This window comes from Apostichopus japonicus, chromosome 7, assembly GCF_037975245.1.
Source record: "Apostichopus japonicus isolate 1M-3 chromosome 7, ASM3797524v1, whole genome shotgun sequence".
In the NCBI taxonomy this organism is placed as follows: Eukaryota; Metazoa; Echinodermata; class Holothuroidea; order Aspidochirotida; family Stichopodidae; genus Apostichopus; species Apostichopus japonicus.
Window position 1 is genome coordinate 1,508,543 of NC_092567.1, and position 60,948 is coordinate 1,569,490.

The following is a 60,948-nucleotide window of genomic DNA, read 5'->3' on the forward strand; positions in this document are numbered from 1 at the left end:
TTTGAATTGACATATCATCGATTTAAACTGGTAAAGTTGATTTCAATTGACTTATACCAGTTTAATTCAACATATCATCGATTTAAATCGACTTATACCAATTTAAATTAGATGGTATGTTAAAAGAATCGGTATATGTCAATTGAAATCGACATCTACTACTTTAAGTCGATGATTTGTCGGAATAAATCGGTAGAAGTCAATTTTAGTTGCTAGAATGCACATTAATCAAAATATCGCTGATGATAACACCTTTATCGTTGTATAATCAATTCCTGGGGTATCGATGCCTACTTTATCGGCACTTCACTCTCGAGAGATATTTGATGTAAACAAGCACTCAATATTTTCAAACCGCACACAAGTGACTCCACACAAATAAGCATGAACGTGTCCGAAGTAATTATTAGTAATTGATTTCCGTTCTACAATCAGCTTGTCGTCGCTCAAGGTAATAATCCGGCAAAATGAAAACGATGCATTTGTAATTAACACTCACTGATTGTATCGTCTTATACTGTAATGTGCATGACACAGAAAGCGAAGTACTAATAACAACCAGCAGAAAGTATAGACCTACATACGCCATGAATTAGAAAATGTCAGAAAAGAACGCGGAATGGAGCTTGTTTGAATAGAATGTGCGTTGTATAAACACAACATAAAACAATGGACGGATTCGATTAGTGTGCTGCACGATTTTTCTATATATATATATATATATATATATATATATATATATATATATATATATATATATATATATATATATGTATCCATTTTCTACGTTATACAGTCGTAAGACTGAGTGCCGCGACCGTGTCCAGCTTATATAGAACTTGCATGGTGGTAAGACATAATAAGACAATGACTCTAACATCTGAAGAGAATGCATTTCGTTTAAAATAGAAGAGGTTTTCATTAGGCTGCACGGAGGGTGGGCGAACAGGAAGAACGTTGAGAGGTGGACGAGCCTTTCCTTAAGTGGCCCAGCTATTCAGTTGGTAACTGTATCAGTTATTTGCTACTCACTCCATTCTGGCTCATTTACAGGCCCTCGGCCTCTACAACTATGACACCCATCCCTCTATCTGGAGCTAGTTCTCTGACATGTATGTATACACATTTGTACACATCGTAGTGCTGCGTCACTAGGTTGACTACAGATCCCCAGCGGTTCCCAAAAGGTAGTCAAACCTTCATAGATTTGAAAAAGTTTCCCAAGTAACTTGTTATCCCTAACTGATCATCCACATTATAAATATGGTACTTGCCAAAAAAGTGGAGGGTTGGGAGGGGTGTTTATATTCAATCCGTATGATAATGAGGTTAAGTATTTAAGTTTTGTGGCATCGTAATGTGTCATGGCAAGCTATTAACGGATAGGAATACAACCAAATATTTGATCACTCAGTTCCCTTATGTTGTGTATATCAATTTGCTGTTCCTTTTTTTGTTGTGTACTGCCCGGGCATTTACAGCCAAAAATTATGCAAGTTTCCTTGAAAAGGTTGGTAAACTAAATGTAGGATATAAGCTGCCTCCTTATGAGTTAGAACATCTTTTCCAAAGTGATATAAACGACGGACAGAAGTTATACGCTACTGAAATAAACTATGTTTGTATGTATGTGTGTTTGTGTGTATGTGTGTATGTTTGTATGTATGTTTGTGTGAACGCTCGCGTACACGTACTTCAAGTCCGCGTGCGTTTTGAAGAATAATCCTTCTTTCGGGGTCTCCGCAATCCCTCTTGCGTTGTTGATAAATGTAATGTGAACGGTCGCGGACTTATGGTGACCTGAGATTTCCGACTAAGTTATAATATCCGCTCTATCCAGTTGTAATTTGGCTGGTATTTTTCAACGTGCAGTAGGCGTAAGGTATACCTACGTTGTGTTTGTTCAAATGTCAGGCCGGGCCTTTCTTAACAGAAACACTACCTAACGACGCTATACGTAAACACATTTTATTTTTCTTCGCACCAATTCGACCAACACTGCATAAAAGTCACCGTTAAGTTCGTGAGACTAGAACAAACTGAATGACAGTCCACTTAAATCTAATAAACTATAATTCATTGTACGCCAAACTCACAGGTTTTTGAAGAGGCCAAAAAAAAACGGTAATTTATGATTACTTCGAAACGGATGATTTTGGACTCGGTTGCTACGGCAGTACTAAAAGGCTAGAACCCTTACGTATGGCCTAGCATATAATGACGTTACATTAGCCTACGCATATACCTTTCTAGGTGTTAAGACCTAATATTAAATGCCTTCGATGTTGGATTAGCCTCAAATACGACATCAGCAGTAAAACAGTGACTAGCAAGATCGTTCGCTCATCCATTTGAAATGTTTGTAAGAAATTTGAATCAGGGTTAACGTGTAATGAATATAGTAAAACGGATTGGTTTGAAATTTGAATACAGCATATTGTTTACGTTTATGCGCAGTGGTGTATGCAGTGGAACCTACCAAAATAGTACAGCACTATGGCGGGCAATCAGTCTCAAATTGTGAGAAATCGACTTATACTGATTTAAATCGACATATACCAATTTCCTTCGACTTATACTAGTTTCCAGCAGCTTAAATTGACTTCTACCGATTTAAATCGACATATACCAGTTTAACTCTACATATAATCGATCTAAATCGACATACCGACATATCATCGATTTAAATCGACATATACAATTTAAATCGATGATAAGTAAAATAATTCGGTATATGTCAATTTAAATCGACATATACCAGGTTAAAACGATGATATGTCGAATTAAATCGGTATATGTCAATTTAAATAGACATATACCAATTTAATTCGACTTATACCAGTTTAAATCGACATATTAAATCGACATATACCAATTTAAAACGATGATATGTAAAATAAGTCGGTATATGTCAATTTAAATCGACATCTACTAGTTTAAATCGATGATATGTCGAATTAAATCGGTAGAAGTCAATTGCCTTGGACTTATACCAGTGTCTAGCAACTCAAATTGACATATACTTATTTGAATCGACATATCATCGATATAGCTCATTAACATATTCCAATTCCGATTTTGGTGATGATTGACATGTGAAGATACATCACGTGCAGTCACCTGACAAGGCGGGCGAATAATTAAATAGTTCCAAATTTACCAAGCTAGCAAGGGTGTTCATCATGATTATGTCAATGGTAATCAGGGGCGTATCCAGGATTTTTTAATCGTGGGGGGGGGGGGGCGAATTACTATCTAAGCGGAGCGCCACCATCGGTTGGCGCGCAGCGTAGAAGATAATTTCTGGTTTTGATACCCCCAGATCACCGGAAATGGCACTTCTCGGGCTTGAAATGACCAACCAGATGTACACTTCTGCCTGAGAACCAAGAATTTCCCAATAGTTTTTTTTTTCATCCATAACCTTTTTGAAGATGTCACCAGTCACACATCATGTTCGACCTCACCGCATCTCCTGTGGATCATTGCTTTTTGTAGGTGATTCTACGTCGCGGCCCGCAATACCCGTAAGCCCCACTTTTCAAGGTTTTAAGCCCATTATTTGTTCAGAATTTGAAAATTCACAAATTCTCGTGAATAAATTCACTTCAAAACATACCCATAATGTTGCACACAATTTCATCTACGGACAACCAATACAGGAAAACCTTCAACCCCTAACAGACCGGTCAAAATTGCATGGAGGGAATAATGATGAAGAATTGTGGTCAGGGAATTTTCGAAAATTCAGACACAGTTAATTTATTGGTGTACATCTCTTATAACGGCTACTATAAAACTTCGTTGAAGGAAATGAAAAAATACCAGATATTTCCGAGACCAAACACTACACATATCTACAGTTGGAGGCTGTTCATCCCGGAGCGCCATTTTCATGCTCACTGATATGATGTGATATCTGCTGTTTGCTTTAAAAATTCGAATAGTTGAAAGGAGACTGAAATAAGTAACTATTATCCGTTTATTGTGTAATGCTCCACCTGGGTGTAACGATGAGCCTGGCGGTCTCCTGGCCCAAAGGGGCCCCTATCAGGAGGTCTAAGCAAGGGCGTCCTCAGAAATGTTTACAGGGGGGGGGGGGGTCAGTAGGTCATAAAGGTGTAACACACTACTTGAGTATACTATCTAAGCGGAGCGCCACCATCGGTTGGCGAGGAGCGCACGACGATTTCTTTGCCAAAAAATACTCCTAGATCGTCGGAAAAGACACTTCCCGTTCAAGTTGCATTTACACATCGGTTATTTTGAGATCTCATGTCTTAGGATTTTGACTTTCAATAATTTCAGTAATGCATTATGGGTCCGTATGCAGTGAACATAACTAGAGAACTGACGATTGGGGGAAATCATTGAAATGTCAAATGCTTAACTTTTTTTTTTAATTTGTGATTTTCCAGGGGGAGTGGGCAAGTGGCCCCTGATACTGTATGGAGTATAATGGAGACTACTGTACAAATACAGTAATCAAACCTTAGTAAAAAAATAATTTCGGCTGAAACTTTGTCTCCATCTAAGCCTAATTTCCTGTGCTTTTTTACTTACCAGATACACCGAAGTCATCTTTATTCTTACCTTTTGTATTATAATTATATGCAAGCCCTGCCTTCTTTTTCAAATGAATGCAGTTTCAAGTCTGTTGGGTGGTGGGTTATTGTTTTAGAATTTTTCAAAAAATCATGTCTCGATGTTGTACTCAGTACAAAATTGGCTGGAATTGGGTTTTAAATAATATACTTCGTTTTCGATTATAATAATAAATAACATAACTAGCTCGACACATACATTAATACCCAAAGAGCCCGTGATCATGATGACCGTATTCCGTATCACGTGAAAATATGTATATTGTCTTGTTCAGTCTTTGCATGAGTTTTTCTTCCCAGTAAAACGGGCCCTGCCTATCCAAGAGGTATACCCTTTTTCCGTGCATCAGTATAGCGGGGGCACCCTTTTGGTCGGGGCCACCTGGTTAGCACGGTCTGAGCCCATAGGAGTTACGCTACTTTGCCCCACAATCTTTTCATTTCGAAAGACGCACAGTTTCAAGTTCATTACACACTGAAGGCTTCGATTCTCTATCTGCCTTCAGTTAAAGGAAGATCTTGGGATTTTCATCCCTATCGCTAGATATTGCTAGATATCCATACAGTACAGTGCCCTTGGGATTTCTTGGATTTTTCGGGGCCTGATCTTGGGAAATTGCAAAGTCGGAAGTGGTCACACTCTATGTAGGTCAGTGCACGACCTCTAGACGTCACTAATATACCCGATCACTTGTTATCGATGAAGTGGTGTGTTGTCGGATTTTGTCAAGGTCTTGGTACTACGGGCGAAGGTCATTAATTAATTAGTTTCGTAACTCATCGGGAAGCGATTAGAGGTGTGGGCGTAAGTTTATGGGCGAGCGTTTCCATGCAGATGGGAACAATCTCAAGAAGTGATGGGTTCGTCATGTTCCCCGACGACTCGGTCGAGTTCGAGACCAGCCACAGTTGGTTTCATAGAACAATTTAAGGCGTCCATACACACACACTCGTTATCATATTTAGTACCGGTATATATATATATATATATATATATATATATATATATATATATATATATAGATATCTACATTAGTGAGAGAGGAAAAATGGAAATGTCAAAAATGGAGTTGGTCGGTGTAAGGGGAAGGGTGAGGCGCACACCCCTCTGTAATCCTCGATCCATCACTGACCGTGTGTATATAATAGTGATCAGCGCTGTAATTATGACTGTTCCTCTTATCTTCCTGGTATCTTGGCGTTTATCTTCTACTCCCTCCTTTTCTCCTTTTTCTCTCTTTCTTCTTTTTCTTTTCCCTTCCTTCCTCTCCTTCCTCCTCTTTTTTCTCCCTCTTTTTTCCTTCTCTTTTTTTCTCTCCTCTTTTTCTTACCCGGGGGGCGCGCGCCCCCAACGCCCCCCCTGGATACGCGCCAGCTTACAATGCTACCCTAGGCACGGTATATACAGTCATCTCTAACAGTAAATATTATACTGTCAATTGCGTGATATAATGTTACATGTAAGGACGTCCACAGCTTGTTTACGAGGAGACTTGAAAGGGTCAATTTCACATGAGCTATGTCCGACACAGCTATCGACAGTATATAATTTTCGCAGAATGAGACATTTGCAGCATACACAGAGGCAGGGTCATGCATGTGGACTCATGGGCATGAGATACTCCGGGTGCTGAAAAATCTTTCCGCGTGGATCTCACAAAATTGATTCAAAGTCTGCGGCGTTTTACGTCGGTTCTTTTACTCGGAAATCTAATAAAGCTGATGCTTTTGTTGGGTGAGGTATAACTGCAACCTACAACAACACAGAATTGTGGCATTTCAGGGGAAAAGGAGTAATATCGTTGATGTTATTTGGCAGCTCAAGTATACAACTTTACACACTAAAAGTATTGTTGTGAGTGAGGTATACAAACAGTGACGTCACATGGTCACCTGATGTCTTCGGAATGTTTCAGGAATGTCTGAAATAGGTTTCATAAAAAGCTGACTTTTTTCCCATTTTTCACTTATTTAACGTCCGAAATTGGTAAAATTAATTACAGCAATGCAATTGGAGTGAGTTAAGGATTACATACATGCAAAATGGTGGGATTTTATGTTCATCGAAAAGTCCCCATTGTTGGTCTTTAAGCGAAAACTAATGAGGAGTTTCTCCGTTACACCGCTCCTTCTTTCTCAAACTCCCACCAAACTCGATCTCATAATGGAAGTCTTGATCCGATTGGAAACCTCGTGAAGCTTTGCACACATGATGGTGGCTAAAATGGGGAACAACAGTCTGCATATCGAGGCGGGGATGGGAAAGGAGCCATGTGCCATGGCTTGAATACGGTTCTACATAGAATCGTTTCGAAATCAAGCACGGTAATCGCTGTATGCATCAAACACATACCATTAGCTTGTGTGCCATTCTTGCATGGTGGTTGTGTTGGGTAATTTTAATGCCAAAAATAGCACTCTGTGGAGATGTCAACTATAAAACTATTCACTCAAATCATATTGCAAACAACCGTTTACAACCAAGGACACTTTTAGAAAAGACAACCACCAACTTAGGCAAATCATTCCATTCGTTCACAACCCTATTAGAAACGAATTAGTGTTCTACGAAAAACAAGTAAAGTTAAGACAATGACCTGGTGTGTTTCTACTCTGGGGAAAACTGTAGTCACCTTATGCTTAATTATCAAATCCATGGATAATCTTGTACACCTATATCGAATCCAAATTAATTGCTCCATTGACTGATCATATACACACTTAAATTCTTCACTTTCTAATGCCGCAATACAGAGCATAGCAGTTTTCAACTGATATGCCCTACACCCACCACATGATAGCTGAGCGCGTGGGCTGAACTTGTACGTAGTGAGATTTACCAACCATGAATGTTTAGCACTTGAGCTAGAAGGGGTCGAATTTGGGCTAGTACAGTACAATATATACAATATTGTACATTTCTTATAGCTAGATAGCGCACTATCAACTAAGAGTTATCTGATGCGTTGTATATACAAGGGGTTCGAGACAAAACATGACTGAACACAAGCCAAACAAAGTCCCTTTTCGACTACGGTTAACTCTTAAGGTGGACATACAACACTCTCATTGTAGTATGGTATATATCTATATAGGATATGAGGCTCCGGATACCGTGTCACATTATAAAGAGGGCACACTTTCAGTGCAGGTTTTTATTTCAGATATCAATTGCAATGACAGTTACACTCCAGCGGTTGTCGTCTGCAAAAGCTTTTAGTGCTACAGGAGAGTGGACACAGTTGTGACGTACGTTGCATGGTCATTCAAACAGGAATGCATACATTTCGGATTCTACGTGAACATTGTTAACTTTTAAAATAACAGGCCATAGAAGGGAAATTCATCATTCAATATTTAATCATACAAAGAGGCATGAACTCAAACCTGCCAGCCTCGCACGATGGCATTTAAATTTCGAGAATTGTTTTTAATGACTGTTGTTTTTACCCTCATGCTTATTGGACTGTTGGATATTGCAAAATTTAAGGAGAACAGAATTGAAAACGAAGAACCAAGCTATAAGCAAAGTTTCAATACTCGTGAATCTTGGCCATTGATCGACATAAGTGGTGAGTTGAATTTTGTGTGGACAAGCCTAAAAACAAACACTTGTATGAGTGTAGAGTATGATAAAAGAACTTAGATAAACAAAGAACTATCAAATTGGAAGCGTTTACAAAAAACATAGACACTAAACTAAACTATTCTCCTAGGCCTAAGACAAGGCTAGTACGTAGTTATCACCTTCTTTGCAACTAAGTAAAACTAAGTGGCATATGATTTCTAAATCTACCAGTTTCGAAGCTGCAAAATTAGTATTTGTTCTACAAATCGGACAAACCAAATTTTCGAAGGAAGTAGCTCGTAGACTACTTCGATAATCAAGGTTTATTTGTTTAAAACCTGGATTTACGACCACGGAACCTGAATTATCGGTCGAACAACTGTATTATAATATACAGTTGAGCAAAGCGCCCTGTGACACCTGCTTATAAGAGTTCTGCTTACTTCTGTTCGACCGAAAAAACCGGCTTAGAAGTTATGTTCACTTAGCAGATATAGCTAAATGCCTTGCAGTTATATATGCTGAAACGGTTTATGGCACAGTAAAGTTTACATGTAATGATATGTGAAATTATCGCCTATTTCTGTAATTTATAATCATAAATTTCATACCATTTTTATAGCAAATGAAATAGAGCCGATGCCTGCTACAACTGAACCATTTGATTGTTCGAAGAAAGTACTTGGAGGAACGGTAAGTGGCTGTAAAAATAGGGGGTTGTTGATTAACCACGTGTAACACATGAACCAAATGAAGGTGTATAACCACCATTAATTGCTACATTAACGTTCACATGTCTTTCGTCATTTTACGACCCACCATACTTTAGGTGATAGTTTGGACTAGATTTTGAGCTATAAGAGGTGATAATTTAGCAGAGTGGGAGTACTTCTCAACCCATGTGATAGCCATCGTTTCGGAACATTCACAAATGAATTGCTAAAGTGACTTATATCACCTTCAGTTCTCATAATTTTGAGCCTCTTGGTAGTTTACTTCATCTTCTTGAGCACCTACGCATAAACAATAATGGGTCACAAAAGTAGGTTAATCTATGGACATTTTCGCGACAGTGCTCGGTTAACATGTCATGCGGATTATATAGCAGACATTGTGGTTTGGATGGTACCTAAACTAATGAAATGCGATGATTTTCGATAGTAACTTTCTACACATATATTTCATTAATAAGACTTGGCTTGGCTTTATATATATATATGTATATATATATATATATATATATATATATATATATATATATATATAAATCCTAATGAGTTGGAAAATCAAGAACAGTGAAAAAACTTTCAGCCTCCACCGGGATTCGAACCACGGGCCTTCCGCTCTGTACGCGGACACCCTAACCACTAGGCTATGGACGCTGATTGTATGTCCAGGGGTTCGAAACCGGTAAGGAAGGTCGTAATTCCACTGTAGGCGTTTGTCACCTGTATCGAACAATACTAGTTCTGTTTTTGGTGACATATTTTGCCTTACTCTAGAGATCAAACATGATGCTAACCAACTCGAAATCATTTGTGATTCCTAAAGCCGGATCTCGAAAGAGATACTTTGAACAGACTTTATGTTAATGCAATGCAGGTAAACGACAAAGGCAAATGAATAAATATATATATATATATATATATATATAGAGAGAGAGAGAGAGAGAGGGAGAGAGAGAGGTGGAGAGAGAGAGAGAGAGAGAGAGAGGTGGAGAGGGGGGGAGAGTCTTATTTCTTTAATTGCGGCATCATGTTAAATAACAGGGTTAGTGACGACTCCTCAGGTTAATATAAAATATACGCTACATTTTTGACAAAGCAGGGGCTAACATTGGATGCAAGTAATCGTTTTATTTATCACTTATCATTTAGAATACTGTTATAATTTCCTGTACAGAATTACACGATGATTTATAACGTGTTGCCGAAAACAGGAAGTCGTACTTTTACATCATTGTGCCAAAGGATAACGCACGGTAATGGTATACGTAAACACAGGGAAGGAAGAAATCCCGTAAAGCTTACACCAAAGGTGAGAAGCCAGCTCAGTTTTAATAAAGTATCTAAAGGAATTAACATATGAAATAAAATGGCTAGATATATTAATAAAAACAAACAAATATTACAACGCCGTAAAGCTGCATTTGGCGCTTGCTTGTAGAATTGCGAAGGCAGGCATCGGAAACGTAGTTATCCAAGTCGAGGTTCGTGTGTATATCTATGCGTGCATGTGCTTGGCTATATGTGTGACACATTGAACATTAACCTTATAGTGAGTATAATGACCATATCGTCTTGGGTGAGGCCAAATGTTGTTTGGGGTCAACAGAGGACATTGTCTGAAATCCACCGGCAGAAAAAGGAATCACGATAAATTCAAAAGTAAAGCATAGCCAAACGTGTGCTGACCTGCTATAGAGAGTAAGTGCAGGCCAGTGCTATTGATGAAGGTCGAAGTCATTTCATTTAGAGTCACCAAATGTCAAAGAATGAAGACCTTGTAAACTTGATAATCCCTAAAGTAAAACTCAGTGAAAACTTGATATGTTTTGTGTAAGTCTGTCTTAGAGAGTACGAGACCCTTATTGTATTTAAAGGATGCAAGGTCATTTTGGGGTCAACAGAGTTCAAATTCTAAACAACTTCTTAACACTATTAATCCTAAAGGCACACTCGCAATAAATTTGATTCATGGTATTTATAGGCCTGTCTTATATAGGGTGTACCCAATTTCTAGGTACTTTTCAAGGAGATCAACTGTTATTTGGGGTAAATAGGTCAAAGTATGAAAACCTGGAAATTTGAAAAGTAAACCTTCATTAAAATGTATATTTAGCTCCCATGTCTGACATAGCCAGAGCAAATTACCTACGCTTTCAGGAGCTCCTGATTCAGGCCAGAGGTACTACTTTTCATCAGATAAAGTAGGCCAAGAAATTTAGAAATATCCTAATTGTTTTTAATTTTCGTCCTCTATTGGACGTAATAACAGAACGTTCACTGCACAGTCTATAAATGGATAAGCTCCTATGTTGTTTTTTAATTCGATATTTCAGAGGAAGTTGTTCTTATTTGTTTCATTGTAGAATCAAACCTTAAGGCTAAATTCCTCTCTACTGAAGAACTTCTACCAACAATCTAGTAAAGATGCTGTTCTGATAAGAGGACATAACGTTTACGTTCTACCTTGGGAAAGGTAAGAAATACAACGTAACAATAGAAAAAACATTCACATGAGTCTAATTTTGAGGGATTTTACACACATTTGTTTTTAAACTTCATGTTTTGGTTTTATTATAACGTATAAACTAAGAGCTCTCAAAAATTTCTCAGGGTGTTGATCCCATATTCTTGATCTTATATTGTGCCAATATTCGTGTTGAATGGATCCGTTATAATTAAGAACCTGTCCTATATAAGAACCTTTTGTGTAACTTTATAATCATTTATGATTTTATCCTGAGTAATAATCGGTTGGTTTGCTCAAGTTCAAGGAACTATGATTAATTGCAAAATTCTCTCTCATGACAGCTAAAATGACCACAAGAAAATGGTAACACAAAATCTTTCTTTTTGACAACATTTTGTATTCGTTGGTTTCCATGGCGACATCAAAATAATCTTTAAGTTAAATTTTTGTACCATTGGGTCATTTTTCATTTGAATCACTATATTTATATATACAATCCCATTAATATGAAAACAAAAACAGAAAGAAGTGTATTAAAGATACTTACCTGATGTTTTTTTAATATTATTTTTAAATATAGTTGTATTCACATGTGGAATTTAATACTTTACATATAATCCTCATTTTTATGCATCAAACTGTCAAAAGGAAAAATCACCCAAACAACTTGGTCCACTTTCAATCCCAAACCCCTTACGTCGAGACTGTAACCATGTGATTTTGTCGCTTTTTATGTAACGTGAGGTATCCATTGAAGAGGGAATAGATACGGACCTGGGTGAGGTTGTGGTGGGGGAGGTGCAGTTTTACTCCATATATCGGTTACTAGTAGAAACATGTAAGGGATTTTTGCATAGTTGACTTTTCTTGTGCCACTGACAATTTTGATAAAGTTTCATTCCTTATCATGTTTTTTATTGCAGTAATGTTGTTTTCCTAAACACTATTCGTGAGCCAATACCGTGGATGATATCCTTGTACTACTATTCAAGATATGGAGACGGCAATAGAGCTATGGGTAATACCGTGGACGTAAGTGTATTTTCGAGACGTTCCCTACTGACAATGAACCTGATTCCGTCCAGTAAATGTCATATATATACATACCCAAATATGTGCATATAACATAGTTCATCTGAAAAAAATGAGCAACTCTTCTGAGTTAATTGAAAGAAAGCAGTGCCCAAGCCTTTGCAAGACAAGAGGTGATTATGAAAGGTCACGTGCATTTAACACTGCGTATTTGTTTTCTCTTGCAACATTGAGATTTTCCGAATTGCAGTGTGACATGGGTTTACTTCGCATTGCCAAGAAATAAAGAAAGAAACACACACATGAATAAATAAATATATATATATATTCATTTATATTTCCTAATTTTTATTTATACAGGATACAAGCTTTGATGAATGCGTAGCAAGAAATCTTTCGTACTGTGTCCCAAAATTATTCCAATACCTCAAGTATTTTTGCGGAGAGAGTCCCGTTTGTAGGTAGGTATATTCATTTTGTGTCTCGATATTGGCACTTCTTTGTGACGAAAAAACGGTTTGTTACTCCAGACAGTGAAAAACACCTGCCTCCCCAGGCTGGTTGTGATAGGCTGTATTATACTTTGCTATTGACCTTCCATGACTTTTGAACTCCAAAGAAAACCCCAAGGGCTCATGTAGTAACTACGATACATCTATACGTTCAGTTAGTCTGATTTTTTTTCTTACCTTAAATTTTGAGATATCGTTTTTACAAGGTTTTAAGACTTTGACTCCAGTAGACCTATAATAAATTACCTTACACATCAACTGCAAACAATATTTTGGAGATATTTTTCTTCACAGTACTTTAGGACTTTGACCTCTGTTAACGCATACACACACGCGCACACATACGCGAGCAAGCACACGTGCCACACCCACCCACACATTCTCATTTGCAGAGATTTCGTTCGTCGTCGGCAAGGAATACGAAAATCATCACTGTGCCAAAACTTACCATGTTAGACCTGTTAGCAGATGCTACTGTGTAAAATTTACTAACATTTACTAATTTACTAAGTTTTGAGAAGGAATAAGATAATCACCCTTTTCCGAAAAGCTACCGACCTTGTTTGATAAATCCAATCATAACATTTTCTTTGTGTGATAAGTGTTTATTTCTATGCAAAAGTTCTCGATCAAGTTTTATAACTTCTGAGTATCTTTAAAATATAGTAAGTGTATGATTGTTACGTGAAATTGGTTATCATATTTGCGTTCAAGTATTTTGTAACATTCATTTTGTTTATCTTTTTGTTCCCCTAGATCTCACGATGCTTTATCGACATCCAAATCAAATTTTGATTCATTTTTAGTAGTCGGTTTAACTGAAGAGTTCAGATCTTTTATTCAATTGATCGATATACTTTTACCAGACGTATATGGAGGAATTCTTGCAGTTTATGACCAAAATGTTAAACGTAAGTTTCTGTCAAGATTTTGTCGCTTTTTAAAAGATGATCGCAGGCCTAGTATTTCTATATCACTCTTAATTTCCTTTTTTGAAAATGGCCCTTTAAACAACTGATGCCGCACTATACTATACACTCAGACGATTATATATCTCAGTTCCTCAGAAAAATGCAATACGAAAATATAATTAGCCTTTAGTGGCATCAAAATAATATGGTTACATGCCCTGACGACTTTTTAAGGGAAAATGATGTTGAATATCATTCAATGGTCATCTGTTGTTCATTTGAAGTTCAAAACAATGTTTGATTGAGTTATTAGAGTTTGAAGACTGTGGAAGAACATATATAGATAGGTAGGCTTTCATCAATTAAGCCTTAAAGGACTACTCCAGACACTTAGCATAGTGTAAAAGTGAATCTCTTGAAAACTTGAATAGCCACAGGAACACTACTCGCACTGTATTCCTTTTCTTGATCTATGACATATATAAGGATACACCTGTTTAAAGTCATCCTTTAAGCAGCTTTACTCTTTTGAATAGATTACTTAAGGAATCATATTTCAAATCTCTCCAGTGTTTTAAGTCTAATATTTCGTTTACGAACACACATAGGTATAAGTATAACCAATAACTAATCGTACCGATTACAGACAATATAATTTACAATTACGTCGATAACATTTTTCACATTCTAATATATTCCAACACTCTACCATCCTGATTGCACCAATATCAAAGTGGGCTCCACCGTCAATGTCTTTTAGTTTTTCATTTCATAATATAACAGGTAGAATGTTAACTAATAACATCATGAGGTCACATTGACAGTTTCAATATTTTCAACTCAGTTATTACAAACCCCTTCTCCATGAGAGAAAATTCATATATAGATGTTATCAAATATTTAACCTTACATGTGAAGAAACATTATAAATCCGTGATATCTACCAAATAGAATAAATATTGTTTCTTGTCAGTTAAGGGAAGTTGTTCATAACTTACAGTTATCCAATTCTCCCATTTTGACTACCTTCTTCTATCTTTATCTATTATTGTCTCTGCTGCAACAGAACTACATAACAGAACTAGAACCAAAAAGAAACAGGGTCCACTTGAAGAAACGATTAGGAAATTAAAGGAAAGACGGGATGTACAAATTATGTATGAATTCTACAATTTCGTTAAGAGAAAGTTTCATCGCCTTCATAGATGCGTTTTGGGGGAAGACTGAGTGCCGAGTAAGTCGTCGGTCGGATCATTTACAAATAACGGGTCAAACGTATACTTAATGGGAACATCAGACCCAAAACCAAGAAAGCTCCGTCAAAATTCGGATCCTTTTTTTTTAGAACGACACATTAGCTGACGGAATCCAATACGAGCTGGTAATTTGAAATATGGTTTGGTATTTGGTGTTGATTTTTTATTTCCCGGTATCTTTCACCGGCAAGTGCAACACATACAATATTGAACTTATACATTTGGTTTACATACCATGGATATTTATGAGGCATATTTCAAGATGAGCGTTTGACATGTACCTCAATCGCTTGTATAAGAAGTCAAACAGCAGGTTCTAGGTTTTTGTACACAGAAGGTATTGAATGAGGCAAGTGTTTTTTCCTCTGTTAATACCGGAAAGTGCCCTTTTTACCATAAAATAAGTAGTGCCTCCATTTTTTTAATGTACCTTTTCCATTTCGAAATGTTAAAAATTGCTCATCCTTATAAATGAATATTAGACTCCAAACTGTCGAAAACTTACAATTTCTCGTTTGTTGAAAAACATTCAAATAATCGACAATATCGGGAAATGTGCCGGGGACTAACAAGGAGTGGTTCGTAACACCCTACAGTAATAAGGGCTAGCTATCGTTGAAATTAGTACATTTCGGGGAAAGGTTCCAACGAGTTTTGATGATATCTTACAAGGATAACATTGGCTCATTCGCTGTTACGATGAAGTCATCCATCAAACCTCAATACAGTTTTGTATTCTGGTTTAAATATACGTACAAATGCAGCTCTGCATTTTAAGTATTCAAGAACACACCTCAACGGTACTTATAGCATTTGGACTGAAACAAATCTGACTTTTATCATTGTTTATTTTAATAAAAATAATGTATCTTTGTCTTCCTTTCTTAAACAAATGTTTACACTTTCTAACATTGTAACAAACTATGTCTGCTAAGAATGAGCATTAAGCAAGGGAAGACAAGGATGGGAATAAAGGAAATGACCCTGTTATCCAGCTTATGTCTAATACTTTTCGCAAAAACGATGAGTTACCTCCTCAGAAATATTGCCAAAAAAAGCAAAAATAAATACTCACATAGAAACTTAGCTGAGCTTCTGCATCCTTTTGCTCTTGTTTTTTTTTTTAATTGATTTTTAGTTTTCATCTTACAATGAAATGAGATATTCTAAAAGAGGCAAATTTAAATAATTAAATATATACCTACATACATGAATGTATGCATACAAACTGCATACATACATTCATACACCCATACATACATAGACATGCACTCAAACCGATGAAAGCATCATACTTCTATGACATCGTGCAATAGCACCAACATAATATTGGGTTAAAATTATCACAAATTCATTTCTATGCAGAGCATTTTTTTTTTATTCAAAATGGTATCTTAAATGGTTTGATTTAATACATGTTTATTGATACTTACTTATTATTTTCAGTTGACTAACACTTTGAAAACTGATACTTTTTTTACTAACTCTTAATTTGGCTTTAATCGCTTTTATGGAATTTATCTATCATACGTTTTATTCTCTCTTATTAAACATAATTGTATTTTATGCTATTTATACTGGAATGAAGGATCGGAAACTGAAAATATAACTAGATCTAACAGCTGGGACATGTTCCTTTTGAATTTATGTGTGCTATGAAAAAGAGGTTCGACCCACACCTTCTATCCACTCTTGTTCAAACATATATTAATTGGATGCCACCATATACAAATTGAAATGATAAAACTACCATTAATTTATCATGCACAACCAACCTGAACATTCTGCAGCTTGCTTGCATTTTGTGTGCATTGAAACCTTAGCTTGTTTTAGTAAACTTGTCTAACATTCTGTCCAGATTTTGATCAAAGAATGAAAAGAATGCAGTTTCACAGGTTTACATTAGCAAGACTTGAGAAATCAGCAGAAAGCTGTACAAATAGAAAAATCTTATATTACTACCAAGTATTATTCTCAGTATTGTTACCAGGATTTTAAGAGTTGCGCCAGCGCCGGGATACAACATCTTAAAAATTGTTTGCGTCCGCTCAGAAAAAAATTGCGTCCCCACGTTCCTCCATGAAAACATGCACTTTAAATTACCTCTACTGGAATGCACAATACTTAGTTATAATGACCCCTGACAAAAACACTGGCTTGTGTGCAACGGATATCCTATAGTGATATAGGTTTATAATGTGCATATTGAAAATCGTAAATGCAAATTACAACTCATGCCTATTGAAGCGTGGGGACTGTAAATCAATAAAGATTTCTTTATTCCGTATTCCTGTAATCCAAAGATTATTCAACGCAGATATAATGTTGAGTCGATTCGTGGTTTATTAGCTTTGATATCTGGTATCTATCTGGTAATCCGCTAATCTGTTAATCTGTTAATCTGCTAATCTGTCAATCTGGTAACTAAATAAATAAAAACGAAACATACGTTTGTAATTAAACAATCAGAAAATCGATTAATGAATAAGTCAATTATTGAAGAATAAATACATAAATCCAAATCATACAGAATAAATAATCATGTATGCAACAAATATACAACGTTATATCAATAAAAACACAACTTACATAAAATCTTTGGTTTAACACTGGAAAATACTTCTTGCTTCAATACGTTCTTGATATCGACTGAACTCAAATTACGGTAAATGACCGTAAAGACAGAACCAACGAAAACAACAAATTTCAAACACATACTCAGGCACGCACGCACACTCGCACAAACACGCACACGCGCAGTAGCACTGCAACTTTACATGACGCACACTTCGTAACAATACACAAACAACGCATCGTGTGAGCGCGTTTACAGGGACATTAATATTATATGTATTATCTTAGATTACAATAAATTCATGTGTTTGCACTGAAACCCTTTACAAGGTGTACTTACTATATAAAGAGAAGTGCAACTCATAGCAAGAATATTTTGACATAATGTGGTAGCCCATACATGCAATACAGACACAACTCTTTAAATGTACATTAATATTCACACAGATTGAAACAGATTGAAAGAGGAAGGTGCCAACTGCATTATCAGTACGCAGCTGGTACGGTACGGTGCCAGCATTATTTTAATATATGCCAGCATTAATTTGAATTTATGTCAACATCAAATCAATTTTATGTAGACATAAAAAAAGTCCTGCCCTCTGATATGTCGTCATAATTTCTGAATTTTGTCCACTGTGGCCAACCATACACGTTGTGATATTTGAGAGTGCACACACATGAGAACCTAAACTACAAACTTTGCTATCTCTACACGGGACAGCAACGTTACAATTAGTTGCGTTGAGACCGTCGGTATAATGCGCTATATAAATAGGTTATTTAAACATAATACGTTGCGTTTATTGAGCACGATAAGAGCAAAAATGTTTGCAGACAATGGTAGTGACTATTAGCCAAACAAATCACAGGAAATTTGGAAACGCATCATTGACTGCTTTCAGCATGAAACTTCTTTGTAACGGGAATGTTTTTAACCTTCTACTTCGCGGTTGATTGTTATCATTTATTTGTTTTGAAATTCAATCATCTATACAAAGGATTGGAAGAACTATTGGTTCTTTTGAGAAGTTGCGGTTTTTTTCAAAAGAAAGAAAGAAAGATATTTTTCCAAAAAGTACGAAAACATGTTATTGGAAACCTGCTCAAATACCGAATCATATGTCGTTGTACACTTGTTAACACAATTTACACGTTGACACTGAGGGTTATATCTACGATTTGTGCAAACAGATGACTATTTTTTTCAACTCCCTGGTTTAAAGTTGCAGTTAAAATGGCATGTCTATTTAGTGTTTATATGAATGGGGAATTGTTATAACGGAACGCCATTACTCTTTTAGAGATGTGTAGCCATTTTCTTTAAAACTTTCCTAGCTTCCAAAATTGTAATTATTTTAAATTCTTATACATAAACTCATACATTCATTTTACATTCATTTCAAAGTTGTTCAAAGTTATGGTTACAAAGATAAAACGGTGATCATTAGATGTCATTTTGATCTTAGTAATACAGTGAAAAGCAGTGTCATGTGACAAACAATAATTCACAATGACACAGGCTGTCATGAAATGACCATTGACCTCAACAACTGGCTTCTTGTACTAAATGTGATACATCAAAATACTAAATATGACATCTGTCCTTGTTAACATATTGTGATAAACAATGGTTTCCACAATTTGACCCCTGGGGCCTGTTTCACTAAACTCGACTTACGCACACAGGACTTAGTGCTCTGCGGACTCGACTTACACTAAGATGTGTCTTAGCAAAGTACTGTTTGGATTTCGGTTTCACAAAACTGTTCTTCACTAAGACGCGTCTTAAGATGCGTACATTTTATTTTTGTTGACATGAACGAGGCTATGACCTTTGACCGGGAACAGTTTTAGCAGTTCATCGCACGAACGAACTTACAATTGCGAGAATGGGAAAGGTAAATACCAAGTAAAATGCCTTTTATAATCACAATATTCGACCAAAACATATGTAATATTAATATGTTGACGTCAAATAGACGGAGAGATTTCTCATGCAGTTATCGAGACATAAAGTTGTCTCCTTTGTTGTTATTAATAAGCTACAGTGCAGACGTAATGGGACCAAATAGCCTAGTAACCACAACTGTACAGTGTTAGCAACTATCAATATAATACCTAGGCCTTCGAAGTACTATGCTTATGTTTTCCAAATCCGAGTCAGGAAGCCGCTAAGGCTGATCGCAAGGAACCCACACTACAGTCCTCTTCAAGGGCTAGGCTATGTTTCAGCCAACGTAGGCTTAGTTATACTGCTATATAGCCTACATGTTACAACTTTACAAAACCAAAAGCTAGTCTATGGGCCTAGGCTTAGGTAGGCTATGGCGTTAGTGCCCAGGTGGCTACTGTGCCTGAATGCCATGAAGGTTCACATATGCCAAGCCTATTTACAGGAATGCTATTAGGCTAGTACAGTGTAGGTTGGTGAACGGGTATGCCAGTCCCATAAGAAATTAGGCCTAACCTAGTTGAATAGACCTAACCTGACATTAACAATAATACTAACATTACACCGCTACTCACTGTGCTAGTTGTAGTACTAGGACTAAGATGTCGTATGTCAGTATTACAGTTAGTGGTCAAATCAGAAGAGCACTCATTGTATCTTGTTGCCCTAATTTTCACACCAACAATTATTCCTCTTCAGGAAAAGCGAAAACGGTGCCCTGATTTCTCAGAGGTGGAAACACTCACTTTAGTGGAGTTTGTCTCCACTCACAAGGCACTGCTCTTTGGCACTGGAGGGAAGGGGTCCAGCAAAGAAGAGAAGATGAAGGAAAGGTTTGTGAATTCCACAGCAATCATTTTGTGTTCAAATTTTCTGTATGGTTTTTTTTTTTTTTTGCAGCTACAGCTAAGATATTCCACTACACAAGACTTAGTTTTACAATAGCCTGAGTAAATCCTAATTGTTGCCATTAAAATATCATTTAAAATGTTATGAAGCCATAACATATCACTTTAGAATTCAAAAGTTGTCAGATGACTGATCTTGAGTGATATCTTGAAATTTATATTTTATTATGGAGAGGCCTTCTGTTATCATGTTGTATATAGCAGTGTTGATTTAATTTAATTTTTTTGGGTGCTGGTGCTATTGGATGAAATATGAATTTGAATTAAATTTTTTTAACCTTTATCATACTCAACAGAAATGGAAGAAAGCAGCAGCAAACAGCACGAATCACCAGCGAGAGACTGTGGATGCAATGCCATTGAACCATACAACCTAATGGGCTCAACATTCAGGGAGGACATGACTAACCTTTCTTCTGTTTCCCCACTCCTGCCCCCCCCCTCCCCCTCCTGTCGACCTTCTTGTAGTAGCTCTCTTCCACCTTTTTTTTTTCTCCACACCTTCTTTCTTTGTCATTCTTTAGTTTATTCCTACCCTCTTTCCTTAATCCTCGCTTTGTCCCTCTATAGTTTATCTCCTCCTACCTCTCCTCATCCCCTTGTTGGTTTCTTTCTTCTCTCCATCCCTTGTCTACTAATCCTCTTACATCTATCTCTTTTGTGTTTCCCCTGCTCATTAACCTGTCTGTTTTCTGTGCGTGTATTTGTCCCTTCTGTTACTGTTACTTGTCATTCAGCCTCTGAAGTTGATCCTGCTAGGATCGAAACGTCAGGCCAACTTACTTTTACACATTCTCTAACACAGGCTCTTTAGTGGATAAGCAGTTTGCTAACAGTTTTGTTTCATTTTGACTTAAGCATTTAAAAAAAATCAAACAAGTTGTTTGAATATAAACATAATAACACCATTTTTTTTCAGGCCAAAGTTTCAACAGGTGTTGGGTGAGGGTAGGGATGGGAGGTTTTGAGTGGAGGGTGGGCCTATAGCTGGGAGTTATGGGTGGGGAAAGGTGTGCAAGGGTCAGGTGGTTTTGAAGGTGGAGACATACATTTTTGTATATTTTCAAAGTTAAGTAGGGAGTGCTCTACTCTTATAAGCCATAAAGGTTTCTTAGAACACTTCCTTCCACAACTCTTTGTATTTTTTAAAGTTATTATTATCACATGATTAAATGTGATCTGTAATAGTACTGTCATGTAATATATATATATATATATATACACATTGGTATATTTGTTTACTTCAACGCATGATAGCTGGGACTTAGGTTTACCTCGGGGATAGGTTTACCTGACACCAGGTAAACATAAGTCTAGGGTCTTCTTGTTCAATCAATTTCACTTCCTTTGAGGAATGATTATTTCGAGTAAAGAGAAAACCTTATAAACTTATCAGTTCCGAAATTACAAAAAAAAAATCGTTCATTTAAAGGGTAAAATATCCCCTCAAAAGTGGAGGTAATTCCGAAGGGTATATAACAGAATTACGAACATGGTATATATGTTGATCCCAACTTTACACCTCGATTTTGACCAAATGCGGCTATATATAGTTCCGAAACTTACAGGTTCCTCTAATTACACTGAAATCTTCGTGTTTGTATGTTTTCTTCCATTAATTTGGGATATTAAAGAAAATAAGAGTTTCTATTTTAACTGGCAAATTTACACGTAACGAAACAACGCCCCCATATATAAGCAGTTCTTTCTGTGTTCGGTGGCAGGGCAGTCGATCGGATCGTATCGTTGCTATCCCAATAGCCTACATTCAACGTTACTTTATGTGGGCCTAGCCATGTAGTCTACGAAGGAAAGTGCCGCAGGTTACCGTAAACGTTGCCCATTTGAAGTTGGCTTTGGAACTTTGGTGGAGTATATGCATTGTAAGTAAATTCCTTAAAAGTGTTCCGGATATATTAATAACATTTAGAGTAAATACCTTCATGCTGAACACAAATAAAGTAAGACCATGGTTAGAGTTAGAGTAGACTAGCCTAGGCCTAACGTTAGCCCTAAATTGGACCTATCAGTATTACTGGCTATGGTAAATCACAGCTGCCTGCTACTGCCTTTGCTGATACTCGGAATATAAAATATGATAAATAAATTAAAGTATATACTTGTAACAGACTGGTCAACCTACACATTTTGCAGCCTGGTGATCTTCCAGATCTTTTAAAGTAAAGGCTTAATAATTGACGCACCTCCAAATATTACTAGGCCTACTAGGCCTAGTACTACTATTACTATACTAGCCTACTACTACTGTAGCTAGTACTAGCAATTATACAGCAGGCTCAGATAGATAGAAAATTTATTGTCCATTTCAGAAAATACAAAATTACCTCAGAGCATAGCAAACAGCATCCAAAGATAATGGATGTTTACTTAGGCCTTCACTACAGTAAGCTTATCGACAGATGTGTCAATTTAGGGGTATGAAAGAACTTGCATTCGTGCGATGCAATTTTGAACCATTTCACAAAATATAAATCTTTGGGTATGTCTCAATCTCTCTGCCATAAAATAAGGCAGTCAGAAAGTCACAACTCCACAAAAACAGATACACAAGCAAACGGAACACTACAGTAAAAGAAAGGCCCTGATAGATTCCATAAACGAGTTACAAAAGTAAAAAATGTGAAAACGTTTCCCGTGTCAGTACAATATTCATCCCCACAATATTCTCTATATGTGTAAGTGTGCATCACTTAGCCCTGTGTGTACAGTAGTAGTGGTGTGTCATTGGTTCTGATTCAGAGAACTACAGTAAGTCACATAGGGCCTCAGTGTAGCAGTGTACAACAATTTTTTGTAACATGAGTTTTTTTCCCCTGCACCTATGGGATGAATCATGGCTGAAGGTAAACAATTGAGTATTCATTTTAGAATAACAACGCAATCATGGCTAAGTAATTTAGGCATTTTGATGTTAACGTTATGATGTGGGTAGTGTTAATAGTGCTGAAGTAATAGCTTGATCAAAAGTATTCCTCAAAGTCCCACAATGCCTTCACAGGGTGATCTACTGTACAGTCACTTGAGCACTTAGGAGTTTTTGCGAAAAGAGCAAATTCCTTGTCCAAAATTGCTAGGTTTGATCCAGTTTTACGGAGACCCATAACAAAAAACAGTCTGTGATATATCAATGGAAAAGTGTAAAGATTCAATGTAACATATTTGAAAGGATTAGAGTATGTTGAAAAACCACCAGCTATGCATTTTAAGGAAATAACAGTACCTCATTGAACCTTGCATTGTGTTCACACTAATGAGTTATGAAATTGTTATCTGTGTCTTCATCATTAAAAGCTATTAATTAGGTTGATCAATGGTCTCACATATTAGTGCAATCACAGAGGTTAAATTTCAATCAGGTTATAATGCCAAGGGAATCCAGACCTACTTCATAAAAATAAAAAAAATTCATGGCTCCTATAAAAATCATTCATGATAAAAACCAGCATACATACAGTGTGTGCAACTAAAGTAGTTTCATATTGGGTATCATGTCTAAATAAAAGCTCTTGATTGTATTCAGTTTTCATACTTTTAAAAATGACCATCTGTGTGCAGTAATTTGGTGTTAGTAAGTAACGTGAAAATGCACAAGACTAATGTTCAACAGGCACTAAATAGTTCTCATGTCCATAGCACAAACCAGGGAGTTGTTCCATTACAACTCCCTGCACGAACAGGCTATTATGATCAGAGTTGTTATGGAACAAATAAAACTCCCTTGTATGATGTTAGCACTGTACTGTGTGACAAAACACTTAAATGCATACATGTGGTAACATGTTGCTATGATCCGATACTAGCTGGTTGGGTGTATAAATAGATCACCATTATGCAAACTGCACTGCACATGGTTTCCATTATGTAATAAGTTTCATTTTATGAATTTGTCAATCTGAAATGTATGCTACTGTATATGTGTAGGCTGCATGTACAACTTATTGTATCTTAATAATATACAGCAAAAAACTATTGAGAACTGTGATAAACAACATTTTCAAAGTGACAGTTGGGGATCTAAAAAGACCACTGAAAGCCTTCTGTAGCGATATAACATGATACTAAACATTATGTATCTCTGCAAGCTAGTGTACCCTGCTTTGAGATGTATGGTTTAAATAAGGTTTTCACAAATTTGCCCTGTTGACCCAACCACTGGCCTAGACATACCAATAAATAGATCTATCCATGCTTCAAATTGAGTTTTCACAATTTGACCATTTTTACCTAAAGTACCTTTGACCTTCACCAAAAACAATAGGCTTCTTGTACTTGTGATGCATCTATACATACATACTGTACCAACTATGAGATCTGTCCAATAAAGCTTACTGTCATGAGAAACTGTGTTTACAAGCTAGGATCACAAACACAGTACTCCTACCAATGCACACGCACACATATGCCATCGTGAGTGGAAAGTTTCAACATCATTGAAACCAAACATTAAAAATGAACTCAGTCATAATGCCAAAGTCTGTGTACACGAGTAGTCCTGAGCTTAAACCCCAAATGATACGTTGAGGGACTAAATGTACCGGTATACATAGTCTAGGGTGCATGCAATTTTTATGTAAATGAACTGCATGCGAGATGAGGCATTGAACCATGCATGAATACTCAGTCAATCTCTTGAAGTGATTGCATGCTAAATTCCTGGGTACAACTTACATACCAAATAATAGATCAATATTCAAACTTAGTAGTGTGGCATTTTTCTCAATTGTTGCATATGCGGTTTCCATGAAAAAAGTGATAGCTAAATTAACTAAACTGACATGAATATTGGACAACGTGTACACTAAGTATTGACATCAAATAGGAAACTGCACTGTCAAGACTTCCACTTGCAATTTATGAAACAATTATCTGGACTTATTTATGTTCATTCTCTTGTCAGAAAAGATGGCTTAAATTTGGCACAATTTGAGGAATGCATGAATGCAGAATGAGAACACCACAGCAGATATGCTCCACTTTATTGCAAGAAGTACAGGGCTGCAATTTCAAGGTCGACGCAGGATATCAAAATACTGTAACTTTGAGCTGCTGGTTCATGCTGATCATGGGATGCAGCGAGAAATGGCTTATATGGAAATAAGGAGCTCCCACAAGCATATATTGCAAACATCCCCAGTTGTCTTTAATATTCAGTAAGTATTGACTGTGAGATATATTTTAAATCCCTATGACCTGAAGTTAGTTTTCTAAAGCCTTCCCTTTAATATCCTCTAAGTCTGATCAACACACACTATACATAATATAAATTTACTGTACTAAGTTTCAACACGAACAAAGATGATGAAAATTTGCTGTTTTTTTTCAAAAACTGTAAACGATCTAAGGCAACGGCTAACAAATTAATGTAAGAAAGACTTTCCACTTCCCACCAAGTCCACTGCCAAACCTTTTGTTTTACTTTGCTACTTCCACCATCATAGAATGTTATCAGAATTGAAATGACTTTATGTGTAGTCTTTGAAAACCAAATGTACTGTAAATCTGCCATCTGGCAGGCTGGAATGAATTGTAGGTAGGATTGTGAGCAAAGACTTGAGGTGTTAACACACCATCACATTTTAACCTTGATTATGATGTGTTTATTTGTACCTTTTGCAACAATGTCAATATCGGTTTGTTGTAGGTTAACAAGAGCTGGTGGAATTTCTCCACAAGAGAAGGAAGTACTGTCATCAATAAAATCTGCAGACAGAAGAATATTTTTACTGAGGATCAAAATTTTCAATGAAAGGAAAGGCTTTCGATTAAAATCGGACAAACAACTTCTGTAGATACAATGAGGACTAGATTTATATGTCATTGCTTGGAGCCAGGTACGGTGCATTCTATGAGTTTGAATTTTTCTTTTTAGTTTCTGGACAGGTATATGACATGCAGCATACAAATTAAAATTTGTTAATGAATTTTCTTCCTTCACAGCATCATAAAATTCATTATTAATAATCCATTTATACAAATTCTTATGTTGCTGTATTTGAGAATAATTTTCGTTAGTAAAACAAAGATTTTAATCATATTCATTGCATTAACTATTATTCATGTAACTCCCTTACTTCGCTGTATCAAATAAAACATTGTTTCACCAATCCATTATTCCAGTTGTTATACTGCTGGGAGGGGAGACACAAAGGTCTTTTAATACTTCAGTTACCCAATTAATGCTAACTAGATGCTCAATAATGCTTCCCACAATGGGGATTTTGGGTCTAGCAAACCTTAAGTCTAGTGGACCCTCAATGTAATGGGCATCCTCCCCCCCCCCCCCATGTTGGTACTGCATGTGGTATACTTTTGTTAGTGAAACTAAGAGTTTCATCCTAGTCATTACATTGAGGGATGCTCTTTATTAAACTCCCTTACTCCCTTTTATTGGTAATCAACTATTCTAGTTGTAATGTTGCTAGTACTGTATTTGAGAATCCTTTTGTTAGTGAAACGAAGAGTTTAATGCTATCCATTACATTTAGGAGTATTCTCTAAGTGTCTACCTTCACAACATCATATAATAAATTATTAACAATCCATTATCTCTTTATATTTATGACAGAGCTGTAGTCGAGTCCAATTAGCCAGAGGCCGAGTCCATCTGGTCTGAGCCAAATACAAGACCCCTCAATTCCGAGCCGACTCCAGATACCAAAGATCACCTTCGGTAAAAATTCTTGAACTGTTATGATAATTATGCACCCAGGAGGAAATTTACCTCATGCTATAATTTTTTCGGACCAGATAAGTGGCAGCAAGCTCTTCCTGGTTCATAAATGTTATAAAACTACTGGGAGGGGAGTCACCAAGGTCCTTCAATACTTTCAGTTACCCAATAAATGCTAACTAGACGCTCAATAATGCTTCCCACAATGGGGGTGTTGGGTCTAGCAAACCTTAAGTCTAGTGGACCCTCAATATTATGGGCAATCCTCTTGTTGGTGCTGCATGTGGTATCCTTTTGTTAGTGAAACTAAGAGTTTTATCCTAGTCATTACATTGAGGGATGCTCTTTATTAAACTCCCTTTCTTCACTGCATCGTATTGGTGATCCATTATTTCAGCTGTAATGTTGCTAGTACTGTATTTGAGAATCCTTTTGTTAGTGAAACGAAGAGTTTAATGCTATCCATTACATTTAGGAGTTAACTTTCTAAGTCTCTACCTTCTCAACATCATATAATAATTATTAACAATCCATTATCTTTTTATATTTATGGCAGAGCTGTAGTCGAGTCCACTTGGTATGAGCCAAATCCAAGACCCTTCAAGTCTGAGCCGACTCCAGATATTCAAATATGATCACCTTTGGTAAAAATTCTTGACCTGTTATGATAATTATGCACCCAGGAGGAAATTTACCTCATGCTATAATTTTTTCGGACCAGATAAGTGGCAGCAAGCTTTTCCTGGTTCATAAATGTTCAGCCCGGGCGCTCAACTTTCAAACCATGCAGGGAGAGGCAAAATCATATTCAAACCACGACCACCGCCAGGTTAAAACGGGCTTGTGAGAACCCTGCTCTACTAAAAGTGATATTCTAGTTACATTTAGGATTGCTCATTAAGATTTTCAAATCATCATCATTGTCATGGTTGCTACTTTTTCTGATGTCATCATCATTTGTGAATTATTGTTATTGTTGCCATGTTACATTTGCCAGTATCAATTTTGCTTATTGTTCTCTCAAAATTGCAGAGTAGAAGGAAGAAATGTTAGCTAATAGTTATTATACCATATGTTCTTGGTCTCTAAATTGTTTACGCTGAGGTCAGTATGAACAGAAGTGTTTATAATAGTTTTCCTTTCTGATAAAGTATTTTCTGAATCATTTCATTAATTTTATATTTAAAATGGAATTTTCAGTAGGTGTTGGCTTCATTGAGGGTCAAAGGCTACTCAAGGTCGGTAGAGTAACATAGAGCATCTAACTCAACAAGGAAAAGTTGGTAGTCATATGTAGTGCATATAGGTTTCTGACATTGAGTACTATTCTATAAATTTGTACAGTATAGCAGAAGCCCATGTGAGATAACTAGATATCTGAAACTGAAAGCCATGTTAACATGATAGTTCAATATTGGAATGATGAATGGAAGTTTGTATGCAGGTGTATCATGTGCTGAGTGCTCTTAGCCAAGTCAAAGGTTATTTGAGGCCAATATAGGTAAAATCTGAAAACCTTCATGATCCCATACTATCTAGTATCTGACTAGTAGCTGCTTTAATAGCTGAATCTTAGGGCAATTAATATATTTATCAGAACAAGTAATGTACCTCAAAAGACTTCTTAAGCTCTTTTGAGCCCCATTCAATATTTCAGTGTATTAACTTCATCATTCTTTTAACAAATTTACTCCAAATTTCATGTTCTGGCAATGAACCTTTGTCATATCATGTTGCATGAGTGCTGTAAGTGGTTTACAAGCTTGCAAAAGTCTTAAAAGGAGGATAGGGTGTTGGGATAAATAGTTCAAAATAATATTAACAAAATTGTACCATATTTTGCTTTTCTTTTTTCCCATATGTTGCCACTGCTTGAATAAGACTAGTTGATAGGACTTTTTGTGAGCTCCACCTTTGACAACAAGGTACAGTAGACTTCAACTGCATCTTGTTGGCAACATCCTAGGAAAGTTTCAATAAACACAGATGTTTCTATAAAATGAGGAATCTGATGAACATTCCAATACTGCGAGTCTTTATTGGACATTTCAGCAGGAGGCAATAACCAATTCTGATATCGTTACATACTGTAGGTCCTTCATAAAATGCTACTTAAAGAACTGTATTACTTCCTTGGGAAGGTGAATTTTATTGTCAAATACAACATCAAATACAACCTGTCCAACTCCCCCCCCCCCCCCACACCTCCATTTATCCCGAGTAGTTTACAGAAACTGGGACAGAACATTTTTTGTGGGAAACAAGGTTAAATAATGTTGTTTGAGGTATTGAGCATTTATCTATATGTCCCTTTCGAATCTAGATAGGAGGAAGTAGCAAACAATGCAAGGAAAACATGAAGTTCAAGTGGATGCTTTAATTGTTTTTACCCAAAACATTGCTATATTCATTGATAAATATAATCCACTTCAAATTCAGTACCGTTATACAACATGCAAAAGAGTTATGATATTGATGTGAATTTAGACCATTGCAGGTGAACAAGTTTAACATTGATTTTTAATTTGACTCTATGTAGAAAACAGCGGTTACATAATGAACCTCAGATACAATGTCGTGTAAATACATATTACTGCTAGGAGCTGTTTAGCAAACAGTGAAAGAAAAATTTATTACTTGACTATCAAGAGATTCGCAGAACTCCACTCCTTCAACAACATTTACAGTGGTGCAGACTTCAAAGCAGTGCAAGGGCAACAACTGCCTATCTCTTTAAGAAATTTCCAAGTGCTTTCATTTCTTTTGAACATTTGCATATGTTCAAAAGAAAAATGACAAATTAAAAGATGTGGTCTTTTCAACATGTTACCACATCTCCCCCACCCCCTCTCTCCCCCATCAAAAAAGTATTGCATGTAAAGCAGTAACCCTTTTTGTACATGTGCAATATATGGGGCAGAGCCTTATTCATGACTTAACCAAGCCCTTTATCCATTTGAATAGCACAAGTTATGTCAGTGGTATTCACATCAATGCCTCATAGAAAATGTGCCTCATGGTAAATTTTCTAGCTGATAGCATGAATGTGAATGAGCTGAAGTTGTAGATGTTGCTTTGTTTATATATTTCTGAAAGTAACATGAAATTTCATATTGATTTTAATGAAAATATTTGCATTTATCAGTAATAAACAGAAAGAAGACATAATGATTTCTGCTATAGTGTCTTATCTCTGCCTCTTATGTTAAAATTGTGTTCATTGGTTGGTCCTTGTACTTCGAACATTTTGCTCCCTAACTCAGCAAACCCATATTCGATCTGAAGATGCTAATTCAGACAGCTTACTGTTCTAGCAAGTTCTCGACCAACAGCCCCATGAAAGCTTGTCGCCCGCCCACTGGGATTTTGGGTGTCGAAAAAATTACATGTGCGAAAAATATATCATTCATTGGTCTGCATGGTATCGAATCTCCATGATGACCACTCATGAACGACCCTTCGACCGCGGACCGGCAGTAGGCTATAGTTGCTGAAAAACCTGACGTGACATAGCGCATAGGCCGAGATATGTCATGATATTTCAAAGCAACTCACCAGATTGTCTTTTTTCTTCTCTTTCTCTAAACTATTTGATGACCATATCAAGACATGGGGATCTCAAAATAAAGGATGTTGTGAAACTTTAGAGCAGCTTACAAGGCCTGGGAAGTGTTATTTCCAACGATCTAGGAGTTCTTTATAGCTGAAAATTTCCCGTACGCTGAGCGCCAACCCATGGTGGCACTCCACTCAGGTAGTAACAAGACGCCCTCCCAGGAATTGGTCAAGCCCCCCCCCCCCAAAGCGCCCACCCCTCCACTGGAACAATCCTGGCTACTTCACTGCATGTACCACAGGTTTATCTGATATCAAAGTGAAAGCGGCTTTCCACAAGAATAAAGAAAGCATATCTACATTTTTGTGTAACACCTACACAACTCAATCCCCACGCAAAGAAGACTACCTACGTATAGTTTTCATTGAGGATTCCAATAATTCCTGCAATTTCCTACCAATAACATATGGAAAGTCACTCCTGTTATCGTGGCGGAGCTAGGGTATTGGTAAGAGGGGGTGAGAATGGTCTGTATGGGCGCTTTCGACTTTATCGAAGCGGAGCGCCACCACAGGTTGGCGCAGAGCGTACAGAAATCTTTTGAGTAAAGATACTCCCTATATGGCCGGAAATGACCCTTTCCGGGCCTTGCTAATTTGCAGATAAACGAAGAATAAATAGGTGTCATCGCCAACAAAATGTGACAAATGTCAATAGGTAGATGAGAGCGCCATAAAAAAGTTAATAATCGCGAATAAGTAAAAAAAGTGATAAATAGCTGAAAAGGGCGCCAGCAGTCCATATGAGTCCGTTGGGGGGGGGGGCATCCGCCCCCTGACTGTATTGACGCTCCGCCACTGTTGGGAGCTCAGTGTAGGAAGAGAAGGGGGAGAGGAACGGTATTTTTTAACGGTTTGGGTGAGCGTCTGCAATGATTCGTAATGACATGTTATCGCAAGCGTTCAACATGCTCAAATAAAAAGAATGAATGAGAAGGAATTCATATCACTTTTCAATCATTTTTGGAAACAAATTGAGCGAATTGATCGCTAGTAATCTTGAAATTGGTTTTATCACGGTCATTGTCATGTTTCTCATATGTACCTTTCACATATAAAAGAATTATGTACGTAATGTTAACAGAAATACTTTTAAAATGACACCAAAGAGATTAAAAATTCTTTTCGAACTTGTTAATAATATTGTCTTTTAAGAGACACCGTAGACACGTTGCTCGGTTGGGTTTACTGCAATAGTGGCAAATGGAGACCAATATCCGCACTTAGTGGACCTAATGTTATAGTCGTGCATTGACCTTGAACAGAGGGGCCTACCGTGAAAACGTACGGAAAATTCATCCTTTTATATCTCAGCGAGACAATTCCACTGGATACAATAATACGACTCAAAATTCCTTAGATGTGGTCATCATAACAATCACAATAAAAGATATGTATGAAAAGCAGATTAAAGATATGATGGAAACTCAAATGTGGACCAAAAAACGATGTCCCTACGGATGCCGTTTAGTGACATTTACATAATTTGTGTGTAGTAGGTTCCTTAGCTCTTTTGTGGAAAAACTTTGTAATATGCTTAAAGTTGGTAGTTCATCCATGCTTTAGATTAATGAGAGACATAGATCATCACGTTTTATGAGGAGGGAGGCTTTTTTAAAAATCTGGGTAATAGGTACTGTAACTCTTTTCTTGGAGAAAGCTTGGAATATGCGGATAAGGAAGAAAGTTTCGAGTTCCTTCCACGCATTAGATAAATGAGGGACCTAGTTCATCACGCTTTGCAAGGATATCTAATATAATAGGTGTAAGAGAGTGATTGTAATGAAGGGAAGGGGAGAATGGGGGGGGGGGTAAATGATGTTACCAGGGGACCTAATAATTTGTCCTAAATGAGATCTAAAAAATTCATTATTGTAAGTAAATTTCATTACTGCCTGCTCTCGCTGATTTCTTTTAACCCCATAGAGCGGAGTGTGTGAGGTGAAGAAGGGTAGGGCAGGATGGGGAAGGATAAATGACGATGTAACCAGGGGGCTGATAATTCGTTCAATAAGAGATTTGAAAATATATATATATGTAAGTTTATATCATTACTGCCTGCTCTCACTGATTTCTTTCAACCCTAAGTTACGCTTATCGGAAGACTATACGCCGATAATACAATTATTTAACAAGGAGATGCTTCTAATTTATTAAACTGTGTAACTTTCACTATTCTATTTGGAAAAAATATGCTTTTAAGTTGAAAGACTCAGTTAGGATCAATTAAGTAGAACAAAGATCGTTGCGTGCTGCGTGTAACGATGAAGTTTCCTACATTGGGATGGAAGAGTATCAGGGAGTGTAAGATTGAGTGGGAAGTTAAATGACGGTGTAACTGAGAAATTAAAAAAAAATCTTAGTGATAAAATCATTATTGCTTGCTCTTTGCTGATTTAACATTAGAATAAGTGTCTCTAATCATTAGATATTCCTTTAACATACGAGGTTCGGTTGGGGAAGGGGGGGGGGACACTAGACGGATTGACGGGGAAGAAGATTGGGAGCCAGTGGCGGAGCTAGGGATATTGGTCAGAGGGGCGAGAAAGGTCTGTACGGGCGCTTTCGACTTTATCTAAGCGGAGCGCCACCACAGGTTGGCGCAGAGCGTACAGAAATCTTTTGAGTAAAGATACTCCCTATATCGCCGGAAATGACCCTTTAGGTATAGGTGTCATCGCCAACAAAATGTGACAAATGTCAATAGGTAGATGAGAGCGCAATAAAAGAAAAGTAAATAATCGCGAATAAGTAAAAAGTGGTGAATAGCTGAAAAGGGCGCCAGCTTCACATTTGAGTCCGTCCCCCCCCCCCCCGCCTGACTGTATGGACGCTCCGCCACTGCCTGTTATGACATTAGAAACAAATACTGATATGAGATGAGTGTGGTATATACCTACTCACGACTGATAACAGTATTATAGTGCATGTTCTAGCCTTTTGACATCGTATGAATCTAGCAGACAACGTACAGGTACCGTCTGGTACCATTATCCGTTTTGAGTGCTATTTAGGGGTTCTAGGACAAAATCCCCCCGGAAAAAATCCCCCCGGACAATATCCCCCTGACCCATACAAAGCCTGCCTGCAACAACCAGGGATGGCCCAGGTGTGACAGTCAAGGCATGGGACATTGCACTGGTTAGGGTACCGTTCAGGGGATTGGTCAGGGGACTGGTCAGGGTACTAGTGAGGGTACTGGCGAGTGTTACTGTGAGGGCTCCTGTTAGGGTACCTGTGAGGGTACCGGTCATGTGACTGGTCAGGGTACCGGTCATCATACTGGTCACTCTACCAGTCAGGGTTCTACTCAGTGTACTGGTTAGGGTACTGGTCAGGATACCAGTCCGGATACTGGTCGGGAGATCATTGAGGGTAATTGCGAGGCTACCTGTTAGTGTGGCCATGGGATAAAGCTCCATGGTGTGACATTTAAGGGACCGGTCAAGGTACTGGTCAAATTACTGTTTATTGTACCAGTACTAGTGGTACGTGTCAGAGTATGTGTCAGAGTGCCTTTCAGGATACCAGTTGGGATACCGGTCGAGGTACCGGCCGGGGTACGAGCCGGGGTACAGTCCAGGGTACTGGTCAGGGAGGGGTACCGGTGGGGGTAACTGTCAGGCTCACTATTAAGGTACCGGTCGGGGTATGGTCGGAGTACTGGTCCGGGAACCACTGAGAGTACCACTGAGAGTACCAATGGAAATACTGGTGAGGGTACCGGATGACGGTATTGGATGACGATACCGGGGACCGGGATGACACATTTTTGTAAAGAATTGATGGGATTTTTTATAGCTTGGGGAGATTTTGGCTTGGGTGGATTTTGTTCTAGGGGGATTTTGTCCAGGGGGATTTTGGCTCTGGGGGATTTTGTCCTAGGGGGACTTTGTCCGGGGGGATTTTGTCCTGTCACCCTATTTAGGTATTAGTATTGGACCAAAAACAGTATTAATGTCGGCACGAAACAAACGTTAAAGAAAGGTCAAATGTTGTTTGTCCATCTCTAACATCCCTGGTGGAACCATGGAAATATTTGAAAATTGTCAGCACTGTGGCAAGTCCCCCAGATATTTTGATATGTTACCATTATAGTTAACAAATTGGGTAAAGCCTGTTCAGGGAATGATAAGCAGCCCCTCCACTTTTATGTTTTTGACAAAATACTATACACTCAAAGCCAGATTTTTAAAGCAAAAAAATTATGGCTCAGGAACTAATGGTATACTGGCAGTTTTGAACTAAAATCGACAGTGAATATTACATGAATTGCATCAGAACATAATTTAAGTAATGCATAAATGCATGCGCAGTTGCAACTGTTCACTGTATGTTTATTTTTTTTCACTCCTCAGAGGAATACTGCTACAAACAGTCAAACAACAAACAATTTTTTAATTGATCAGGAATACAACAGAAAGTGTCCATTTCTTTTCACTACTGTACAGTATACTGTGTTGCTGACTCAAAACATAAACAGAGATAGAGGCAGTGAATGCGATTGCTTAAAATTCATCAAAAATTGTTGACGATTTGTTTTTTTAAACTTCTACCCAGAAATCTGGCTTATTACCAAACACATACAGTAGTGGAGATTAGCATGATATTAAAAGACGAGACACAATAAAAATTGTACAATCATATTCAAGCAGTTGATTGTATTTTCAATCCCAGTTTATATTTTTCACAAGATTTATTTCACATAAACCAGGATACTTGCACTATTTCATGATCTCAATTTACTGACCTCTCTCATACATGAGAAACATTTTGGGAACTAACTTATACCTCAAGTATTTATCTAGACTTACCAGTATAGGCTGTATCTAATACCGTAACCAATGCAAATTACCACAATATCATGGAGTTTCCATGCTTGGAGGGACAAAATTATACACTATACCCCTGGATTGCACAATTTCATACCTATAGTTACAAATGTTGTGGTTTTACAGTATGTTTCATTGGGCTGCACTAGGTTTCCATGACATTGGTGCTAGTTGCATGTGCCTTTGCTGTATTCACTCCCCTCAATTTTGAGGGGAAATAATTTAATTTTGTTTAAAGAATAAACTGGTTCTTGGTGTAATAAAAGACCACAAGCTTTCAGCAATTAAGTCAGGCCTAACATTGTAAACTTTTCCCATAGCATAACCCCTGAACCCCACTTGTAGAATTGTGAAACTGTGGTTCAGAAACAATGCAGTGTACCCCTGGAGATTTTGAGGGATAAAAGTTTGAAAGATTTTTATAATAGTAATCTGCTTAACAAATACCCTTAGTCCTGCACAAGTATCTGTGTGGTGGTTGTTGAAAATTACTGTACTATGGCTTGTTGATCTTGTTTGGAATACAAAATTAAAACATCTTAAAACATGAGAAATGCATTTAAGAACAGTTAAAGCAAGGTAAGGCAGCAAAATATCCAGTAACCTCAACACTTAAGCATCAGGACCACTTCAGTTGTATAACAAGTTCCATGTTCCAAGTTCTTGACAAGCAGCTGCAAATGTTCCCTAATACTTACAAAAACATGTAGTGCCACAATGTCACCAAACTCAAATATTTCAAGAAGTACATTGCAAAAGAATGAGTACATTTATACAGTTAAATATGTAGAAGACTTCCCATGAAGACTGGTCTGCATTCTCTTGGTTCTGTCTGCTTGAAGCTTATACTATTAATTTCCTCTATCTTTTATATGGTGTAACAGTGTAACATATCCTGGAACTAGTTAGTTTTCTGTTACTGCTCTGCATTTATGTGAAGCAAATACTACATTACTGTGCCAATCCAACAACTATTCCCAGCAACTTCCTAACTCCATTGAAAGATGTGCTGTGTCCCAGAGGATATACATGAGATGTGTGAATCTACTTCGCGATTTACAGGACATACTTTTGCTTTGCTTGGCATCGGCTTCTATGCAAGCTTTTAATTGATAAGCCCAACAAGGAGCTACTGTATACCACTATGTACAGCATGATGAAAAGCTTGGTTGATGATTGTATTCACCCCACTGTAAACTGTGTGATAATCTTGCCTGGCATTTCTAATTAGAGCATATCCTTTGCTGTATTAGCCTGTAGATCTATCCATCTGTTGGTACAAAAAGAAAAGCTTTCTCTTAAAGATATGCTGAGTTGGTCCCAATTATAGCACGCGCAATATAGCTTGGAATGTTTTGCGATTACCGATTAGACCTCACATGACCTCACACTCTACAAATGAAGAAAACAATGAACTGCTTTACAAAACTAAATCTCCTGTATTTCAGCCAATATTTTAATCATCTCACAACCTTTCATATATACTATTTTCACTGTAAATTTCAATTCGTTTATCCATCCCATTTTGGGCCCATTAATTCTTGATTCATCTTGCCTTGTATACAACATTACACATTTTATTTATGCAGCCATGCATTCAATTGGAGCTGAAACAGCTCCCTACCATAGCAAGTGCTTTTAAAAGTTGCAAGTCATTCAAGCTTTACCAATTGTAAAGGTTTCAAAATTTAAATATGCATGTACATTTTATGTGGACCTAGCCTGACAATTTGGTGTTGTCTTGCATTGACCTTTAAGATTAAAAACCAGAGAGTGGATATAGCTCTAGTGTAGTTAAATACTATGGACATAGAGGAAAAGATACCACCACATTAACCAGATCATACAAAAGTTTTCATCCCTTCTGATTGTTTCTTTCTTCATTCCATAACTTTGGAATAAATTACCTCAGATGTTACTCGTATTTGAGATAATAGAGTCCTATGGTATCAAGTTTATGCGATGTCAAACCTACAGAATATTAACTTACTTTTTGGTTAATTCAGAAAATATCTTCGATTTTGCTGTCAATGATGCAGTAGGTCACCACATCAGTCTGTCCCAGGCGGCATCTGTGCTCTAGCTATGATTGCAACCGTTCCAATATTGACTTTTTCACTACATGGCAGCTACATCGTACAGTGTTATTCCCTTGGATAGTGGGCTGTTGTCATTCATCTTGAGATTGAGAATGTTGATCATCAAATTTGTCTGAGAAAACATTAACAGTGCCAATCAAATAAATATCAAATGGTCAGAGTGTAGATGTGCATTATTTCAATTTTTATTGTACACTTCTCTCCAATATATTTTGGGCCAATACAGAGCTCAGATCTTTAACACTGAATATTGCACATTTAGTCAACTTGGTGGATCTAAATAGACTTAACAAAATGACTTACAGTATATATGCAAGGGAGGGGATAGAAGGCTTTATCAAATTTTTGTGTTATATATATTTTTGGAGGATGTTAACTTTTAATTAGGTGCACTCAGCTTTTGTAATAGTTACATTATGGAAATGTACTGACTCAATAACCTTTTGGATGCATGGCATTGTTATTTTGTACAAATTTTGGCTAGTTATAAATAAGACACTTGAAACACAATGCATCACTTGAGAGACTTAGATTAAAGGTATTCTGCATTGGCCCAAATTTGATGCTGGATTTTCTAGTATTATATCCTTTAACTGTTTTTATTGATACCCTCACTGGGATATTCAGACATCTTACAGTACAGTGGTGTTTAGAATGTCTGAGAATATTTTGGAGAGTAAAGACTTCCAAGAACTTTTTGAAAAGTTCTAGCAGTTATAGCATCTCTTATTCAATACAGGCTACTTGTAAGTTGCATTTGCATGGTGACTTCAGTCTCTAATAATCTAGGCATAGCTACTGTACAGTATAGTAAAGGCTTCATAATTGACGCACCCCTGTAATTGACGCACCTTAAATTATTACTAGCAACGATACAGCAGGCCACCTAAACTTTTTTGCAGTCAAACAGAATTACATATTTCATGAGTTTGAATCCATTTGAGGTATTTGCTGACCAAATTGTGGTATTTTTTAAGCTTTTAACACCCTCCCCCAAGTTTTGCACGTTTTTTGGCCATTTGGAAATCTTACACCCTTAAAATACCCAACATTACCTCAATATGATAACACTACTCTCTGGGACATGACCTGTCAGAGCTTAGAGGCTCAGAGCATAGCAAACAGCATCTAAAGTCAATGGATGTATACTAAGGCCTATACTACAGTTAGCTTATCGACAAATGTGTCAATTTAGGGGTATCAAAGAACTTGACACGGCAGACATTTTGTGGTCAAATTCTGCTCAATTGTACGGTGCATAAGCACAGAACCTTAAATATTTTTAGATCAGAACATTTCTGAGGAACTACACATATGAAAAACACATACAGTTGAGTAATTTGGATTTTTCCTTGATAGATATCATTGATCAAATCCTTAAGTGCGTCAATTAAAAGCCCACCATGCTACAGTATCTGGTCATGATTAGGGCAATGTACAGTAACATAATTGTCCAGCAAAATCTAAGGCCATATATGATACATACTGTACATGCACAGTAGGCTAAGAAGTTAAGCTGACCTACTTCAAATCTAATTTCTCTGGCAGTTGGTATATATTTGTAGCTCAAACTACAGACCAGTTTACCCTTGACCCAATGCTAAGGTAGTGTTAGGACTTGGACTATGGCCCTAGGCTACAGTCGAACGTAGGCTAGGCCTTACAAGTTTTAGGCTAGAAGCTAGTATAGACTATAGTATTGAAATATGGGTATGAACAAATAACGTGAAGCTGTATGCAACAACGTTATAATATCAACGTTATTAATATCACCAAACTTTATTGACTAATCTCATGGACCTTACCTGAAGTTGTTGGTGAGACGTTTTCGTGTTACCGGCCTTTTTTAAGAAAAATTCAACAAGGAAAGAACCTGGGCACGAAAACCAAACTTCCCGGCGAACGACTGACCCGATCTCAAGCCCAGTCCCCTTACATTGGGAGGGAACAGATACTACACATCATCTTATATTAGCCGAAACTGTTATTGGGTTGCATGCAATGCAGCCTACGGGTATGCTTTAGCGTTAGCCCTGGCGTATACAGTGTACACAGTGTAGAGCGTATACACTGAATACAGGCAACTGCGGCTGTCAAGAAAACTACGGATGCCTGTACGTCAGGTCAACTTATATACCAACTGGGGGATATACTTTGAGAGCAAGACTTAGGTTTACCGTAAGGGTTTGACCAATTGGATTTTTCCTTGCCAAATGACCCAAAAAGTAGGTAGCAACTTATAACGACTGATATGCAGTCCTAGTACCATAAGGTATACTGATGTAAAATTTCAAGTTGATCCAATCATTTCACCTCAGGTAAACCTAAGCACCAACTTGGAGAAGTAAACGTAAATACCAATCCAGTGCTATATATATATATATATATATATATATATATATATATATATATATATATATATATATATATATAGGTGGCAGGTTTAGTGGACTGTTAGTGATTATTTAATTTTTGCGTATTCATACTTTTGATCCATCTTTTACTTTATGGTTAATATATAGTATTTACCCCGAGGGTTACCAGAAAATTATTGTGTTTGTATTCATTTTGGTATACTTGTACTTTATCCTCACAAAGGTAGTCCACTCATTGCATAAGTTGAACCCCTCTTCCCTTGATCAACTGTATATTGTGGTTACATTACAACACATGTCGGTTCTTAAAGTATGCAGACCTGTCGACCAGTTTGACCCCAAAAAAGGGAGAATTACATTTTCAGGGCCGAAAAATGGGGAGAACAAGGGGGAAATAGGGAGGTTGGTAATTTTCAACTATAATGATATAAAATTATAAATACTCCTAAATAAGTATAGTCTACTTATGCAATACAGTGAGCGAATCATCCAATCAGTGTTTCTTGTTGTAGTTTACAGCAGCTCGCTTCGCTTTCTACAGGGTTTCTTTAGTAGGCTTCCATTTGAATCAGGGAACAGTGGACTCTGGGTACTGTGACTTCATGGCTAATATGCTAGATAGAGTCCCATCAAGCTTGAGACTTGACTGACTGTTTGTCTTGTTCTTGCGAACTACACTGGATAGCCTTTCCTGTTCAGCGTTACTGTGGGGCATTACTAAGCATAGGACTAATTGTTGGCTATTTTCAGGTATGTCGCAAGTGATGAAACATTAAAAAACCGGGAGAATAGAATAAGAAACCGGGAGGCCGGGAGATTAGGGTATAAACCGGGAGTCTCCCGGTAAAACCGGGAGAGTTGACGGGTCTGAGTATGTGTTACATTAGTTTCTCTAAATTTCCCAATATTTATCATATTGACATGTGATTTTGCATAAAGGCAAATAAACACAGCTTTTTGTGAGATGAAACTCGGTTAAATTTGATTGTAATCATGTTTTATGGAACTAAAATTACTTTAACACAGTTTACAGCCTGCTGTGAATTTCCTGAGCAATCTGAGCGGCCATTGTAGTTGATATCGTTCGTGTTTAGTGTAATTTGTGCAGACTTATAGCAGGTTAAAGTTTGGTAACAGTTTTGTTTCATTTTAACTTTACCATTTAAAAAAAAAATCCAACTTATTGTTTGACAGGCGCGTAACCAGGAATTTGCCAAGGGAGGGGCGAAACTGTAGATTTGGCATTGCAAACTATCTAAGCGTAGCGCCACCATGTTGGCGCGAAGCGTCTAAGAAAATTTTGGCTGAAAATGCCTCCCAGATCGCTGGAAATGGCACTTCCCAGGCCTTGTTAGTTGCATCTTAGCATTTTCTCTTTTGAAAATACTAGCGATATCATAATTTAAAAAAAAAATATGCTCAAGGGGGGGGGGGCGGCTGCCCCCTTTGCCCCCCCCCCCTTGGCTAAGCGCCTGTTGTTTGAGGATACACATAATAATACCAATTTTTTTCAGGCAAAAGTTTCAACATTTGTTGGGTGAGGGTAAGGATGGGAGGTTTTGAGTGGAGGGTAGGCTTATAGCTAGGAGTTATGGGTGGGGAAAGGTGGGAACGTTTTAGCAAGGGTCAGGTGGTTTTGAATGTTGATATATATATTTATGTATATTTTCAAAGTTAAGCAGGGAGTGCTCTACTCATTAAGTCATAAAGGTTTTTTAGAACACTTCCTTTCACAACTATTTTTTAAATTATTATTATCACCTGAATGTTGTGATTAAACAAACAAATACATGAAATGTGATCTGTCATAGTACTGTCATTTAATATATATATATATATATATACTGTATATAAGGCTGCAGATTGAGTGGACTGTTACTGATTAATTAATTTGTGCGTATTCGTACTTTTGATCCATCTTTTACTTTATGGTAAATACATATTATTTACCCTGAGGGTCACAAGGAAACTATTGTGTTTGTATTCATTTTGGTATACTTGTACTTATATCCTCGCAAAGGTAGTCGAATCATTGCATAAGTTGAACCCCTCTTCCCTTGATCAACTGTATATTGTGGTTACATTTCAAGCACATGCCGTTTCTTAAAGTATGTGTTACATTAGTTTCTCTAAATTTCCCAATATTTATCATATTGACATGTGATTTTGCATAAAGGCAAATAAACACAGCTTTTTGTGAGATGAAACTCGGTTAAATTTTATTGTAATCATGTTTTTGGAATTTAAAATTGCCAGTACTTTAACACAGCCATGGTAAAAGGTTAAATTTGATTGTAATCATGTTTTATGGAACTAAAATTACTTTAACACAGTTTACAGCCTGCTGTGAATTTCCTGAGCAATCTGAGCGGCCATTGTAGTTGATATCGTTCGTGTTTAGTGTAATTTGTGCAGACTTATAGCAGGTTAAAATTGGCGCCAATTCAATCACATGACTAGAAATACACTAAGATCAGTCCCTAAGTCTCGTCCATACGAGACGTAGACTAAGTCCCGTTATGCTACTTAGTGAAGAGTGGACTAAGTCTTGTACGCGACTTAATGATCTTTGTGAAACCGGCACTAAGTCCTATTCACTAAGATGAGTCTTAAGACCACTAAGACGCGACTTAGTGCTTTGTGAAACAGGCCCCTGGTGAACTCAAACGAATATATGACCTCCGCCCAAACCATAAGGCTCAATATCACAATATTGGGACTACTAGCCCCCTTCATCATCTACATGGCTGGCTGGTGAATGCCAGCTGAACATACACTCTCAGGCGCGTATCCAGGGACAGGCGTTGGGGCATGCGCCCCCCGGGTAAGAAAAAGAGGAGAGAAAAAGAAAAGAGAAGAAAGGGAAAAAAGAGGGGGAAAAAGAGGAGGAAGGAGAGAAAGGAAGGGAAAAGAAAAAGAAAAAAAGAGAGAAAAAGTAGAAAGGGAGAAAAGGAGGGAGCAGAAGAAAAACACCAAGACATCGCCAAAATGGTGGCGCTCCGCTTAGATAGTACTCAGAGCCGTATATAGAGAGAGTTTGGCCAACCATGTAACCGATTTGGATTGGTCGAGAGGGAAAACGCCCACACAGGGTGGTAAAATAGGTCCACTTGAAAACTTTATAGCAGGCGACACGCATACTCACAGTGTATAGACTATCGTTTGTGTACACGAAAAAAGTACGAAATTATGAAAGAAATGGTGCTGGGGATGCTGCAATCGGTCAGAACATGGATATTGTTGTTTGATTTTCCGACTGACCAGAAAAGAAGAGGAATTTTTTGGAAGTAGAAAGAACAAGATGGATATCTAATGAAAAAAAGTCTGTGTAGCCTAGGCCCATATTAGCCATAGGCCCTAGTGTAATACGAGTAATGTACAAGCAATGCGAGAATTTTACGTTCAGACTGGTTTCTGTAATTACATGCATGGCTATTCTCTCTTGTTTTACGATCCACAAATTCGATTTCATTATGCCAGCTCTTCTAATCATAGGCATGGCAGTTTCAGTCGCACATATAGTTATCCTAATTCCTAGTTATTGTATGCCTAGGCTATGCCTAGCCTAAGAAAGTATCACTTTTAGTTTAATGTAAAAGGGTGGGCTAGCCTCTAGGCATCACGTAAAGCCCTAATCCTTAGTTAAGCCCGAAGCATAAGTTAAGCCTGGGCTTAGTTAGACCTGGACCATTCTTGCTATAACTACAACTGTTATAGCACATTACATAATATGGCACAGTATAAGGCCCAATTAAACTAGGTCTATGGAAAACAAAGTAGCCTAGGCCTAAACTAGTTAGGCTAGGTCTATACTCATTGGCAACTTGTGGGTTGTGTACACATACAGGCCTAATTATATAGACCCTTTTAGTATGCCATAAACAAGTGCCCAAATGGCTAAATGATCTTGGTTTGTGTTAATTGTCAGCATTGGCCTAGCCTTTTTAGGCTAACATGAATTCAGCCTAATTTTTTCTTCTTCAAAAGTATAGCCTAGGCCTTGGTTTAATTTGGATGCAGTCAACTATCATTTATCAAAGTTGCATCAGTACCTCCTTATTCCCTTAATTGACACCCACATTGACGATTGAAGTTAAAAAAATCTTTTTAAATTATCTTTAGACAGTAAATTTTAACTCCCTGAATTTCAGGACTTTTTTTACAAATCAAAGGTGACATGTGCTCTGAAGAAAAACTCCTAACATGAAAAGCCACAGTTAGCAGACTGTGATAAAGACAAACCTGGTGAGTGACTACTAGACTGAAATCCAGTTCCTGCAACCACAGCAATAAAGTCTTTGTTTTAATCAATGCAATTGTGTGTTTGAAACTTTCAAATGGACACTCAATGGCAGTTGGTTAAGATATCAGGTTTTACCTTCATCATGGAGAGTTGAAGGGAATCTGCCTCATCATCTGAATAATGGACTCAAGGATAGCAACAAATCATGATTGGATAATGATTTTGAGCAAGTAAATATCTGGCAATTTGAAAGTTTGTATTATTTTTTTACATGTTATTTAAGCTGTTTAGCTCACACACAAGCAAATGATCAAGTGACAACAACCGATGCAGTATATTTAAAGGTATTGAAGACTCGCCCTAAACCTCATGCCGCGCTCTGAAAAAGTTTACTTTCCGTTGCTTGCAAGTGAAGTTTTTTTTTGTGTCGCTACAAAATGCAGACAGTAATGAAACCTGATACCTTGTTATCTTTTATCTAGACCTGAGATGTCCACGCTGCTATGTGCACTGTGTTGTGGGTATTGACCGTGATGTTTGTATTGACTGTACACTAATGTCTATTTACAGATGGTAGCAAGCTGTGTGTGTATTTTCTGGGATCAACGGTGGTGTCTAACACTTCTGTTACACCGCATTCGAAACTAGGTCAGATAACCGGCATGAGACGTTTCTTTGTGCGGGAGTCTTCACACCCTTTAAGGAGAAGTATTTATATCCCATTAATAGAGAAAGAATTATGTTTCAATTGGTAGCATGCAACTTAAAATTTTGCAAACATTAGATACAATCAAACAATAACAAGGTTCATTTACAAGGTAATCTACTGCCCTTTATTTCACATAGTCTGTAACATCAGAAGGTCACAGCTTTTAATAATTATACAAACAAATTCCCTTGATGGGTGCTTGGTTAGATTCCTGCAATTTTCAAGTTTATCAATGTAATAAGTTCTGAATGTGGCAATGTGGAGAAGCTTTGGGATAATCTGTGGATAAGACTGCCAGACTATCAACAAGATTCCACATCCATGCAACTCCAACTGCTCCCACCTCCTTGCAGATGTACCACATGTCCATAAAAAAGTCAGCATTGGTTAATGTAATTAAAATCTGGCTTCCTCCTGAGCTGGCAAATACACATGCATTGTCAAGTACAGAGGTCAGTGTGAAACCACTGAAAGATCTTCTCAGCTTTCAAGAAAACAAAGACTTGAAGCCAAATTGACAGAGGCCACACTGATACCATTCCACTCTCATAAGATGAAGGCATCACACACACTTCATTTTGCTTCTGCGATGCAGTGCCTGGTAGACTGTGAGGGTCACCCAATGGATGTTTTAACAACTGCCTGGTTTATAGAGCTCTGCAACAGATAATTCATCCTGATGTCTAGTCGTCATCCTGTCATGGAATTGAGCAAGTTGAACCCACTTCAACACAAAGCAGCTATTGAATTCTTGTCTAGGTACTGTCAAATCCACATCACCATCATTGCTGGTTCCAGCTACGCCGACCATAATAAAAGAGTACAATGAGGGTTTTTTAATTCGCCCAACAGAGCTTGCATTCCAGTACCTTTGGGCAGCTGAAAAGATATTCAGAAATTGTTATATGAGTGTGTTTGTATGCATGCATATGTGTGATTTTCTTGCTTTACAGAACAGCTCCATTTTGATAAGCTATGTAACGTGGAAACCTGCCAATCATATGTTTGAAATAGGACAGGCTGAAACGATTCTTAAATGGAAAGCTTAACGACTTCTTGCATTTTTATACATCACTGTTCAGGTAAGGCCAGTAAGGGCAGTATGAAGAATAAGTAACAATTAATAATTATCATTATGGCCATTTGCTGTCTGCATAATAACAAACTGAATGATGTCATCAGCCCTGTGCTCAGTTGACAACACTGGCAAGTAGGCACACTATGTCAGTGTGATCCATGAAACCTTATTAAGGACATGACCTTATAGTATATATGTTAATGGAAAATACATAAGCTACAACATACACCAGTCTTCAGTTGTTGCAGGTTTTTTTTTTTCTCGACAGACCCATTCAATCTGTTGCACCTACTATAGCCTAGTACTACATTCCTGAGAAATTAACACCACAATATCAGTCTTAGGTTTGCCCACAGACTCCCAACTATTGCTAACTCCTACACTCAAGTATATAGTTTAGTTTAGTAGAAAAAAAGACCAGGAGAGACATTCAAGTCCCCATTAAGAACCCTAAGGCTATATGAGAGGAATAAAACCGAGGCCATCAAATGTCATACCCAATTACAATGCTTAATGTACTCATCCAAAGTATTCTTAAACCCATTCACACTACTTGCAATTCAACCTTCTCAGGCAAACCATTCCATCCATTCACAACCCTTGTATAAGTTGCATTAGACTTTAGAGAAAAAGTTATGCCGAATATTAATCCTACTATGTAACTTCTGGAGTTTAATACAATGACATCTGGTACAACTACTTTTTGGCAAACCTGAAAAGATCAGTGAAGCATAAATTGTCATTTTATGTGTAGGCCTACTTAATTTAATTGAAGGATCTATTAATGTAGGCCTGATGCTATAGTTGTGCGTCTGTAATCTAGCCTAGCCAGGACTGTGATGTGTGCTTTTCGTTTGTATGACTAAAGTAGGACTAGTAGTATGAGGCGTAAAATAAAACAAGTGTAATGACAGGTTTTCAGCTAGTTTTCTATGCATTTCAGGTGTGAAGATAAACGTAAATGTCATTAACTAACGCATACTCTAATTCATTACCTGATATCCATTTTGTTCCTCGTATGCCTGTCAAAATCTGACATTCTGAGTCGCTTCGTTTGTTCGCAACGAGCACAGTTTGCAAAGCTGCTATATATTGTGTGTGGTGTTTTTCGTGTTTCGCGCAACTGGTAACGACAACTAGACCTATTTTGATGCCCATGGTTTGCGTGTGACGTCACAAATCGCCAGTTGGCCAAACTCTCTCTATATACGGCTCTGATAGTACTCAGAGCCGTATAGAGAGAGTTTGGCCAACCATGTAACCGATTTGGATTGGTCGAGAGGGAAAACGCCCACACAGGGTGGTAAAATAGGTCCACTTGAAAACTTTATAGCAGGCGACACGCGTACTCACAGTGTATGACTATCGTTTGTGTACACGAAAAAAGTACGAAATTATGAAAGAAATGGTGCTGGGGATGCTGCAATCGGTCAGAACATGGATATTGTTGTTTGATTTTCCGACTGACCATAAAAGAAGAGGAATTTTGTGGAAGTAGAAAGAACAAGATGGAGATCTAATGAAAAAAAGTCTGTGTAGCCTAGGCCCATATTAGCCATAGACCCTAGTGTAATACGAGTAATGTACAAGCAATGCGAGAATTTTACGTTCAGACTGGTTTCTGTAATTACATTCATGGCTATTCTCTCTCGTTTTACGATCCAAAAATTCGATTTCATTATGCCAGCTCTCCTAATCATAGGCATGGCAGTTTCAGTCACACATATAGTTATCCTAATTCTTAGTTATTGTATGTCTAGGCTATGCCTAGCCTAAAAAAATATCACTTTTAGTTTAATGTAAAAGGGTGGGCTAGCCTCTAGGCATCACGTAAAGCCCTAATCCTTAGTTAAGCCCGAAGCATAAGTTAAGCCTGGGCTTAGTTAGACCTGGACCATTCTTGCTATTACTACAACTGTTATAGCACATTACATAATATGGCACAGTATAAGGCCCAATTAAACTAGGCCTAAGGAAAACAAAGTAGCCTAGGCCTAAACTAGTTAGGCTAGGTCTATACTCATTGGCAACTTGTGGGTTGTGTACACATACAGGCCTAATTATATAGACCCTTTTAGTATGCCATAAACAAGTGCCCAAATGGTTAAATGATCTTGGTTTGTGTTAATTGTCAGCATTGGCCTAGCCTTTTTAGGCTAACATGAATTCAGCCTAATTTTTTCTTCTTCAAAAGTATAGCCTAGGCCTTGGTTTAATTTGGATGCAGTCAACTATCATTTATCAAAGTAGCAGGGGCCTAGGCTAAATTTCAAAGACCACTAGGCCAAGGCTAATTATGGTACTGGTAGCCTAGCCTTAGTCATGCTTATTGCAAAGACTACCCTACACTCTTGTCTTGGTCACTGAATTATCTTAAGAGCCCTGTCACCACATGTTGATAAAGAAATGTTCAAACTATTGCGTAGGCCTAGTTTAGGCAATGCACGGTTTCGTTTGACTGTTTTATAGGAAGACTTGAAAATTTAGTGTTAACTGGTATTTCAATAATAAGCAAATTCCAACGGAGTGCAAATTAAGAGGGGGGGGGGGATGCAGTATGATACACCTTTCAAGTTTTAACACATTATAAATGTACTTATGCCAGAAAGTCATTGCATCAGTAACTCCTTATTCCCTTAATTGACACCCACATTGATGATTGAAGTTAAAAAAATCTTTTTAAATTATCTTTAGACAGTAAATTTTAACCCCCTGAATTTCAGGACTTTTTTTACAAATCAAAGGTGACATGTGCTCTGAAGAAAACTCCTAACATAAAAAGCCACAGTTAGCAGACTGTGATAAAGACGAACCTGGTGAGTGACTACTAGACTGAAATCCAGTTCCTGCAACCACAGCAATAAAGTCTTTGTTTTAATCAATGCAATTGTGTGTGTGAAACTTTCAAATGGACACTCAATGGCAGTTGGTTAAGATATAAGGTTTTACCTTCATCATGGAGAGTTGAAGGGAATCTGCCTCATCATCTGAATAATGGACTCAAGGATAGCAACAAATCATGATTGGATAATGATTTTGAGCAAGTAAATATCTGGCAATTTGAAAGTTTGTATTATTTTTTTACATATTATTTAAGCTGTTTAGCTCACACACAAGCAAATGATCAAGTGACAACAACCGATGCAGTATATTTAAAGGTATTGAAGACTCGCCCTAAACCGCATGCCACGCTCTGAAAAAGTTTACTTTCCGTTGCTTGCAAGTGAAGTTTTTTTGTGTCGCTACAAAATGCAGACAGTAATGAAACCTGATACCTTGTTATCTTTTATCTAGACCTGAGATGTCCACGCTGCTATGTGCACTGTGTTGTGGGTATTGACCGTGATGTTTGTATTGACTGTACACTAATGTCTATTTACAGATGGTAGCAAGCTGTGTGTGTATTTTCTGGGATCAATGGTGGTGTCTAACACTTCTGTTACACCGCATTCGAAACTAGGTCAGATAACCGGCATGAGACGTTTCTTTGTGCGGGAGTCTTCACACCCTTTAAGGAGAAGTATTTATATCCCATTAATAGAGAAAGAATTATGTTTCAATTGGTAGCATGCAACTTAAAATTGTGCAAACATTAGATACAATCAAACAATAACAAGGTTCATTTACAAGGTAATCTACTGCCCTCTATTTCACATTAGTCTGTCACATCAGAAGGTCACAGCTTTCAATAATGATACAAAAAAATTCCCTTGATGGGTGCTTGGTTAGATTCCTGCAATTTTCAAGTTTATCAATGTAATAAGTTCTGAATGTGGCAATGTGGAGAAGCTTTGGGATAATCTGTGGATAAGACTGCCAGACTATCAACAAGATTCCACATCCATGCAACTCCAACTGCTCCCACCTCCTTGCAGATGTACCACATGTCCAAAAAAAAGTCAGCATTGGTTAATGTAATTAAAATCTGGCTTCCTCCTGAGCTGGCAAATACACATGAATTGTCAAGTACAGAGGTCAGTGTGAAACCACTGAAAGATCTTCTCAGCTTTCAAGAAAACAAAGACTTGAAGCCAAATTGACAGAGGCCACACTGATACCATTCCACTCTCATAAGATGAAGGTATCACACACACTTCATTTTGCTTCTGCGATGCAGTGCCTGGTAGACTGTGAGGGTCACCCAATGGATGTTTTAACAACTGCCTGGTTTATAGAGCTCTGCAACAGATAATTCATCCTGATGTCTAGTCGTCATCCTGTCATGGAATTGAGCAAGTTGAACCCACTTCAACACAAAGCAGCTATTGAATTCTTGACTAGGTACTGTCAAATCCACATCACCATCATTGCTGATTCCAGCTACGCCGACCATAATAAAAGAGTACAATGAGGGTTTTTTAATTCACCCAACAGAGCTTGCATTCCAGTACCTTTGGGCAGCTGAAAAGATATTCAGAAATTGTTATATGAGTGTGTTTGTATGCATGCACATGTGTGACAGTTTTCTTGCTTTACAGAACAGCTCCATTTTGATAAGCTATGTAACGTGGAAACCTGCCAATCATATGTTTGAAATAGGACAGGCTGAAACGATTCTTAAATGAAAGGCTTAACGACTTATTGCATTTTTATACATCACTGTTCAGGTAAGGCCAGTAAGGGCAGTATGAAGAATAAGTAACAATTAATAATTATCATTATGGCCATTTGCTGTCTGCATAATAACAAACTGAATGATGTCATCAGCCCTGTGCTCAGTTGACAACACTGACAAGTAGGCACACTATGTCAGTGTGATCCATGAAACCTTATTAAGGACATGACCGTATAGTATATATGTTAATGGAAAATACATAAGCTACAAGATACACCAGTATTCAGTTGTTGCAGCTTTTTTTTTCTCGACAGACCCATTCAATCTGTTGCACCTACTATAGCCTACAGTAGTACTACATTCCTGAGAAATTAACACCACAATATCAGTCTTAGGTTTGCCAATAGACTCCCAACTATTGCTAACTCCTACACTCAAGTATATAGTTTAGTTTAGTAGAAAACAAGACCAGGAGAGACATTCAAGTCCCCATTAAGGACCCTAAGGCTATATGAGAGGAATAAAACCGAGGACATCAAATGTCATACCCAATTACAATGCTTAATGTACTCATCCAAAGTATTCTTAAACCCATTCACACTACTTGCAATTCAACCTTCTCAGGCAAACCATTCCATCCATTCACAACCCTTGTATAAGTTGTATTAGACTTTAGAGAAAAAGTTATGCCGAATATAAATCCTACTATGTAACTTTTGGAGTTGAATACAATGACCTCTGGTACAACTACTTTTGGCAAACCTGAAAAGATCAGTGAAGCATAAATTGTCATTTTATGTGTAGGCCTACTTTATTTAATTGAAGGATCTATTAATGTAGGCCTGATGCTATAGTTGTGCGTCTGTAATCTAGCCTAGCCAGGACTGTGATGTGTGCTTTTCGTTTGTATGACTAAAGTAGGACTAGTAGTATGAGGCGTAAAATGAAACAAGTGTAATGACAGGTTTTCAGCTAGTTTTCTATGCATTTCTGGTGTGAAGATTAACTTAAATGTCATTAACTAACGCATACTCTAATTCATTACCTGATATCCATTTTGTTCCTCGTATGCCTGTCAAAATCTGACATTCTGAGTCGCTTCGTTTGTTCGCAACGAGCACAGTGTGCAAAGCTGCTATATATTGTGTGTGGTGTTTTTCGTGTTTCGCGCAACTGGTAACGACAACTGGACCTATTTTGATGCCCATGGTTTGCGTGTGACGTCACAAATCGCCAGTTGGCCAAACTCTCTCTATATACGGCTCTGATAGTACTTTGCGCCCACCGGGTTAGAAAATCCTGGGATACGCCCTGGTTAGTACATGTAGCGAGTTACAACTCACAGCATGTGGAAATAGTCATGTTAGGATTTCATCGCATTTATCTATTTCATTTGTTGTATTCCAGTATTGTGACGCCCAGGGGAGCGTCACGTAAACGCCTCCGTACATAGGTGGCATTACTGCTGGAGTAGTTGTCCTGTTTGTGTGTATTGTTTTATTGTTCTCTGGGGGTCTGTTTTATCTAATATCTTTTTACATGTAAAGTGAATTGTTGTAGTTTCTTATGCTAATTTATACCTTTTGTTTCCGTCTCCCTTTCAGCTGTCCAGCTCTCGTGACAAAAGTCTGGTCCCTCCGTAGCTATGTGGAATGTCGAGCCACGTGAAGTTCCAATGTTTCGACTAAGTTTTTGTGTTAAGTTAGGGCACTTGCCATTTTGGGTTCTAAGAGTGTGTTCCATTTTTTGGTGTTTGCTGCTGCCTAGTGAGGTCCGTTGGTCAGTTCGTTAAGTAAGTTAAATGTTCTTTTATAGTTTAGGCAAGTCCGAGTCCTATTTCTTATAATATTGTAGGCGTATTTCCCCGTTTGTCAGAATCCCTTTAAATTATTACATCTAAATTTACTAAAAGGTTGGGAGCACGGTCGATATTATCGCCGCACCCTGCGGGGTAATTCTTATATTTGTGGCGCGGGGGTGACCTTAATTCGGGTTGAATTTTCCCCGAGGCAACGCCTACGTATTGTAGATTTAGGACTCGAAATTATACGTTTGGCCACGGACTTCACAGGTACGTATCGTTATCATTTATGTAAATTATAAGCTGGAATTTATGTGGATTTGTATGTTATTAACTGAATATTGGTCCTAATTTATCACCTTACTACCTTATTTTTGGAGGTCACTGCGTTGACCTCCTGTATTATTTAATTTGGTTTTTATAGACCCCTGCCCAAGTGGAGAGGGCAAAGGTTTTTTTGTATTAAATGTATTAGAAGCTTAAAAAGCAATTTATTTGTTCGTGTGTTTATTGGTTCAGTGTGTCTCAACTTGTAGTTGCCCCACATTCATCCTGACATAGGGTGGCCGACAGCGGCCCTATCGAACCCACGGCCGCTCGGCAAGTTATAACCCCGTTGGGGGCGCTACATTTTGGTGTCAGAAGTGGGATGTATTATTGATATTATCTTTTTGAGCAAAGTAATTAAATACTGAATTCTTTTTAGTAGTTATTGTTAGTGTACCTTTCCACATGGCTACTGGAGGAACGGACGATATTCTTGAGTTCACGGAGCTGGCGGCTGAAATCGAGCAGATGGAGCGTGAAGTAGAGGTAAGGAGACATTTATTTGATATATATAAGTCAGATCTTGAAAAGGAACGGGTGGCGAAATCGGCCGTTGGTGGTAATGTTCCTAGTTCAGAGAGGGTAGCTTCTGCTTTTCGGAAACCAATTATTCTGCCAGACGTATTTGATGGGCAGGGTAAATGGAAAGATTATTTGCAGCATTTTTTGTCGTGTGCAGATATTAATGGCTGGAGTAATGGGGAGAAGGCGAGGTTTTTGGGAGCTAGGCTGAAGGGGCAGGCACATGAGGTCTATGTTGATTTGTCGCTTTCAGATAAACGAGACTTCGATGTAATAGTAAGAGCCTTTAATCAGCATTTTGAACCACATGCATTAATTAGTGTAAGGAAGGCAACTTTGAAAAACAGGGTGGCTGCAGAGGGGGAGTCGTTGACATCACTCTGCTCGTCAATACGTAGGGATGTTATAGATGCTTACCCTAATGTTAATCGTCATGCTCAAGATGAGCTAGCAATGGATTATTTCATTTCTGCCCTTCGTGATCGTGATATTAGAATTGCTGTTCGAAGGGGAGCTCCTAAAACCTTGCCAGAAGCACTCAATCTAGCCTTAGAAATTGAAGCTATAGATCGTGCAGAGGGTGTAATTAGGCAAAAGAAGGCAGTGTTTACAGTAGATACCAAGGGACAGGAGGATTTTGCCCTTAGAATTAGTAAAATAGAGTCGCAGATGGGCCGGTTGCAGGAACTCAGTGAACGAATGACAAAATTTATGGAAACCTGGTCTAGTCCTGCCCATGTTCCTGCGGGTGGCCCACCTGCTCCTACAGGTACGGCATTTGTTCCGAGTCCTAGACAACCAGAACCATATCAGTGCTGGTATTGTAGACAGTGGGGGCACATTAGCAGAAATTGTCCACAAAAAAAACATGGGAAACTAAACACAGTTGAGCAGGAGGATCGCCTCTCAGCTGATGGTAAAGAGATCCGACAAATTGGAAAGAGTGAGAGAAAGAGGTTATATGTAGATGTATTGTTAAATGATACCAGTGTTCCTTTCTTGTTAGACACAGGTTCCGACTTCACCATTTTGAGTGAACATGTATGGAAACAACTTGGGTTGGAAGGACCTAATTGTTCGCTCAGAGTAGTAGATTCCATTATGACGGGGGTAGATGGAGCGCCCCTACAGGTTAAAGGTGAATGTCAATTGAATTTAAAGGTGGGTAGTTTAGTAACTAAGATGCCTGTCGTTATTGCTGATATTGCTACCACTGGTTTGTTGGGTATGGATTTTTTAAATCTGAATTCTTGTCAATTACAAATGGGTGATAATCCTACTTTGTATGTGGGTACTGGTCATTGTTCGGTGCCATTGAATGTGAACATTCCGAGTCTCACTCTAGGGGTATCTTTGGCTGATTCAATCACCATCCCGGCAGAAAGAGAAATAGTGGTAGAAGGGAACATTGTTGCAAAAGGGCTGATTCATAAGTTGAATGGAAATGGTATAGTGGAGATGGCTCAGAGCTTTGCTGAAAGGCCCAATGTCCTAATTGGTCGGGTTTTGGTAGATACCTCTAAGGATGTAGTACCCTTAAGGATTCTTAATCTCACCAGCAGTCCTCTTACGATTACCAAAGGTACTGTTGTGGCGATGGTCACAGAGGTCAATGAGGTAATGGGGGGAGAGACTTCATCTGTTAATACATCTGGTGGTCTCCCTCCAGATTTAGAAGAATTGTACAGTCGTAGTGGGGAACAGTTGGATGATAAGGATAAAACAGTCCTTTGGAAGTTTTTGGAGGCAAATAGGGATGTTTTCTCATGTAAGGGCGAGCCCCTCGGCAGAACAGGTATCGTTAAGCATAGTATAGCAACGGGTGATGCCCGCCCAATTCGTCAGGCTCCTCGGCGAATGCCCTTCCATCAACGAGTTCAAGCTCAGGCTGAAGTAAACAAGATGTTGGAGGAGGGGGTAATAAGTCCCTCTAACAGTGCATGGGCTTCCCCGGTTGTTCTGGTGAAAAAGAAAGATGGGTCGATACGATTTTGTATTGATTATCGTAAACTTAATAATGTCACTAACAAAGATGCATTTCCCTTACCTAGAATAGATGACAGTTTGGATGCTCTCTCTGGATCTCAGTGGTTCTCGACCCTAGATCTAAGAAGTGGGTACTGGCAGGTAGAGATGGAGAATGTGGACAAAGTGAAAACCGCATTTTCTATGGGAACCGGTCTGTATGAATTTAATGTCATGCCATTTGGGTTATGCAATGCCCCGGGGACATTTCAAAGATTGATGGAGCAGGTCTTACGAGGGTTACATTGGAGAACTTGCTTAATTTACATTGATGATATTATTATTTATGCTAGGACCTTAGAGGAGCATATGAGTAGACTTAATGAGGTTATGACAAGGCTACGGGAGGCTGGACTGAGGCTGAAGCCATCTAAGTGTGAGTTGATTAGGAGGAAGGTGAATTATTTGGGATTTGTGGTATCTAACCAGGGGGTAGAAGCGGACCCAGAAAAAGTTGGGGTGGTGGCCAATTGGCCTACTCCGACCAATATCAAGCAACTACGGGGTTTCCTTGGTCTGTGTTCCTATTATAGGAAATTTGTGGGTCATTTCGCAGAGATAGCAAATCCCCTTCACGCACTTACCCGAAAAGGAGAGAAATTTGTTTGGACTGATCATTGTGAGGAGCGGTTTCAGCTCCTGAAGTCTAAATTGGTATCTGCCCCCATTTTGGCTTATCCAAATTTTGATTATATGTTCATACTAGACACTGATGCGAGTGACCGGGCGGTGGGAGCTGTTCTCTCGCAAAAGATTAATGGCGAGGAGCACCCTGTAGCATATGCTAGTAGGACATTGAGTAACAGCGAAACGAAGTATGATGTAACTAGGAAAGAGCTCCTTGCGGTTGTTACGTTTGTAAAGTACTTTCGTCCCTATCTTTATGGTAACAAGTTTCACCTTAGGACAGACCATGGGTCTTTGAGATGGCTCTATAACTTCAAATCCCCTCAGGGTCAAGTGGCCAGGTGGATCGAAGTATTAAATACTTATGATTTTGAGATAGAGACAAGACCTGGTAGAGTACATGGTAATGCCGATGCATTATCTAGAGTGGAATTTAGTTCACCTATTTTGAAGAACGAGGTTACCACAGAGGTAGTTGGTAATGGTCCCCTTAGGTGTAATCTCGTAACTGCCGATAGTAATTGGGTGGGATGTTGTAGTAAGGCCCAACTGCGACAGTATCAGAGCGATGACCCGGATATTGGGGTCATTTTGCACTGGAAGGAAGCTGGTGTTCCCCGGCCTGGATGGGAGAAGGTTAGCGGGATGAGTAGGGAAGTAAAAGCCTATTGGTATCAGTGGAATTTATTCCATGTTAGGGAAGGGGTACTCTACAGGTTATGGGTTTCAGACTCTGGTGAGCAGAATAGTTACTTATTGGTGGTGCCCCAGAATTTGAGAAGTGATATACTTTACGAGCTACATAATTCCCCCACTGGTGGTCATTTGGGTCAAAACAAAACTAGGGCCAAAGTACGAGCAAGGTGTTATTGGTATTCTATGAGAAGGGACATCGAGGACTGGTGTCGTAGATGTGAGTTATGTTCCCGTCGGAAACCCCCTACTCCTCGTAGTAAAGCCCCTATGGAAATAGTGAAGGCGGGAGAGCCAATGCAACGTGTAGCGATTGATGTTCTAGGTCCTTTACCTGAGACTTACAACGGCAACAAGTATATATTAGTAGTTGCCGACTACTTTACTAAGTGGACGGAGGCGTATCCCATTCCTAATCAAGAGGCCAAAACTGTCGCCTCAGAATTGGTTACTAATTTCATTGCTAGATTTGGGGTACCACAGATCATACATTCTGACCAAGGTTCAAATTTTGAATCTGAATTATTTGGTGAATTATGTAAATGTCTAGGAATTCATAAAACTAGAACGACTGCATATCGACCTCAGTCTGATGGGTTAGTAGAGAGATTCAACAGGACGTTGGAACAGATGATAAGCGTATATGTGCATGAGAATCAAAGAGACTGGGATGTGCATATCCCCATATTATTAATGGCTTATCGTTCAAGTTTGCAGGAAACCACTAGATTTACGCCCAACTTCCTGATGCTGGGACGGGAAACAACACTACCCATCGAACTTATGATTGGATCCCCAGAAGCAGAATCGAACCCAGACACGAACGTTCCGGAGTATGTGGCTAATTTCAAGGACCGCTGCAACAAAGCATATCGGGTTGTTCGAGAAAGAACCTCACTGTCACAAGCTCGGCAGAAAAAGAACTATGATGCACACATTTGTTCAAAGACAACTCCACTTAAGATGGGTGATAAGGTATGGATGGCAATTAACTATAAGACCAAAGGTAGATCTCCAAAACTACAGCTGAGATGGGATGGTCCTCACGTGGTTGTTAATACATTATCAGACTCTTTGTACCGGGTAAAAAACTCCATTACAGGGAGGCGGAAAGTAGTTCACATCGACAGACTAAAGCGGTATCTTGAGCCGGACGCATTATGCACGAGTTCCGGGCTGCGGGAGATGTTTCACGAAGAAAATACTTCATATGCGACTACTGGGGATAGGGCTGAAGGGGAAAGTTGTGACAGAGATATTTCGAGCGAAGTAGAGGCTAGGAGCGATCAACATTATGATAATGATTGTGAGGAGGCGGCCTCGCTAGGTAATATAGGACCTACAGGACGAAGACGCCGACCTCCGGTGTGGTTAAGTGATTATGTCCAATATTAGCGTGACTGATCACCATACTAATATTTAAAGGAAATGTAATTGCTTGTTAATCGTTAGTAACCGGTTTGGATGCAGAACTGTGGATTGTGCGCAGGTTCATTGTTCTGCGGGTGTTTGGCATATTACATACATTTGGTTGGGACGGCACGAGTGTTGTATGTTTGGGCATTTCATTGGGAACTACCTAACCATTGTAATTTCCTGTTGTAGACTCGAGGGCGAGTCCTAATCATTAGGGTGGGGGTGGTGTGACGCCCAGGGGAGCGTCACGTAAACGCCTCCGTACATAGGTGGCATTACTGCTGGAGTAGTTGTCCTGTTTGTGTGTATTGTTTTATTGTTCTCTGGGGGTCTGTTTTATCTAATATCTTTTTACATGTAAAGTGAATTGTTGTAGTTTCTTATGCTAATTTATACCTTTTGTTTCCGTCTCCCTTTCAGCTGTCCAGCTCTCGTGACAAAAGTCTGGTCCCTCCGTAGCTATGTGGAATGTCGAGCCACGTGAAGTTCCAATGTTTCGACTAAGTTTTTGTGTTAAGTTAGGGCACTTGCCATTTTGGGTTCTAAGAGTGTGTTCCATTTTTTGGTGTTTGCTGCTGCCTAGTGAGGTCCGTTGGTCAGTTCGTTAAGTAAGTTAAATGTTCTTTTATAGTTTAGGCAAGTCCGAGTCCTATTTCTTATAATATTGTAGGCGTATTTCCCCGTTTGTCAGAATCCCTTTAAATTATTACATCTAAATTTACTAAAAGGTTGGGAGCACGGTCGATATTATCGCCGCACCCTGCGGGGTAATTCTTATATTTGTGGCGCGGGGGTGACCTTAATTCGGGTTGAATTTTCCCCGAGGCAACGCCTACGTATTGTAGATTTAGGACTCGAAATTATACGTTTGGCCACGGACTTCACAGGTACGTATCGTTATCATTTATGTAAATTATAAGCTGGAATTTATGTGGATTTGTATGTTATTAACTGAATATTGGTCCTAATTTATCACCTTACTACCTTATTTTTGGAGGTCACTGCGTTGACCTCCTGTATTATTTAATTTGGTTTTTATAGACCCCTGCCCAAGTGGAGAGGGCAAAGGTTTTTTTGTATTAAATGTATTAGAAGCTTAAAAAGCAATTTATTTGTTCGTGTGTTTATTGGTTCAGTGTGTCTCAACTTGTAGTTGCCCCACATTCATCCTGACATAGGGTGGCCGACAGCGGCCCTATCGAACCCACGGCCGCTCGGCAAGTTATAACCCCGTTGGGGGCGCTACAGTATCGTGAGTTCGTGATATATTGTGTTATATTGTCCGTTATGTTTATTCCGGCATCTGCATGGTCCAAGGAGTTGAATAAAAAAGGTTTTATGTAGCGATCGGACGTTTTATTTCGTTAGTGACTGTCTTGTGATTGTGGGATGTTACTGGTCAAGGCCTGTTTCAACTAGACCTAACTCTATGGAATTACACAGAGTCACGGTAGTATTTCGTCCAGGATTGAATGCAAAACGTGGATTTGGATATTCACTGCTAAATTTGGTTTATTGAAGGGATACTTTTTCTGTGTTTGTACTTTTGGATATTAAAACGAGTAAGTACTATGTTCAGCTGAAGCTTAGTCATGTATATGCTACCCTGGTCGATTCGGGTCAGCGTCTTCTCGTAGTTGTTCGATTATGTTTAGTGTCGTTTTGGTAATTCGTTGACAGTAACGTAAGCCATTTTCCCGTCATATATCACGCATGAGGCATCTTTTAGGTCTATTCTTCTGTTCAGTTTACGGTATCTTGCGATCAAATTGTATTACGGAATCGCTAAGCTGCTTGCATGTTCTACAGTATACGGACCTATTGAAGCTACGCTATGTAAAAGATGCTTCCATTTGAGTGGAAATTTTGCTATTAAAATACCAATTTAACTAAATTTTCTTCTAAAAATTGTTTTAAAACTATTTGTTTACCTTCATGTGTTCTTGTTTTAAGCTAACAGCTTTTCAAACGCTCGAAATTGGAAGTCAAGTACAGTAGAATTGTTCGCTATCTGTGTATAAACACTGCCTTTATCAGCGTTTGATTTTCGCGGTATACAAACAATGACGTCACACGGTGACCAGAGGCTCCTTTGGGTCAATCTCTGTTTTCAGACATTCTAGAGGTTCATGTCACGTGACTACCCAATATGTCCATTTTCGTGGTCTTTTTCGATGGGTTATAGTAGGTTTTCGAAGATTATTTTTTACACATGTTGTGTATGGGTATATTAACTCCCACATTAATGGAAAATCACGAAAAGAAAATTTGTCTCCATAGTTGGTCTTTAACCAAAATGTCTGGTATGGATAAATCTAGATCTAATTTTCCTCCTTATTTATTTCGCCTTTTTCGTAGCTGGGTGAAGGTTTCCCACAGGCCGATAAGGGAAATTAGAAAGCTGCAAAGATGCTATGCAAAAGTCTTTTAATCGGCAGGCGCGTGGCCAAGGGGGCAATAATGCCGCAATACATAGCATAGTATGATATCGTTAGTGATGCAAGGGTAGATGCAACTTACAAGGCCTGGGAAGTGCCATTTCCAGCGATCTGGGAGGCATTTTCAGCTAAAAGTAAATGGTGGCGCTACACTTAAATAGTTTTCAATGCAGAATTTACGGCTCTGATAGTTTGCATACAAGTTCGCCCCTCCATTGGCAAATTCCTGGCTACGCGCCAGTTAATTGGTGACCATGCGATAAGCATTACTGAATAAAGAAAAAATGGATACATGAATAGTGTACTCCAGGATCTCCTAAATACCCAATACCTTAATAATTTAGAGAGATTACATGCATAAAGTTTTAAAGCATCGCTCATTTATATA

The 60,948-nt window shown here is 38.2% G+C and overlaps 1 protein-coding gene and 1 long non-coding RNA gene across 2 annotated transcripts; one reads left to right on the forward strand and one right to left on the reverse strand.

The window, feature by feature from the left end:
• The first annotated feature begins 6,832 nt into the window (after positions 1–6,832).
• LOC139970281 (heparan sulfate 2-O-sulfotransferase 1-like) lies at positions 6,833–16,164 on the forward strand. The gene is made up of 8 exons (XM_071975953.1): positions 6,833–8,176; positions 8,795–8,865; positions 10,075–10,209; positions 11,264–11,373; positions 12,291–12,399; positions 12,760–12,860; positions 13,668–13,822; positions 14,889–16,164. The coding sequence occupies exons 1-8, from the start codon at positions 8,008–8,010 to the stop codon at positions 15,047–15,049; spliced, it is 1,011 nt and encodes a 336-aa protein (XP_071832054.1). The 5' UTR covers positions 6,833–8,007; the 3' UTR covers positions 15,050–16,164.
• Positions 16,165–45,925: 29,761 nt separating this feature from the next.
• On the reverse strand, positions 45,926–47,366 carry LOC139970141 (uncharacterized). The gene is made up of 2 exons (XR_011794042.1): positions 47,152–47,366; positions 45,926–45,957 (listed from the first exon to the last, which is right to left on the reverse strand). It is a non-coding gene; the product is annotated as an uncharacterized lncRNA (long non-coding RNA).
• Positions 47,367–60,948: the final 13,582 nt, after the last annotated feature.

What these genes read in the sequence shown, in the direction of transcription:
- LOC139970281 (XM_071975953.1), top strand. Translation starts at nt 8,008, where the DNA reads ATGGCATTTAAATTTCGAGAATTGTTTTTAATGACTGTTGTTTTTACC. An exon ending in GCCATTGATCGACATAAGTG is followed by an intron (nt 8,177 to 8,794) that starts GTGAGTTGAATT and finishes CCATTTTTATAG; the next exon opens with CAAATGAAATAGAGCCGATG. An exon ending in CCGTAAAGCTTACACCAAAG is followed by an intron (nt 10,210 to 11,263) that starts GTGAGAAGCCAG and finishes GTTTCATTGTAG; the next exon opens with AATCAAACCTTAAGGCTAAA.